Source organism: Nicotiana tabacum, chromosome 3 (genome assembly GCF_000715075.1).
Source record: "Nicotiana tabacum cultivar K326 chromosome 3, ASM71507v2, whole genome shotgun sequence".
Lineage (NCBI taxonomy): Eukaryota > Viridiplantae > Streptophyta > Magnoliopsida > Solanales > Solanaceae > Nicotiana > Nicotiana tabacum.
Window position 1 is genome coordinate 86446217 of NC_134082.1, and position 72089 is coordinate 86518305.

The following is a 72089-nucleotide window of genomic DNA, read 5'->3' on the forward strand; positions in this document are numbered from 1 at the left end:
GGTTATTGGCATTTGACCCAGTTGTGCTGAACTTCCCTTCTCGGCAGGCATATCTTCAATCTGGACTTCATGATAGGCCTAGTTGCATTCTCATGCTTGTTCAGGCTATTTGCAATTGGTTGTTAGGCCTATAGCCAGGTTAGACGCCTTCAATAATCAAACGTGGGTTCTATTACTACTAGTTCCGTGGCTATTAAAATTAGCTTGGTTTAAAAGTGAATCAGAAGTTCCACTAGTCTTTTAATAAACTTACTAGATTCTTAAAGTAGATTTGAGGCGTGCCATATTAAGTAAGATATAGTTATGGCCCTCAAAAGCTTTAGTTTGAATTCCCTTTAAAAATTGGAATCGCGGGGTGCCGTGACAAATAAAATCTCAAAACGCATGGCCCTCGTTTAATTAATGTTAATCCTTAGAAATCGAGGCGTGCCATTTAGTTGAATTTTCCATGGCCCTTGCAAATTTGAAAATGCGTAGTTGCTTTAGGCGCGTAACTTAAATTACTTTCCTAAATTCGGGTATGCATTTCATGTTACCCAAATTTCAAATCTCAACAACGTTAAATAAAATGTGTCATGGACCTTGGGTGGATTTCATGTGGCATGGTTCAAAGACGTATTTTAGATAATGTTGAATTTTCCTAAAATTAATTAAAAGCGGTTAATAAGTTAAAATTATATCATAGGCTAAAACATGTATTTAAAATCAGATAATAGGCCAATTATAATAGTTTAAGCGACCGTTATAGAACCACGGAATCCGGGAATGCCTAACACCTTTTCCCGGGTTAATTAAATTCCTTATTCAGAATTTCTGGTTCGCAAATTTCAAAAGGAAAGTCGAATTTTCCTCGATTTGGGATTCAAAATAAACTGGTGATTTGGGACACCCAAATAAACTATTCCAAGTGGTGACTCTGAAAAAATAAACAAAATAATCCCATTTCGAATAATGTCACTTTAATTGGAAAAACTCCCTTATATCCCCCTCGGGGTGGTAAAAAAGAGGTGTGACAGCTCTGACGACTCTGCTGGGGATCCAAACCCAGAGCTTCGGTTCAGGGTTCAAGAATTCGAGCTTAGAATAACTGTTATAGTTGGCTTGTTTTATCTGATTTTTACATGTTAAGCCTAATGTGCTAATTGCCGCTTTTACCGCTTTGATATTGTGTGAACTGTATATAAACTGCTACGAAACCCTTCTTCTCTCTGAGTCTTCTAAATCATCCGGGGAGTGTGCACTTCGTGTGACTTCTCTTCTGTTAGAGTCTTATCCAATTTTAGAACGAGGTTCGGACAAGTTGCAAAGCCGATGAAGCTTCTGTATTCCCGGTACGTTGCCCCCCTCGGCTCGAGCTGTCCGCTCGGGTAAGCCAGGTCTAGAACAATACACCTAGGCTTTAAGCCTAGTATAACAAAATCTCATGCAGGATCCCTAGTAGGAACGTCTGTTTGCATCACGTGCATTTGACTTTGGAGACTCAACACAGGGGTTGGGTCTGTCTAGGACAGGTGCACCCGAAATAAAAAGACCATCCTGATGCATCCTACTTGCTACTTGTGCATTTATTTGCTTCGGACTTGCATGCTGACCGGCTTATGAATATTGAGAAAGGTTGAGGAAAGAGAAATGGCAGTATGAGGGTATGTCTAGGACAAGTGTACCCGAAATGAAAAGACTACCCTGATGTATCTTACTTGCTACTTGTGCATTTATTTGCTTCGGATTTGCATGTTGACCGGCTTATGGATAATAAGAGAAAAGTTGGGAAAAAGAAGAGTCAATGCGAGGGCTAAGAGAGATAATTGCCTATTTTGAAAAAACCAATATACTGAAACTCTGCCGAAATTTTGAAAAAAAAAAGAGAATATTTTTTTAAAAAAATAGTTGGTTTTGCTAAATCTGCCCGAACTACGCCAGTTTGATTCTCACCGGATGTGAGATATGTAGGCAACCCCCATAGGGTCCAACTTTTCTTTTTGCAAAAATAGCCCAAAAATAACAAAAAAATTTATTTTCTTATTATAAATAAGTAAGATGATATCATTCTTGTCTAAAATAGCCAAATATCCCCAAAAGGGTGCCAGAAGGCCATTTTTGCAAGAACAGCCGCCTTTGGTCGCTTTTCAAGGTTTTGGTCGGTTAGCGAACACAACCTTAAAATCTTCTTCCCCGAAGTGCTGAAAGGCCGTATTTGCAAAATCGGATTTTTATGAAAATTTTGAAAAAAAAAGTGATAACTTTTTCTTAAGTCAAAATGAGTCATAATCTTTTTTATATTATTAAATCACCCGAACAAATGTGCAGGATGAGCACAGATGAAAATGAACCATTCGCAGTTCTTATGGAGATCCCCTTACAGCTCCACATGTGGTGGAACGACTTGGGAAAAGTCAGCCGAGGAACCGTGGTAAAAGTTTTGGTTGGTCTTGTCGGACTTTTGAATATCAAGCCAAGATTGACGTGATTGAAGCCTTGATACCTTTTTGGGATCCGACTCGCAATGTGTTCCGCTTTTCTGATTTTGAGATCACACCCACGCTAGAAGAAATTGTGGGTTATGTAGGCCTTAACGAAAACCTTAGAAGTCGGTACCTAGTGTCACCAAGACCAGTATCTCCTCACAAGTTTGTGGATATGTTGAGTATTAGCCGGGATATCAGGATGGGAATTTATCTGAAGGGTTTTGCACTTTCCAGTTCTTGTACCAACGCTATGGCAATCCCCATGGTTTTGAAGCACCGAATACTGGTCTAACCCATGTCGGAAATAAAGATAAATGGGAGGCAAGGCTAGGGTGTGTTTTTATAGTAGCATTCTTGGGTGTTATAATCTGTCCGCAAAAAGACGACAACATAGAATTGGGCCTCATAGGAATGGTTGATGTCGCGATCAAGAAAGCTAATGGCACCCTGGTTCCCCTGATCTTATCTGAGATTTATCGAGCTTTGACCATCTGCCGAGAAGGGGGAAAATTCTTCCAAGGCTGCAACTTACTACTACAATTTTGGATACAGGAACATCTCTGCCACCATGTCGGGTATATGAACTACGGCATGACCGGTTTGGATTGCATCGAAGAATTTGAAAGCCGAGTGGAGGGTGTTGAATTTCCAGAGGGTACCAAGGCTTGGTTTGCACACTTGAGTTCTTTAACTTTGGATAAAATTGAGTGGACTTTCGTATGGCTCCCTGTCACCGAAGTCATATACATGTCAGCCGAAGTGTGCTACCTTCTCCTAATGGGTATCTGGAGCATTCAGCCATATGCTCCTCATAGGGTTTTGCGCCAACTGGGCAGGTTTCAAACCGTCCCCCATGGCGAAGATCTGAGAGGACAAATCATCGAATTAGGCTCAAAGGTTGTATTCCCAGAAGGAAGAGTTCGCCAAGTTTGGAATGAGTGCAGACTTCTCGAACCTAAGACTATGGTGCGGGATCTAGCTAAGGGTGAGGTAGACCCAATTACATGATTTGGTTTGGTAAAAGGTTTCAGATCCCCTGAGAGCCTGAGAGACCTGCTAAGTGACCCCATTTCCAACAATTCACTAATGACTCGCGGGAGTAGTGGGACTGGTTGGCAAAAGAAGAAAGCTATAGGTCCAAGGTAAGTAAATTAGAGGGACAAATCAGGGACCTCAAATTTGGAAATAGTATCCAAGATGCCGCAGATGAAGGGGAAAAGAAGAAACTAAATCAGGAAAAAGAAGCTCTCAAAGCTCAGATCCAGAAAATGAGAATAGCTGCTAGAAACCCGGAAAGAAGCCGAGCAGATGAAAGGCTTATAAGTAGTCTGAGAAAGAAAGTACTCGAGTGTCAAGATGACCTAGAAAAATCCGAGTCCAGTCTAGCAAAAGTCCGAGCACAATTGGCAAAGAATGCAGAAGGGCGGGCAGAGTTTGTGCGACAAATGAAAAGAAAATATGAGGGGACAATCACCAATCCGAAGAGAAAGCTGACTACTCTTGAAAATGAGGCGGCCAAATAGGCTAGGAACTTTAAAGCTGACAGGGAACAATGTTATGCTTTGATGGCTCAGATGGAGGAAGATATGCAACAGTTGCAAAATCAAAGCGATCATGACACTCATGTGCTAAAAGCCCGGAATCAGCAAATTGGGCGCTTGCTTCAGGAAAAGGGTATTGTCCGAGAGAGGGTTAGAGCCATTGCCGACTACATCGTCATGAAATGCCACGCATGTGAGGATATGACTCAAACCACTTTTTTCACTACAGTAATGACATTTGTCTGCCAAATAATGAGTGATTTGGAGAGGCTTCAAAGGGATCTCGCGCATAGGCCCGTGGCAAGAGCGAATGATATCCCACGGGCCCCAAGAGTCAAAGCACTTATGTACTCATGATTTTTCATTTATCGAGTCTGTATTTCAGTTTTTAGTTTAGAATTTATTTTTGAGTCTGTTTGTAGTTTTGAAATTCCAAGAAATTGAGTAGTTTGAAGTCTTTTGTAATAGAAAGGTTTAGGAGTTTTTATTAATGAAAATTGAAAATTCCCAAAAAATTATTTCTTTATTTTTTGCATTTATTTTCTTGAACTACGTAACGATCTGATTCACGCGGTGTTGTGATACGTAGGCAGTCCTTATCGGATCCGGTCATGATGTTTGTAAATAACTCAAATAAGAGAGGGATGTGAAAGGAAAGAACCGAAAGAAAACCCAAAAAGAAAAAAAAAAGCCAAAGAAAAACCAAAAGAAAAACGAACGAAAACGCAAGGAAAGAGAGGGAAGAAAAGAGCGGAAAATGGGAATAGAAGCACAAAAAGCCAAAGTGGAAGAAAAGGAAATTGGGGGAAAAGTAAGCAAAACCGGGATAAAACATGCAACTGTGGCGAAACATGTAGAAACACATTTAATTGTATAGGTGCATCACACCTCCAACGTGTGATTACCTATGTGATTAACTGCTCCAAACTGACCGGTTTGTTGTCTACTGTTAAGTCCCGGGTTCTATAGTAAGGTGGTTGGTTTTGTGGTAGTCTAGCTTCATATCCATACTTCACGAGGTCAAAAGGAAGTGTTGAAATGTCTTCAGAAATTCCTCTACCAACAGTTCTTATTCTGGAGGATAGTCCGATATCGGCCATCCCAACTTCTGAGTCAGCAGTTGCTGAGGAAAATAGGATTCTGCATCTCCGTATGATGGAAATGTGGGACATCTGGGCAAACGGAAAAGAACTACTAAGTGTAGTACCCGAATTCCCGGAGCTGTTTCCCAGGGCAAGTGGAACCTCCAACATCCCCATAAGTTATCCAAATACCCCACTGGGATTTCCTACCATTTCAGCCCACTTTGCTGGAACACCTTCTGAGGCCCGCCCCCAGGTGTTAGCTTCAGGTGCGGCTTCAAATATATTCACTGCGCTACCTTGTTCAGCCACGACACAACCTGCTTTACCCAGGCCTAGCTTCGATCCATCTTCCTTCACATTTCAAGCACCATCTTTCCCAATGGAACTAACCCAGTTTACTACCAATGCTTACCCTCAGCCGCCTCAGTACGATTTTACCGCAGGGTAGGAGAAAACCGCAAAAAACCCTGAATAAGAGGAGATTACCAGAAAGATGAGAAGCATGGAGCAAAGTCTTAAAAATATACAGGGTCTGAGTGGGCAAAAGAGCGTGTCTTACGCTTACCTGTGCATGTTCCCACACGTACATTTACCCTTGGGTTTCAAAACCCCAAAGTTCAAAAAATATGACGGGCATGGGGATCCCATAGCCCACCTCATAAGGTACTGCAACCAACTGCGGGGAGCGGGCGGAAAAGAAGAGCTACTCATGGCTTACTTTGGAGGGAGTTTGGTTGGCATTGCTTTTCAGAATGGTATATGGATCAGGATATATCTCATTGGCATATCTGGGATGACCTGGCTCGGGACTTTGTCAGGAAGTTTCAATATAACATCGACATTGCCCCTGATAGGAATTCATTGTCAAATCTAAATAAGAAGTCCTCGGAATGCTTCCGAGAGTATGCTGTCAAATGGCGCGAACAAGCGGCCATAGTCAAACCTCCAATGGATGAAACAGAGATGGTCAGTGTCTTCCTTCAAGCCCAAGAGGCTGATTATTATCAAAACATGATGACTGGGATGGGTAAGCCATTTGTCGAAGCCATCAAAATCGGTGAAATAGTTGAAATGGGTTGAAAACAGGGTGAATCTTGAGTCAGTCTGCTATAAGGGATACCTCCCAAGCAATCCAAGGCGAGTCTAGAGGAGTAGCAAACCGGAAGAAAAAGGAAAAAACAACAATGGAAACATCAAGTGCAAGAAAACCCCGTCCACCCAGACCTCTTTTCTCTGAAAGAACCCCGCAACATTACTATCCCCACCAAGATGTGGCTTATGCTATGGTTCCTTAGCCATACGCAGTGATGAACGCCCAAACCTACGTTACGCCAAAACAATAATTTAATCAAAACCAAGCTCCATTTCCCAGAAATCAACCTCCTCATCAAGCTCACTATAATCCTCGACCTCCACAGAACAACTTTCGTGCCCAGGAACCACCCAAGATACCAAACTTCACACCCATCAGTGAGTCTTATTCCAGCTTGTTCCCCAAACTTGTTCATATGGGTTTGTTGCAGCCTGTACCCCAAACCGGGCAGAACCCAACATCGCCCTCTTACAGAGCTGGTGCTCGATGTGCCTACCATTCGGGGCAGAAGGGCATGATACAGATGACTGTTGGACCCTAAAGAGGGCTGTGGAAAATCTGATAGAACAAAAGAGAATAGTGCTAAAGGACGAAGACGTTCCTAATATAACCAACAATCCATTACCGGCTCATAACAACGGGCCGGTTATTGGAATGATCTGTGAAGATAGAGAATTTGATCCAGCTCTAAAAGCCATCATTGCCATAGCCGATATGGAAAAGAAGCCAAAAGCTATCATAAGACAAGACAAGGGGGATAAAAAGAGCAAACCTACCCCCCAGAATACAGAAAAGAAAGTGGAAGCTGAAGCTAGGATAGTGCCCTCCAAAGATGTCGTTCTCTATGTTCCTCAAGGCCATAAGAAAGAACAGATGTCATTGAGTCCTCCTAGAAGGTTTGAGCTAAACAACTGAGCTAAATGTATGTGCCCAAAGGGACCTACGTGGTGCAGGGGCCGATAATTCCACCAAGGCTGAATGAGCCCGTGGTTATTGACCACGCTTTGCAAAGGCCCATGACGGATCCCCTACCGTTCCATGGAACTATAACAAAGCGGTAGTAACTTACAAAGGCAAAGAGATCTCGGGAGAAGTTAAGGAAAATAACCCAGCTGAGAAGTACCTCAATCTGGAGGAAGTGAATAATGCCACAAATAAGCATTTCCCACCTAAGAAGCCAGTGAGTGCTAAAAAAGCAGAAACGTTCTTCAAGAAAATGAAAATGGCAGACTATGAGATAATTGACCAGCTCCGAAAGTCTCCTGCCCAAGTCTCCTTGTTGTCTTTGCTAATGAATTCAACTGAACATCAAAAAGTGTTAACCAAAACTCTTAATGAAGCATACGTGCCCATTGAAACAACTGTAGAACGGTTGGAGAGGATGGCAGAAAAGTTTTTTGCAGTCAATCAAATCTCTTTCAGCAAGAATGATTTGCCCCCGAAAAGGGCTGCATACAACAAAGCTCTTCACCTGACAGTTAAATGCGAAGGGTATTATGTGAAAAGGGTCATGCTAGATGGTAGTTCTGGGGTAGATATTTGCCCTCTCTCAACTCTGCAATGCATGGAAATTGGTACTGAGAGAATCAGACCCAACAACGTCTGTGTGCGTGCTTTTGATGGCATAAAAAGAGATACAATAGGCGAGATTGATTTGATTCTGACTATTGGCTTGGTCGACTTCGAGGTGACCTTTTAGGTCTGGGACATGGATACTTTCTATAATTTCCTCTTGGGAAGGTCGTGGATTCACGTAGCAGGGGCTGTACTTCCTACTCTCCACCAGATGGTGAAATTCAAACATGAAGATCAGGAGATTGTAGTTCACGGGGAAGATAAGCAATCGATTTATCGGGACCCGTCAGTCCCTTGTCTTGAAGCTAGAGAAGGAAGTGAACATATAGTCTATCAGGATTTTGAGATTGTGGTCGTGGACCAATGTGAAGAAGGAGACCCTTGACCTCAACCCTTTCTTTCAAATGCATCAATTATGGTGGCCAAAGAAATGATCAGACATGGTTACAAACTCGGGAAGGTGCTCGGGAAGTCATTGCAAGGAATTGTCGAACCTATCACTCTGGCTGCTAGTGAGAAGTTCTTTAGGGTGGGTTTCCATCCCACATCAGCTGATGGAAAATGGGCGGATGAAAGAAAGAACAATGGTCGGGTTTTGCCTCAACCGATTCCGTATCTTTATAGGACATTTGTCAAGCCTAAGTACAATGAGGAAGAGGAGGATGAGGCCTTTACGACCGAGGAAATTGAAGAAATATGTGGGGCTATGAGGCAGATGCTGTATGAAACCCACATGGTCCAACCAGCGGAAGGCTCAAGCACCGCTAAGGTGCTATACATGGGACCCAATGCCAAACTGCAAAATTGGAAGGCTACTCCATTCCCAATCAGGCGGGAATCCTGGTAGTCCAGTCCTGCCACTTTTTCTGCATCACAAGTTATTTCAAGGTGTAACTCGGATGTTTTCTTTAGTTTCCTGTCTTTAATTCCCGATATAAACCCTGTTATCTTCAAATTCCAAGAAATGATATCAATATTTCATCGTTCATCTTTCTTTATTCTTTCTGATTTTTGTTATTTTTCTCTTTTATTTTTTCTTTCAGTTCTAATAATGTGGCTTTAAATAACATGACATGCTTTCGGACTTCATGCCCAGATTCAAACACGATGTCTAACTGTGAAATAATGAACCAAGAACCGAAATATGATGAAGAAGAGGCTTTTAGGGAAATAAATCGAGAATTGGAAAAATTTGAGAATAGACCTAAGCTGAACTTAAATGATACTGAGCCGGCTAATTTGGGTAGTGCTGAAGAAATCAGGGAAACCAAGATAAGCATTCACACAGATGAAAAAACTCGGGACGCATTGATCCAACTTTTGTTTGAGTTCAAAGATGTGTTTGCTTGGTCATACGATGACATGCCAGGACTAAATGTTGATTTGGTGGTTCATAAGTTGCCAACTTACCCCGATTGTCCCCCTGTCCAGCAAAAGCAAAGAAAGTTTAAAATCGATATCAGTGACAAGATTAAAGAAGAGGTCATAAAATAGTTGAAAGCGGGGGTGATCCGAGTGGTTCGATACACCACATGGTTAGCCAATGTAGTTCCAGTGCCAAAGAAAGACGGGAAAACCCGAGTGTGTGTGGATTACATAGATCTGAACAAAGCAAGTCCTAAGAATAATTTCCCTTTGCCGAACATCCGCATCCTTGTTGATAACTGTGCCAAGCATGAGATACAGTCCTTCGTGGATTGTTACACAGGATATCACCAGGTGTTGATGGATGAAGTTGATGGAGAAAAGACAGCTTTTACCACACCCTGGGGCATGTACTGTTATAGGGTCATGCCTTTTGGTTTGAAGAATGCCGGGGCAACCTACATGAGGTCCATGACAGCCATTTTTCATGATATGATACACCAAGAGATAGAGGTGTATGTGGATGACGTGATCATCAAGTCCAGGACCCAGTATGACCATGTTTGGGATTTGGGAAAATTCTTTGAGCGGGTGCGTAAATATGATCTGAAGCTAAACCCAGCCAAATGTGCATTTGGGGTTCCATCTGGCAAACTTTTGGGATTCATAGTCAGTCGGAGAGGCATCGAGTTAGACCCAACAAAGATAAAGTCCATTCGAGATTTGCCTCCTCCAAGAACCAAGAAAGATGTTATGAGCTTGCTGGGAAGATTGAACTACATCAGCCGATTCATTTCCCAGTTGACGTCTACATGTGAACCCATCTTTAAGCTGCTAAAGAAAGATGCAGCAGTTAAATGGACAGACGAGTGCCAGCAAGCTTTTGAGAAAATCAAAGAATACCTGTCGAACCCTCCAGTCTTGGTTCCACCTGAACCGGGAAGGCCCCTGTTATTGTATTTGACAGTCTTGGAGAATTTTTTTGGATGTGTCCTCGGGCAACATGACGTGACCGGGAGGAAAGAACAAGCAATCTACTATTTGAGCAAAAAATTCACAAGTTACGAAGCTAAATATACCTTGTTGGAAATGACTTGCTGCGGTCTGACTTGGGTTTCTTAGAAGCTGAGGCATTACTTGTTGGCCTACACCACCTATCTCATCACCAGGTTGGATCCTTTAAAGTACATATTTCAGAAATCAATGCCCACGGGAAGGTTAGCAAAGTGGCAGATCCTGCTCACTGAATTTGACATAGTCTATGTCACCCGCACGACAATGAAAGCCTAGGCTTTAGCGGATCATTTGGCTAAAAACCCGGTTGATGATGAATACCAGCCTTTGAGCACCTACTTCCTGGATGAAGAGGTAAACTCAGTTGAGGCAATATCCGAAGATACCAATGCATGGAAAATATTTTTTGATGGAGCGGTAAACACGAAAGGGGTTGGAATCGGGGCAATCTTGATCTCACCCACTAGTCAGCATTATCCAGCAACGGCCCGACTTTGGTTTTTCTGCACAAACAACCCCACCGAGTATGAAGCCTGTATTATGGGTATGAACATGGCAATCGACCAAGATGTCGAAGAATTGTTAATCATGGGAGATTTAGATCTGATTATCTGACAAGCCCAAGGAGAATGTGAGACTCGAGATGTCAAACTTATTCCCTACAGGCAACATGTGGAAGATCTTGGCAAGCGATTCAAGTCAATAGAGTTCACGTACATCCCTTGTTGTCACAATGAACTAGCTGATGCACTTGCTACTTTGGCTTCGATGCTGCCATACCCAGGCAACGCCCACATTGATCCCTTGGAAATCCAAATCCGGGTAAGGCACGGTTACTGTAATACGGTTGAGGTAGAACCAAATATTCAGCCATGGTATCATGACATCAAAAAAATTCTGAAAACTAAAGAATACCCCGAGCAAGCCAGTGGAGACCAAAAGAGAAACATTAGACGACACACAAGTGGTTTCTTCTTGAGCGGTGATGTCTTGTACAAAAGGACTCCGAATCTCAACTTGTTAAGATATGTTGACAACGAAGAGGCCGGAAGGATCATGTATGAAGTGCACGCAGGAGTGTGTGGACCCCACATGAATGGGTATGTTTTGGCAAAGAAAATCCTTCGAGCGGGTTATTACTGGATGACTATGGAAAAAGACTACTTCAGCTTCGTTCGGAAATGTCATCAATGTCAGGTGCACGGTTATTTGATTCATGCACCGCCTATAAAATTGCATCCCATGTCATTACCTTGGCCATTTGTTGCTTGGGACATGAACTTCATTGGGCCGATTGATCCGAAAGATTCGAATGGACATAGATTCATATTAATCGCTATCGACTACTTCACAAAGTGGGTCGAAACAATTACTCTCAAATCTAACACCAAGAAAGTTGTAGTAGACTTCGTACATTCCAACCTCATCTGTCGTTTTGGTATTCCTGCAACTATCATTACAGATAATGCTACAAATTTGAATAGTCATTTGATGAGGGAGATATATGAACAATTCAAGATAACGCATCAGAACTCTACTCCTTATCGAACCAAAGCCAATGGTGTCGTCGAAGCAGTAAACAAGAACATCAAAAGTATTTTGAGAAAGATGATTCAAAGTTCCAGGAAATGGCATGAAAAGTTGCCTTTTGCATTGTTGGGGTACCATACTACTATGCGTACATCGGTCGGAGCGACCCCGTACCTTTTGGTTTATGGCACTGAAGCCGTAATACCCGTAGAGGTTGAAATCTCTTCTCTCCAAATTATTGTTGAAGCTGAAATTAAAGACAGTGAACGGGTCAAAATCCATCTGGAACAGTTAACCCAGATCAATGAAAGTGAATGGCTGCAGTCTGCCACAGACAGTTGTATCAACAAAGAATGGCCCGTCCCTACAACAAGAAAGTGCGTCCTAGAAACTTTGAAGTGGGGCAACTCGTTTTAAGGCGTATTCTTCCCTATCATCAGGAAGCAAAAGGAAAGTTTGCTCCCAACTGGAAAGGTCCATACATTATCAGAAAATTGTTGCCAAAATGGGCATTGTATCTGGGAGACATTGAAGGGAATGACCCTGAAACAGTTGTGAATGTAGATGCAATCAAAAGGTATTATGTCTAATCCTTCTGCAGCAATAGCATTATCCGATTAAGATGACGAAGGCTTTCATTCTCGCTACCCCAAACACTCCAATATTTTGCTAACCATTTGAGCCAGTTACCTTTCTTTCATTACCCTCTTTGGAACCCGAAGACGCTTGTAACAAAAAAAATGAATGAAAAAAATGAAATGATGAAAACAGAAAAACAAAAGAAAATCAAAAACAAAGTTTCCTGAACTACGTTCGACTTGATTCCGAAAAGATACGTAGGCAGCCTCTCTCCGGGGTTCAGTCACACCAAAACAAAAATCCAAAGTCCCCCCAAAAAAAAGTGAAACTGGGGCAGAAGTTATATTGGTTCGGCGATAATCCCGCCTGAATGGTTCCAAAGTTGTAATTCGATCCGAATTCTTTTTACCCAAATCGTGTTCAAGTCCTTCCGATCAATCGGCAAAAGGTGTTCAAAATCGGACAACACAGCTGTTTAGATATGATGCGATCAAAATGAGAGAGTCTTATTGGTGAAAACCCACGGGCACCATAAGTCGATGGTGAGTAGAAAAACTGAAAACGAGAGTCTTGTTAGTGAAAACTCGTAAAGAGCACTATAAGGCGACGGTGAGAAGAGAAATGAGAGAGGTCGATTGGCAAAAACCCTCAAAGGGCGTCGTTGATCGAAAAGAAGAAACCCCTCACCACCATTGGTATTGAAAGAGTCCTGGCAAGGTTTCTCGGTTTTAAAGCACGGGTCGCAATGGGTTTATGAGAAGTTGAATGGTTGTGCAGATCGGGTATCCAGTCCAAGAACCATGTCATGTCTATTGAAGTGTACATGCACCCTAGATCCTTCTTTCCTCCCTGAAAGGGACCCTTCTCCTTAAATTCATTTTCTTGTCCTTTGTTTACTTTTCCTTGAATCCCTTTCGGTCTAATTCTGTTCCGAAACTAATACAAAGAAAAGGTGGAAAGATTAGTTTTACAGGGTTTTGCTTAATAAAAGCCAAGTCCAAAGAAAATTACTCAGCCTCAGCAGATGCATCAAGTCGATCCCAACTGGCCATGATGGCTGATGCTCTGAAATCAGAGTTATTGAAAATGAAAAGAAATACAAAGTCAAAATCCCCTAGAGGCAAAATAAGGTGGGAGGGCTAAAAGCCTCACAAAGTTGAACCATCATCTGGAAAGTTTGGGAAGTTGAGTTCCTCGGTTTTAGGAGAGAGATCAATCTTCAAAAAAGTCAGCAAGCAGCAGAGGTTCTCACCAAAAGAGTTGGGCCGAGATCAAGTGATCAAAACAATCAAGGCCACAAAACCAACCACCGTTTCAAACTAACAATTGTTCTTTGTTTGAAAAATTGAAACAAGTGCAATCCAAAGCAACCGTGCAAGAAGAAGGTGCAACCAAAAGGAAAAAGAAATGCGCAAGTGTTAGAAACAGTTTTGCAGCAACAATCCATAAAAAGGTAAGTCCCCTCCAAATATTTTCCCATATTTACTCATTCCATAAAAAAAAAAGGAAAACAAAATGAAAAAAAGAAAATAAGAAGAAAATTCAAAAAAATAGTAGCTTAGGATCCCTAATCCCAATCGTATACGCTTTTCCAACATAGTGTCTCCAACCCCTAGTTGAGATTTTTTTAGACATAGGGTCTCCATTCCTTAGTCGCCTTTTTTCCATCATTAGGGCTCCAATCCCTAAGTTGAGATTTTAGACATAGGGCCCCCATACGCTAGTCGCCTTTTGCCAACATTACGGCTCCAATTTCTAAGTTGAGATTTTTAGACATAAGGCCTCCATTCCCTAGTCGCCTTTTTACCAACATTAGGGCTCCAATCCCTAAGTTGAGATTTTAGACATAGGGCCCCCATTCCCTAGTCGCCTTTTGCCAACATTAGGGCTCTAATCCCTAAGTTGAGATTTTAGACATAGGCCCTCCATTACCTAGTCACCTTTTTGCCAACATTAGGGCTTCAATCCCTAAGTTGAGATTTTTTGGCATAGGGCCTCCATTTCCTACTGACGTTTTGCCAACATTAGGGCTCCAATCCCTAAGTTGAGATTTTAGACATAGGGCCTCCATTCCCTAGTCGCCTTTTTGCCAACATTAGGGCTCCAATCCCTGAGTTGAGATTTTTAGACATAGGGCCTCCATTCCCTAGTCGCCTTTTGCCAACATTAGGGCTCCAATCCCTAAGTTGAGATTTTTAGACATAGGGCCTCCATTCCCTAGTCGCCTTTTGCCAACATTAGGGCTCCAATCCCTAAGTTGAGATTTTTAGACATAGGGCATTCATTCCCTAGTCGCCCTTTTGCCAACATTAGGGCTCCAATCTCTGAGTTGAGATTTTTAGACATAGGGCCTCCATTCCCTAGTCGCCTTTTGCCAACATTAGGGCTTCAATCCCTAGGTTGAGATTTTTAGACATAGGGCCTACATTCCTTAGTCGCCTTTTTGCTAAGAGCTCCAATCCCTAAGTTGAAATTTTAGACATAGGGCCCCCATTCCCTAGTCTCCTTTTGCCAACATTAGGGCTTCAATCCCTGAGTTGAGATTTTTAGACATAGGGCCTCTATTCCCTAGTCGCCTTTTGCCAACATTAGGGCTCTAATCCCTGAGTTGAGATTTTAGACATAGGGCCTCCATTCACTAATATCCTTTTTTGCCAACATTAGGGCTCCAATCCCTGAGTTGAGATTTTTAGACATAGGGCCTCCATTCCCTAGTCGCCTTTTTGCCAACATAGGGCCTCCATTCCCTAGTTGAGATTTTAGACATAGGGCTTCCATTCCCTAGTCGCCTTTTGCCAAAATAGGGCTCCATTTCCTAGTTGAGATTTTAGATATAGGGCTCCATTCCCTAATCTCTTCTTCCTAAAGACACACAATCCTTATTTTATCGCTTTAAAAAAAGGTTTAGATTTTAGTTACAAATAACTCATGAAATTTTCCTAGTGAAAACTGGGGCAGAAAATTTCGTTCGTTTGTTTTGGTGTCTGAGCAGGTCTGACATCGAGGCACAGGATTCAAGATGACCAAAAGAATGAGTCTCAATACAGAATAAAGAAAAGAAGAAAAAGAACAAAAGAAGTGAATTCAAAATGCTGAAGCGAAGAAAGATGCAGACTGCTCAAGATATGATTGAAGTCATAAGCTTCGCATGCCTCACCTTGATCAAAAGCTGAAGAAAGAACCAACACCTACAGCTAACGAGCATCAAGATTCACATCAGAGTCTGCAGCAAGAACCAGTCAAGACTCAAGATCAAGCCTCAAGAGATTTATAGATAGGAATCTTGTAACTTGTAGTTGATAGGCTTAGCTAGTTAGTTTTTGTTTTTCATTTTGGTGTAATAAGGAGTTCAGCAAGCATTAACAGCAGCGATAACAGTGAAATCACAGCTTCCCGGTAGTCCCAGCTACCAAAACTTCCAAAACTACACTGACATGATTCTTTTATAGCCAAGGATATGTAGGCAACCTTGGAAACAAGGTTCGGTCAGACACTTTTCAAAAAAATGCTTCCCATGGAGTTTCAGATAGGCAAAAATCTCTCGTAACTGCTCATTTTATCTTTGCCCGAAAACCCTTCGTGTCTCCGAGCAAAGAGAGGCAGCTGTGAGCACATGATTTTTGCCTCAGATGAATAACTCCTACAGAATTCCAAAAATTATATTTTTTCTTTTAATTATTTGTTAATTTAGGAATTATTGTAGAATTTTCCTGATTGTTTGCATTTCCGTGTGCATGTTTAATCTTGTTTAAATCATAAAAATACAAAAATACATTTCATTTGCATTTAGGATTTAATTTTATATTTTTAGATTAATTAGTAATTTAGTGTTTTACAAAAATAAAAAATCACAGAAAAACGACTTATTTTTGCATTTTTAATTTTTAGTTTCGAATTTTGGTAGTTTTCTTTCAATTTGGTATTTAATTAGTTGTGTTAATTATTAGTTAGAGTTAATTAATATTTTTGATGGTTTAATTTAGTTTTAATAAATTATTTTTATTTTTATTTTTAATTTGAAAAAAAAAAGAAAAGGAAAAGAATTTTGAATTTGAAAAAGAAAGGGAAAAAGGACAAAAATAATGAGAGAATCTGATTTTTGGGTCATTTTAATTGAAATTCCTCAGGCCCAAATGATTATGCCCCATTACCCATTCCAAAATAAGCCCAAGCTCGTGTCCAACCCGGTCAGCTCCTTTTTGACACCCAAACGACGTAGTTTAGAGTTCTTTAGTTTTAATCCAATCTCAACCATTCATTCATCAGATCCAACGGCTTAAACTATTCCTCCCATTTTAATTAATATGTCCGAAATCCATCAGTTAAACCTAGTCCAAACAACTCCCCATCTACTTCTCTCATCTCCCTCATCAGAGAGTTCCTTAACCTAACGTCGCCCTTGAGCGATCCGCCATTTTTACCGGCGAGACAGCTTCCAGTCACTACCAAACTTCAACCCCATAATCCCCATAGTCCCTTAAACACTAAACCACAACCAATTTCCCCTAAATCCTTTCCACTTCTCCTTAATTTCAGATCTTAAAACGGAACCCTAGACTTGTGCCTGCCTTCGATTCTTCATTTAAAAGGTCCGGCTCTGTTATTCTCTAAACTTTCGAAGATGATTTTGGGCCATAATGAGTGCTAGACGTTTGTTCTCACAAGAACAAACTGACTAACACTCCTTGTTCGCCTCAAATCGGAGAGCATTGGAAGTCCGTTCAAGCCCTTTTACTGTTTGACTATTTTTGGTATTTCTCTGCCTCTCATTATTTTTGTGTTGTCTTTCTCATGTTCATCTTCTTCTGTCTTCTTCCCCTTTTTATCTCCTATCTTTTCTGTCCATTTTTGTATGCATTTCAAGTTGCATATTGTCTGTTTCTTCTTATTTCTTTATTCTTCTTTTGTTAGTTCTAATCGATCCATGTTGCATGTTTAAGATTTAAGTCATATTAGTAATTATCAACATAATAGTGTAATTAACATTTTATTCTTTAGTAATTTTTTTTTTCGATTTCAGTTTATGCTTGTTGTTATTTGAATTTCTTCTTTTGTTCTGCTCTGTTCGTTCTTCTTTTGATGCCGACAATGGTAGAGCCTCTAGGCTTGCCTATTTGGCCTATGATTTTTTGGGTTACAATTTGGGCTTCAAGGGTTCAGGAGCCCAAAGGCCATAGAACCAGCTAGTACAGTAGCTCAAGACCTTTGGGTCATTTGTCTGTTTGGTAGGTTGAAGTAATTTTCACAGGTTTAAGAGTTAGTTTAGGAATTGTAGGTGGTAGAATTTCTTGTAACTGAATAGGGGAAGCTTCCTAGAAGCTGGGATTGGGACTTATATGAAAAACTAATTTTTAAGCTAGGGATTAAACAACAAAAAGGAAAATTAAAAAAGGATAAAAGTGCAAAACTAATTCCTTTCTATGCTACCCTAAAAGCTTGCCTATAAAGGCACTCTTTCTTCATTAACAAGTAAGAGGAGGAGAGAGTAAAAAAGACTAAAAAGGAAACGGCTGGATTTGGAAAACGCTGAAGAACAACGCTGAATTTTCTGCATTTCTTTGTTCAATTTGGTTTTGGTTTGGGTTTCAAACTCCTGAATTTAGAACCCTTTAGAAGATCTCTAAGTCATTTGGAAATCGAAGAATGGTTTGAAAGCTGGTTTTTGCTGTTTGGTTTGGGCTGAAATCATTGCTGTTTGGTTCCATTTTTACTAGGTTACTGTTGCTGCTCCTTCTTAACTTCAGACTTTTCTTTGTTCATTTGCTGTAATTAGGTACACATTTTGGACCTTTTGTCAATATGGGAAATCTGAACTTGAAGCTCTTTTGAAGATGTAGATCTTGATTTAACTGAATACATATGCATCAGTTTGTGCTTCATTATGTCTTTTCTCTGTATTCAGCGATATTATGACTATTTAAATATGTATTGAGTATGTCTTTATATCTTAAATTTTGTCAGTTAGTTTCATTTGGTTTGATTATTCGTTGTCTTGCGTTGAGGGTAAAACTGTTATAAGATAGTTCTTGTGGAGATGAAAAGCTCGTTGTATTAGAATGTTGCTCTTACTTGCTCGAGCTGTCAAGTGAGTTGAGACTACAGTTAATTGATCTATGGTTTTTCATCTCAATTAGAGATTGGTTTGGGCATCTGAACAGATTCAATATGTAATGTTGCAATTTTGATGTTTGATTTGAATAGCTTAAGGTTCTAAAGTAAACTCACTAAATGTGTTTGTATCCAGGAAGTTTAGGCAATAATTCTGATTTTTCAAAAATGCAAAAAGGGGTTATGTGTTCTTGAGCAGGAAATGTCTTGGGTTATAATGTAGATTTGGCTTATTTGAAATCTCTTATTAAAATCAGTGCATATTCGTTTCCCTCTCAAGGATTGGAATTGGACAGGCTTAAGTCAGTATTAACTTCTAAAATTGTTCTGAAATGGTTTGTCCTTTAATGAAATATGAGTTCATGATGAAAGCATTTTTGTATGAGTTGTTGTCACATTAGGAAGGCTAATTTCATTATGGAATGTATGTTGGCATCAAGGTGTGTTTCGCATTTGTCAAAGAGCATCATTATCTGTTTTTGATCTTTTGTTTTAAAGCTATTGGGTTATTGTCATTTGACCCAGTTGTGCTGAACTTCCCTTCTCGGCAGGCATGTCTTTAATCTAGGCTTCATGATAGGCCCAGTTGCATTCTCATGCCTGTTCAGGCTATTAACAATTGGTCGTTAGGCCAATAGTCAGCTTAGACTCCTTCAATAATCAAACGTGGGTTCTGTTACTACTAGTTCCATGGCTATTAAAATAAGCTTGGTTTGAAAGTGAATCAGAAGTTCCACTAGTCTTTTAATAAATTGACTAGATTCTTAAAGTAGATTTGAGGTGTGCCATATTAAATAAGATATAGTTATGGCCATCAAAAGATTTAGTTTGAATTTCCTTTAAAAAAGGAATCGAGGGGTGTCGGGCCAAATAAAATCTCAAAACACATGGCCCTCACTTAATTAATGTTAATCCTTAGAAATAGAGGTGTGCCATTTAGTTGAAATTTCCATGGCCCTGGCAAATTTGAAAGTGCGTAGTTGCTTTAGGCGCATAACTTAAATTACTTTCCTAAATTCGGGTGTGCATTTCATGTGACCCAAATCCAAATCTCAACAATGTTAAATAAAATGTGTCATGGACCGCGGGTGCATTTCATGTGGCGTGGTTCAAAAATGTGTTTTAGATAACGTTGAATTTTCCTAAAATTCATTAAAAGCGGTTAATAAGTTAAAATTATATCACAGGCTAAAATATGTATTTAAAATCAGATAATAGACCAATTATAATAGTTTAAGTGACAGTGCTAGAACAACGGAATCCAGGAATGCCTAACACCTTCTCCCGGGTTAACAGAATTCCTTATTCAGAATTTCTGGTTCGCAGACTTCAAAAGGAAAGTCGAATTTTCCTCGATTTAGGATTCAAAATAAATCGGTGACTTGGGACACTCAAATAAACTATTCCAAGTGGCGACTCTGAAAAATAAACAAAATAATCCCATTTTTAATAATGTCACTTTAATTGGAAAAACTCCTTTATATCCCCCTCGGGGTGGTGAAAAGGAGGTGCGACAGGAAATAAGATCGAAGATTTGATGATGCTAAAACAAAGGAAGTCCAGAATTAATGATGTTAAATCAAAGGAAGTCAAGCCATTAAAAAGGAAACCAAATCAGTCCCCCCATCTCAGTCTCAATCAAAGGACATCGAGGCTGTCTAACAAAGGAAATATATCAAGTGCAGCTCGAGAATATCAACCCTCTCTTAAGGACTATATTAGAAGATTGACCAACCAAATCGAAGCCTCAAATCATTCCATGACGTAAGGACATGAAACAGGAAGGGCATAAACAAATCCAACTCATCTAAAGTGCAGGATTCGGAGGCACCCCTTGGGTAAAATCTCTTAGAGGATTCAGTGCCTCAATCAAGATCAATCTGCAACGACTCTCAAACTCTCCTTTAAGAAGACTTCCAATCTCAATAAGAATACTTAAGCAACTACAAACACTATCTTCTAAGTCTCTCTATTTCTTAGCACAATCACTGTATTCTTGAGTTTACAAGTGTCACAAGAAAAAGGAAGAGTTAGAACAAAAGAGAGTTGTGTCAACATCCAGAACTTACTAGTAATCATCGTTGGTGGTGAACGAACTAAAACCATCACTGATGTAATTATTTATCAAGATCTAAGGGAACCCTTGTGGCCCAGGGAACTGGACGTAAGTACCACACCGGTACCGAACCAATATAAAAACTGATGTGTCTTGTTTAGCTTTCAATTTGTTTGGTTCATATCTACTTTATTTATTTGCTGCGTGAAACCTAGTCGACTAAACTTTTCATTAGTCAACCAATTTTTAATAGACCACAATTCAACCCCCCCTCTCCCGTACTTTCAAAAGTTGTCAGTACATGTTCTATCTTTCATTTGCCAAGTACACCCTTATATGTTTTTAATTTTTAATTGCAATTACTTGTTGAATACATGCTTTGTCTGTCAAATGTCATCATTGTTAATTGATTCTCGAAAATAGAACAACTAGGGGACCTTTGTAGTAGTGTAAGCCCATTAGGGGACATTAAGAATATTCCGCTGATTATTACTTTTATTTTGTTTCTTACAATTCGGAAGGGTTCCTCTCTAATATATAAGGGGGACAAAAAACCTTGGAAGGGTCAGTGGATACTCTAGGAAACTTACTAATCTTGAATGAAAAGAAACTTTGCAACTCTCTTCTCTTTACCTATTATTATCTAGAGATTATTATCTTCAGCTATGATTTACCCCTTCATCTTTGATTGATTTGTTCAAAAAGGTTTTAACATCTTTTGAGTCAAACAATTTGGCGCCGTTTGTGGGGATTTCTATAGCTGAAATCATAGTTCTCATCTAGATTTCTGAAAGCGATAATTACTTTTCTTCAAACCTCATAAAGAACAACAAGGGCGGGAAAGCAAGCGAGGCTAAGGGCGGTAGCAGATGTCTCGAATAATATCCTGAACTCCCTCAATGAAGCCGGCAGAGAAGACAATGAGAATACAATACCAAGCTCTACACCGGTGGGAGAGATCTAACCTCTTCCGCACGGGGATCTAACGATCTTGACGAAAGGGGAGTCTTGGCATCCACAGTAGGGGAAGCACCACTAGTAGTCAAAAGGCTACTAGAAAAATGGTTAACGAGTGCTTTGAGCAACATGCTCAAGAAACCCACTCAAGGAGATGTCGAAGACATGCCACCTACAGAAACCGCAGTTACCGCCCGATGAGTCGAGCCTACACGAGCAGATAACACCTGCAGTGTTACTAATGCAGGTGATGATACACTTATGGCCATCCTAAAGAAAATGGAAGAGATGGAAAATAAGAACAAAACTCCGCGACCAGATGAAGGAACATCAGGAGAGGGTCAACAAAATACCAGGCGCTCCGAAGCTATTACCAAAACACGATGTGGGCCGATTTGTCGAACAACCATACAACGAAGGGGCTGCTCCCCATCCTATTCCAAAGACCTTTAAAATACCGCCATACTTGAGAATATATGACGAAACCACGGACCCAAAGGATCACATAATCCATTATGTCACTGTAGTAAAGGGCAATGATCTATCAAAAGAACAGGTACCGTCTGTGCTGCTAAAAAAGTTCGTTGAGACTTTGACAAGGGGAGCATTGACATGGTACTCCCAACTACCAGCACAATCGATATCGACGTTCAAAGAGATGGTATATAAGTTTGCCACCGCTCACGCAGGAGCGAAGAAGGCCGAGTCTAGGGTCAATGATATCTTCGTCATCAGGCAAACGACGGGCGAGGGACTTTGAGATTTCCTGGCCCAATTCAACAGAGTAAGGATGAGTCTACCAAACGTGTCAGAAGGGATGGCAGTAGCAACTTTTCAAAATGGGTTAAACAGGAACGGATCAAAGGCAACCAAAAAACTACTCAGTAGACTTATGAAGTACCCCCCTACCACATGGGAAAAGATCCACAACGCCTATTGCGCCGAGGTAAGGGCAGACGAGGATGACCTGAATGGCCCGCTTCAGCGATTAACTTCAGTCCAGATCGAGACAAGGAGAGATCGATGTAACGACGGGCAAAGGGATCAACCACCATGTTTCTATCGAGAAAGGCATCAACCCTATATCCGCACATCCAACCCACCCCCTCCGCGACATGCGGATGTCATGCCACGACACATTGTACCCCTCAGAAACAAAAGAGGTATGCCTCCACTACTATTTGCTCAGAATTTTTGTGTTTCCCTTTCAGAGATAGTGTATGCACTGGAGAAACTGCACACGAAGGTGCAGTGGCCGCAAAAGATGAAATCGGATCCAAGAACCAGGAGGTCGAACGTCCTATGTGAATTCCACCAAAAAGAGGACACAATACCGAAGACTGCATAGGTCTGCGGCAAGAGGTAGTTAGGATGTTAAACCAGGGGTACTTGAAGGAACTTCTAAGCGATAAAGGAAGGGCAACTTCACTCGAGGGCGCGACCCACCTCAAGGACCTCCAAAGCCACCATCACCGGCTCGCACCATTCAAATGATCATTGGCAATAGCGACAACACAGTAATCAACCATGTGAAGTTCACCACCACGCACAAACTCAAGCGGACGGTCGCCCACGAACAGTATGACGACCTCGAAGATAGTATTATCTTCGATAAGTCAGATACTGACGGTTTGTCTTTCCCTCACTATGACGCTTTGGATATAACTTTATGCATTGCTGATACCGATGTAAAAAGAATCATAGTGGATGACGGAAGCGGTGCGTGTATTGTTCACCCGCGAGTCATCATGCAAATGAGGCTCGAGGATAAAATAATACCGTATTGTATAACACTAATGGGTTTTAATAATGTAGTAGAGCGTACATCTGGAGAAATAGTGCTACCTGTCCTAGCAGGAGGGGTTACCCTGGAAACGACATTCCACATCATGAACCAGGAAACCGCCTACAACGCCATCATAGGACAACCATGGATACACGACATGCGAGCCGTCTCCTCAAGCTTCTATCAAGTGATCAAATTTCCCACCCCATGGGGGATATTCAGCATCCGAGGCGAGCCACGTACCGCCCAAGAATGCTACCGGATCGCCCAAGATTGCACACACACCAAACAGCTAAAAGGAGAAAGTGCAAAAGCATAGCAATCAGCCATATCGGGCACCAAACCCGACATACAAGTAGATACCATCAAAGATCCAAACATTATAGAAGCTTGCAAGGCAACCATAGAAGATCTCGATCCCGTCTAGTTAGATAACACCGACTGCACCAAAAAGGCTTATGTTGGACAAAACCTCTTGGAGTTGAGTGAGTATCGTGAGTTTTTAACTAACAACGCCAATTTGTCTGCTTTTTCCCACTTAGATATGCCAAGAATCCCAAGGGAGATCGCCACACACAAGCTGAATGTTGATACTTTATCCACCGGTACGACAAATGAGGAGAAAGTTCAACATCGTGATCAATGAGGCGGTCAACGAGGAGGTTGATAAATTACTTGCCAATGGTTCCATCAGAGAATCGAAATACCCCCAATGGGTCGCCAATGTGGTCATGGTCAAAAAGAAGAACGAGAAATGGCAAATGTATGTTGACTTCACCGATTTAAGCAAAGCATGTCCGAAGGACTCTTTCCCGTTACCTCACATCGACCAACTTATCGATGCAACAGCAGGGCACGAACTGCTGAGCTTCTTGGACGCGTACTCCGGTTATAAAAAAATTCTAATGGCGGAAGAAGATCAAGAAAAGACCACTTTTATCACCCACTGAGGTATGTATTGCTATAAGGTGATGCCATTTGGGCTTAAGAATGAAGGGGCCATGTATCAAAGATTAGTCACCAAAATGTTCAAAAGACAACTTGGAAAGACAATGGAGGTTTACATCGACGACATGCTAGTGAAGTCGGCAAAGAAAGAAGATCACATTGGTCATCTGAGTGAAGCCTTCGAAAAACTATGGCAATATGGGATGAAGCTGAATCCCGAAAAGTGCACCTTCAGTGTGACTTCTGGAAAGTTCCTTGGCATCCTAGTGTCACAAAGGGTAATTGAGGTCAACCCGGATCAAATTAGGTCCATCGATGCAATACCAGAGATACTGACCAGCAAAAAGCAGGTGCAGAAATTGACAGGACGAATAGCCACCTTATCAAGGTTCATTTCACGAGCCTCGGACAGATGCCATAAATTCTTCAATGTACTGAGGAAAGACCATGGGTTATAATGGAAAGATGAACGCGTCGACGCCCTAAGAAAACTGAAAATGTATCTATCCTCACCACCACTACTCGTCAAAGTGGATCCAGGTAAATGCCTACTTGTGTATCTAGCAATTTCCGAAGTTACGGTAAGCGCGGTTTTAGTCAGGGAAAATAAAGGTACGCAATATCCGATTTACTATATCAGCAAAACTTTAATCGATACCGAGATGAGGTACCCCCACCTTGAAAAACTAGCTCTGGCATTGGTCGTAGCTTCACAGAGCTTAGACCGTACTTTCAATGTCACCCCATAAGAGTGGTGACAACCTTCCCCCTAAGGGGTATCCTATACAAACATGAACTATCGGGTAGATTAGCCAAATGGGCCATAGAACTAAGTGAGCATGATATAACATACCAACCACGAACTGCCATTAAGTCGCAGGTGCTCGCCGACTTCGTCGCTGATTTCAGCATGGAAATATTGCCTGAGGTAGAACAGGAAGCACTCCGCACTTCTACACACACCGACCTCTGGGTCCTCTACACCGACGGTGCCTCTAATGCCTTGGGATCGGGACTGGGACTCGTCCTCGAGGTCCCTACAGGTGAAGTAATTCGCCAGTCCATACGATGCCCCGAGATGACTAACAACGAGGCCGAGTATGAAGCTGTGATTGCAGGTTTGAACTTAGCCCTCAAATATGGCGCTCGACGACTCATCCTCCACTGTGACTCTCAACTCGTGGTGAATCAAGTCACCGAGACTTTCCAAATCAAAGACCAGAGACTACAAAGGTACCAGTTAGAAATCCACAAACTGCTACCAGAATTCGACGAATACCGCCTTGACCAAATACCCAGGGCACAGAATATTGAAGCAGATGGCCTCGCTAAACTAGATGGGGCCACCAAGAATATCAACAAGGAAAACGTGGTCACCCTCCTTCATTATGCAATAGACCACGTCGAGGTACATTCCATAAACTTAACTTGGGACTGTCATAGTCGCTTCACGGCCTATTTGCAGGATGGCATGCTCCCGCAAGATAAAAAAGAAGCCAAGAAACTCCGGGTACAGGCAGCCCGATACAGCCTAGTAAATGACGATCTTTATAAAAGAACATTCGGCGATCCCCTAGCCAAATGTCTTGGGCCACATCAAACAAGACGAGTACTGGAAGAAGTACACGAAGGGCACTGCGGCGCCCATATGGGAAACTGCCCCCTCGTTCGATGCCTCATCCGTGCCGGCTACTACTGGCATACCATGAAAAAAGAAGCCACAGACTATGTCCGAAAATGTGAGCAATGTCAAAAGTACGCCCCTATGATACATCAAGAAGGGGAACTCCTTCACTCCGTTACTTCGCCATGGCCATTCATAAAGTGGGGAATGGATATAGTTGGCTCTCTCCCAGCAAGATGAGGAAAGGTACGCTTCCTTTTGGTATTAACTGACTATTTTTATAAATGGGTGGAAGCAGGTGCATATACTCAGATACGTGAGCAGGAGGTCATTGCGTTCATATGGGAAAACATTATATGCCATTTTGGCATCCCCAAAGAAATTAGTTGCGACAACGGACCTCAGTTCGTCGGAAAAAGAACGACTGAGTTTTTCGAAAAATGGCACATCAAACGAATACTCTCCATGCCCTATCACCCTGCCGCCAATGGTCAAGTCGAATCCTCCAACAAAGTAATACTGAATATATTGAAAAAGAAGCTTGGGTTATGGCTTGAACTACTACCAAAAGTGTTATGGGCATATCGTACTATGCAAAAAACTAGCACAGGAGAAACACCATATTCACTGGTCTACGGGACCGACGCAGTTATACCCATCGAGGTCGGGGAACCCAGTTTGAGATACTTCAACGAGAGTGGACCAGGTAATGATGAAATTAGGCTACAAGATCTGGATGAAGTCGAAGAATGAAGAGAAATGGCCCACATAAGAATGGTAGCCCAGAAGCAGCAAGTAGAAAGAAATTACAATACGAAAGCCAAGGTGCGACCACTCAAAGTCAGAGACTATGTCCTTATGGCTAAAACACAAGCATCAAAATACCATAACGAGGGAAAATTGGGACAGACCATACAAAATCATAGCTGCAGCAAACAAAGGAGCGTTCCAATTAGAAACAATGGAGGGAAATATACTTCAAACAGTTGGAACATCGCCCATCTCAAGTACTTTCACTTCTGAAAGAAGGCGTCACCTAAGTCGTACTCTTTTTCCCTCACTCGGGTTTTGTCACAGTCAGGTTTTTCCGGGGAGGTTTTTAACGAGGCGGCAAGGGGGATGCCTCAAGGATCGAGGTGTTGTTCATTACCTCGACCCGTTGACATGGACTCCGGAATGAAGTAATGAAGGGACTGGATATAGATAGTCGAATCTCCATTGAATGTGCAGAATCAACATGTGGTTCTCACAAGAATTTAATTGAATCTCCATTGTATGTACAGAGCCAACATGTGACACAAGAATTTAATCAAATCTCTAGTATATGTGCATAGTCGACACGTCATATTTACAAGTATATAATTAAACCACCATTGCATAAACAAATTCATGTCTTTCTACGGGAATACGATCAAATCTCCAACAAAAAATGGCCAAGGCTATCGACGAAAATATAAGTTGGACCTCGTTCGAACCACGACGGGATTCTACTTCGACGACAGCTCGAAGCAACATCCAATGGCCAAGGCCATCGATAAAAATATAAGTTGGACGTCGTTCGAACCACGACGGGATTCTACTTCGACGACAGTTCGAAGCAACATCCTAATGGCCAAGGCCATCGATAAAAATATAAGTTCGACCTCATTTGAACCACGACGGGATTCTACTTCGACGGAGCTCGAAGCAACATCCCAATGGCCAAGGCCATCGACGAAAATATAAGTTCGACCTTGTTCAAACCACGACGAGATTCTACTTCGATAATAGCTCGAAGCAACATCCCAATGGCCAAGGCCATTGAAAAAAATATAAGTTCGACGTCGTTTGAACCACGACGGGATTCTACTTCGACGACAGCTCGAAGCAACATCCCAATGGCCAAGGCCATCGACGAAAATATAAGTTCGACCTCGTTCGAACTACGACGGGATTCTACTTCGACGACAGCTCGAAGCAACATCCGAATGGCTAAGGCCATCTGTAAGCACGTGATTTTTGCCCTATATGAGAATCACTCTCAAAAAATTCAAATAAAATGATTTTTCTTAGTGTGCAATTTTGTGAGATTTTGTGATATTTTTTGGATAATTATTTGTATTTGTCTGTGCTTGTTTATTTATTAAATTAATAAAAAATACAAAATATGTCGCATTTTGCATGTAGGATTTAATTCTACAATTGTTAGTAATTAAATTTGTTTACAAAAATTAAAAATTAAAAAAATAGACATCTTTTGCATTTTTAGCATTTAATGTCCAAATGAACAATTTTATGCTTAATTATTACTTAATTGTGCGTTAATTGTTATTGGAAGTTAATTTGCGCTTTTATAACTTAATTTAGTTCTTAATAATAATTTAATTACTTTTATAATTTAGTTTTAGAAAAATAAAAGAAGAAAAAAGAACAAAAATACAAAGAAAAATCGGATTGGGCCACTTCTTCAATTTCAAACCACAGGCCCAAATAATTGCCCAACTTTCCCCATGACCCGATCCACTTCAAAACGGGTCGACCCGGTCCGCTCCATTAACCCAACACCCCTTCTTCATTTTTGTACAACACAAAACAAAACCAAAAAAATAAAAAAATAAAAGGTGAATTATCACTATTAATAGTTTTATTTTTTGTTTTTTTTATATATAAAAAATCCGAAAATATTTTATTTTATTTTTATTTTTTTAAAAAAACATATATATATATATATATATATATATATATATATATATATATATATATATATATATATATATATATATATATATATATATATATAATAATTTCGGGAATGATAAAAAAAAATAAGAAAAAGGGAAGTATTGAATAAAAAAATATAAAAGAAAAATAGGTGGAATTCTCTTCTTTTTTTTAAAAAAGTAAAAGAATGTAAAAAAAATTAAAAAAATAAAAAGCTTTGTGGAAATTTTAAAAAAATTAAAAAGTAAAAGAAGGTTAGAATTTAAAAATAAATATAAAGGTATCTGAAAATTTAAAAAAATTTAAAGTAATTGAAAGTAGCATTTTTAAAAGAAAAAGAAAAGATAGTGGTTTGTTTTTTAAAGAAAAGTTAAATAAAGTGAGATTCTCTTTTAAAAAAATAAAAAGTGGGATTTTAAATAAGATAAAGTAATTAAAGTTGTAATTTTAAAAATAAAAGTAAATAAAGGTGGGATTTCTTTTTCTAAAAAAATAAAAGCAATTTGTAAATGGGATTTCTTTTAATTTAAAAAATAATAAAATAATAAAAAACAAATCTGGAAATTTCGAAAATTTTGCTATAAATAGAAGAGAAAATTTAGGAAGAAGAGTGGAAAAAAGAGGAAAAACTAGATAGAGAGAAGAAGAAAAGAGGGGGGGAGAGAGCAGTATACACTCGATATACACTCTAGATACATAGAATATACAAGTACATAATTCATTTTTGAGAGAGTAAAAAAGATAGAAACAAATTTTCTGAAATATTGAGAGCGGAAGAATGCCATAGAGAGTTCAAATCTAGAAAGAAAAAAATAAAGAGAGATTTCCGCACTATTTGTCTTCTCCATTTTTACTAGTTTTCTCCATGTTGCTTGGCTGTGTGGGTTAACTGGACCAAAAATCCTAAACATGACCCAAAAGATGGCTTTTTATGCAAAGTCAGCCTTCCGACGTCCCTTTCGGGAACATTCGGCTATTTATGACAAAACAGCATCACCTGACTTATTTATGACTCTTTTTATCGTTTTTCAAATTAGAAAACTCAATATTGCAAACACGGCCTTTCAACGTCTCGGGGACGAAGATTTTTAAGGCTGTGTGGGTCAACTGGACCAAATCTTAAAAATGACCCAAAGGTGGCTGTTTATGCAAAGTCAGCCCTCCGGCGTCCCTTTCGGGAACATTCGGCTATGTCTTGATAAAACAGCGTCTCTTTTTCTAAAAAAATAAAAGCAATTTGTAAATGGGATTTCTTTTAATTAAAAAAATAATAAAATAATAAAAAACAAATCTGAAAATTTCGAAAATTATGCTATAAATAGAAGAGAAAATTTAGGAAGAAGAATGGAAAAAAGAGGAAAAACTAGATAGAAAGAAGAAGAAAAGAGGGGGCGGAGAGAGCAGTATACACTCGATATACACTCTGGATACACAGAATATAAAAGGACAGAATTCATTTTTGAGAGAGTAAAAAAGATAGAAACAAATTTTCTGAAATATTGAGAGCGGAAGAACGCCATAGAGAGTACAAATCTAGAAAGAAAAAAATAAAGAGAGATTTCCACACTATTTGTCTTCTCCGTTTTTACTAGTTTTCTCCATGTTGCTGGGATTTCTGGACTGAGGTGTTGAAGCTACTGTGTTGGGCTTTCTGCTGCTGTATGTTGCTGTGTTACATACTACTTTGCTGATCTTCTTCTTCTTGTACTGGGCGGATGAACCCGACATATCCTCTTTGAGGGCGGATGAACCCGGCATATCCTATTTGAGGGCGGATGAACCCGACATATCCTATTTGAGGGCGGATGAACCCGACATATCTTGTTCGAGGGTGGATGAACCCGACATATCCTGTTCGAGGGAGGATTAACCCGACATATCCTGTTCGAGGGCAGATGAACCCGACATATCCTATTCGAGGGCGGATGAACCCGAAATATCCTATTTGAGGACGAATGAACCCGACATATCCTATTCGAGGGCGGATGAACCCAAAGAAAAAAACTTGAAAAATGTCTTACCTCGAAAACTTGTTGGGGATAACACTGCTGAGGAATTATTTACTTACCTGTTGGGGGATAAAATATTATCAGCTGGGGATAGCGCTGTTGAGGATAACACTGCTGGGGGATTCTGATTCCTTCAGAACTAGTGTTTCACTCTTCGGAAGGTTGTTGGGAATGATGCTGGCCTCTTGCTTTTTCTAAGCTCAAGTTTCATAATTTTCTGGGGAACGACTTCCTCCATTGAAACTTATTATGTTGGGGGCAACATTGGTTTAAAGACCACTTCCCTTGAGACTGACGTTATCTTTATTCTTCCCCGAATGGGTACCTGACTTCCAGAAAATCTTCTAAATGGAAGGAAAATTTTCTGCCCCAGTTTGATAATATCCCTTGTGGCATGCATTTCTGGCCTCAATGCCATTTCCTTTACCTGCTTCAAATCAAACAGAATTTGTTAGTTTAAAACATGGTGGTTGATTGTGATACTCCTGCTGGGATGGTTTTCCCTTTTTCCTTCCTTGCTCTGCGTTGCACAACTTGTTGGGGATGATATTATTTGCTAGGATAATCCCTTTCTGCCGGGGATATCCCTCTTCTTTTGTGGCATAGCTCGGAAACTGGCATTTCCCCGACCTTTTAGTCTAGTATGGATTTCGCCAAATCATGCTCACTGCTCTCCTTGCTCTGTTCATGGGCCTTGGCCTTGAGGTTTATAACCTTGGTTTTGGCAAGGATATCCCTCTTGACACTCGTCACTCCTTTGTCAATTCCCTTTTGCTGGGGATATCTTTCTTGACATTGGCCTCGCGCTTGTTCCTTCCTGACTATACTATTTGGATGTACTAGTCAGATCTCATCTGGCATAATTGGAAAGCTGATGGCATATTTTGAATTCAGTTCTCACTTGTTCTGACCAAACAGACTCTACTAGGGAATTTTTCTATGAAAGGAGAAAGATAAAAGAAACAAAATAAAAGACAAAGGAAATGATGACTCTTTAACAAAAGAAACTATAAATAAAAATCTATCAAACGCAGATACCGACTCTATTGGTCATGACATGCACATGTGGCCTATCTTCTGCCGTCAATCGTCTTTCAAGACCGTCCCTTGACGATTACCTATCTGATTCCCAATCTTTTTTGACTTGTAGTGCCCGAAGGGTTTTCACTATCAAGCCTCTCTCATTTTGGTTGGCCGATTCTAGTGACATGACATGCACACACAGTTTGGGCCTAATCTTAAAAGTTAATCATAAAGCCCTAGGAAGGTGATCAGAACATTTAAAGGAAATAAGGACGGTTTGAGATTATTTGGAGCCCGAGTCATATGGAACTGGGGCAAGTTAAACACAAAGAAAACCGTTAAAAAGCAAAGATTCGCCAAATTGGCATCAGGGTCGCTCATAATAATGAGAATGAGAGTGTCGCCCAACGGTGCTTTAGAAGTGACAAATGAACAAACAGATGTTGAATATAATTGTCAAGTCCAGCACTATCAGAAGAGACTACAAATTTAAATTGTGTTGTTTGCACTTGGCATGTTTTGAAGACTGGAATGACGAAGGCATTTTGTTCTGCTACCTAAACACTTTATCCTTCGTTACCCCTTTTGAGCCTTATTTATTTTCTTTCATACCCCTCGTTCGGAATCAGTAGCAACGAAGGAAAAAAGAGAGAAAGAAAGAAAACAACAAAACGAGAAAAGGCGAAAAAAAAGAAAAGAAAAGAAAAGAGAAATGATAAAAAAAGACAAACAAAGGAAAGTCAAATGAAAACAGAGGAATTGGGAACTACGTTTGACCTGATTCCTCAAAGAGGATACGTAGGCGCTTCACGGCTCGGTCATAATTTTGAAAAATGAAAAAAAGATCAATCAATTAAAAAATCCCCAAGCAAGAAACTGGGGCAGATGTTGCGTTTGTTGTAAATAAATCTAGTTCCGAAGGTTGTAATTAATAACCCGAAATCGATGCATTTTTTAGCATGGCTGACTTTGCATAAACAGCCATCTTTGGGTCATTCTTTAAGATTTGGTCCAGTTGACCCACACATCCTTAAAAATCTTCGTCCCCGAGACGTTAAAAGGCCGTGTTTGCAATATTGAGTTTTCTAATTTAAAAAACGATAAAAAGAGTCATAAATAAGTCAGGTGATGCTGTTTTGTCATAAATAGCCGAATGTTCCCGAAAGGGACGCCGGAAGGCTGACTTTGCATAAAAAGCCATCTTTTGGGTCATGTTTAGGATTTTTGGTCCAGTTGACCCACACAGCCTTAAAAATCTTCGTCCCCGAGGTGCTGAAGGGCCGTGTTTGCAATACCACGTTTTCATTGTAATTTGAAAAAAAAAAGTTAGGGGTAAGGTGAATACCATTTGAATTTTTAGTCAAAAATAAGTCGAGCCAGCTTCGGCCGCGTCTTAAATCATTCTTGCCGAAGTAGCCTTAGAGTATCTTTCAGTTGTCGAAAGGTTATTTTCGTAAAAGAACGGACAAGTTTGTAAAATAATCCTCCCCGACCTCAAAATTCATAGGAAATTTGGAAGGGGCCACGTTTGCAAAAATAACCGTTCGGTTGTATTTGTCAAACAGAGAAAGGGAGTTGGCCTTTTGTTTTGAGGTTATAAATCTTTTGACTAGAATATGTGGTTCGTTTGATTTTTGAGTGTTGGTCATCTTTCAACCTTTGAAACCCAACTGCTATTATGAAGAAAAAAATTGTGTTTCATTGCGTTTATCTTTTATTGGTCCGAACTACGCAAGGTCTGATTCATGCAGGGTCATGATACGTAGGCAATCTCCATAAGATTCGACCACCACCACCAAAAAAAATGAATAAAGGAAAGTGTGGGAGATTTTCAGAGGGGCATAATTGTCTAACTGCTTAGGTGCATTGTATCTCTGATACATGATTATCTGTCAAATGCCCTAACACTAACGTGATGGCTTCCCTTTGCTATGTTCATATATAGAAAAGTGGTTGGTTGTGGTAACTCCTCCCTGCAAAGCAATGTCAGAGGACAATGGCTCAGAACCGCAGAACCGAGTGGGTCGGCACTGATGACCGACAACAATTGGTCGAACGGAACAACGGGTTGGTAAAAGAAGTAAAAATGCTGAGACAGCATGTGGCAGACATGTATCAGGCATGGATAACGGGAAAAGCACCACCCCCTCCACCGCCAAGCCTCTTGAACTCAGTCATTTCCCAAGCACCCAACACCATAATGGAAGATCCCCCATACTCTCCATCCCAACCCATTTATGGCAGCTTTCCCAGCTATCCGAGTAGCTCCATCACTCCTCAATGCTTCTCCGCTCCCCAACACCACTTCTTTCCCCGTGACCTCAAAAGCCATACCTCACTTCCCAGGTACTCGGCTCCACGAAATGCTTACCCACCCATACAAGCCTTTCAAAAGCCATCTGGATCAGGTTTCCGGCCCTGTCAGCATGCAAGAATGAAGAGGTTCCTGAAACGAGGAAAGGCTCTCACCCCTATCGGGGTATCTTATGCCAGTCTGTTTGAAAGGCTAAGGCATGCTGGCTCGATTGATCCACTCCCCGCATGTACTCCAAATCCACTTGCAAGGAACTTTTATCCGGCAGCGCGATGCACATACCACTATGTATTTCCTTTACCTGCTTCAAATCAAACAGAATTTGTTAGTTTAAAACATGGTGGTTGGTTGTGATACTCCTGCTGGGATGGTTTTCCCTTTTTCCTTCCTTGCTCTGCGTTGCACAACTTGTTGGGGATGACATTAGGCCCAAACTGTGTGTGCATGTCATGTCACTAGAATCGGCCTTGAACAAAAATGATAAAAGGACTAAACAAAAGATGACTGGAAATAGTAAAAGACCGGATTTTGCATTAGACTACCGGTGGAATGGTTTGAATAACAAAACAAACGAAACAAACCAGAATAAAATCCTAAAATAGCTTGGACAAAACTTAAACAAACTGCTATGACAAAATGGAAAGATAAGAAGGTTTGACACAGGACAAAATCCGAATTAAAATCCTAATAATCCGAACAACAGAAATGACAACAAAATAAGCCACCACAAGCTTCTCTCTTGCTAACCAAGGGACGGAGCGCCCTCCCACTTTATCAAAAACTGGCATCTTAGCCACTGAGCTTTGCATCAATACTGCCAAGACCATTACCAGCTTCAACATCATCAACCTCCGTCGGCAAGTTCTCGAGGGGGTTCGAGTGCTCCATGTCATTGTTATTAATCTCAATCCGCCCAGCGGTAAGGTGAATACCATTTGAATTTTTAGTCAAAAATAAGTCGAGACAGCTTCGGCCGCGTCTTAAATCGTTCTTGCCGAAGTAGCCTTAGAGTATCTTTCAGTTGTCGAAAGGTTATTTTCGTAAAGAACGGACAAGTTTGTAAAATAATCCTCCCCGGCCTCAAAATTCATGTGAAATTTGGAAGGGGACATGTTTGCAAAAAATAATCGTTCGGTTGTATTTGTCAAACAGAGAAAAGGAGTTGGCCTTTTGTTTTGAGGTTATAAATCTTTTGACTAGAATATGTGGTTCGTTTGATTTTTGAGTGTTGGTCATCTTTCAACCTTTGAAACCCAACTGCTATTATGAAGAAAAAAAATGTGTTTCATTGCGTTTATCTTTTATTGGTCCGAACTACGCAAGGTCTGATTCATGCGGGGTCATGATACGTAGGCAATCTCTATAAGATTCGACCACCACCACCAAAAAAAATGAATAAAGGAAAGTGTGGGAGATTTTTAGAGGGGCACAATTGTCTAACTGCTTAGGTGCATTGTATCTCTAATACATGATTATCTGTCAAATGCCCTAACACTAACGTGATGGCTTCCCTTTGATGTGTTCATATATAGAAAAGTGGTTGGTTGTGGTAACTCCTCCCTGCAAAGCAAAGTCAGAGGACAATGGCTCAGAACCGCAGAACCGAGTGGGTCGGCACTGACGACCGACAACAATTGGTCGAACGGAACAACGGGTTGGTAAAAGAAGTAAAAATGCTGAGACAGCATGTGGGGCAAACATGTATCAGGCATGGATAATGGGAAAAGCACCACCCCCTTCACCGCTAAGCCTCTTGAACTCGGTCTTATCTACTTTGGGTAGGGCCGTGGAATTTTGCTAAACGGTCCATCCCGAAGTCTAAGCAATATAAAACAAATATTTACTAAGGGCCCCGCAATTTTGTATTTTTATTTGGCGAGGCTCATCTCATTCCTATTTTTAAAGATAAACCTATAGTGACTACATTTCTTCTATTAAGTTTGTCTCTAAAAATAAAAGAAAATTTCTTAATTAATTACATGCTGAAAAAAAACTTATTAGTTTTTAGTCAAAAATAAGTCGAGCCAGCTTCAGCCGCGTCTTAAATCGTTCTTACCGAAGTAGCCTTAGAGTATTTTTCAGTTGTCGAAAGGTTATTTTCGTAAAAGAACGGACAAGTTTGTAAAATAATCCTCCCCGACCTCAAAATTCATGTGAAATTTGGAAGGGGCCACGTTTGCAAAAAATAACCGTTCGGTTGTATTTGTCAAACAGAGAAAGGGAGTTGGCCTTTTGTTTTGAGGTTATAAATCTTTTGACTAGAATATGTGGTTCGTTTGATTTTTGAGTGTTGGTCATCTTTCAACCTTTGAAACCCAACTGCTATTATGAAGAAAAAAAATGTGTTTCATTGCGTTTATCTTTTATTGGTCCGAACTACACAAGGTCTGATTCATGCGGGGTCATGATACGTAGGCAATCTCCATAAGATTCGACCACCACCACCAAAAAAAATGAATAAAGGAAAGTGTGGGAGATTTTCAGAGGGGCACAATTGTCTAACTGCTTAGGTGCATTATATCTCTGATACATGATTATCTGTCAAATGCCCTAACACTAACATGATGGCTTCCCTTTGCTGTGTTCATATATAGAAAAGTGGTTGGTTGTGGTAACTCCTCCCTGCAAAGCAAAGTCAGAGGACAATGGCTCAGAACCGCAGAACCAAGTGGGTCGGCACTGATGACCGACAACAATTGGTCGAACGGAACAACGGGTTGGTAAAAGAAGTAAAAATGTTGAGACAGCATGTGGCAGACATGTATCAGGCATGGATAACGGGAAAAGCACCACCCCCTCCACCGCCAAGCCTCTTGAACTCGGTCATTTCCCAAGCACCCAACACCATAATGGAAGATCCCCCATACTCTCCATCCCAACCGGCGGGCTCCCAACTTCAACGCTTGAAATGTAAAGACTGAATGTATTCCTCTCGTTATACAGGTGGGCGCCTGGCATGAAATGTGAAGACTGAAAAGTATTTCTCTCGTTATACAAGTGGGCGCCTGGCTTCATCACCTTGAATTTAACAACCTCTATTTTCCAGGCGGGATTCTACCACCAAAACAAACGAAAATTTCCTAACCTTAGTTTGCACTGGGAAGATTTGTGATTCGTTAGCAAAATTGTAACCTATTTATACTACTGATGTAATGATGAGAGTAAACTAAAGACTAGACTAGGATGTGCATCTCCTACGAGTAAAACTAAAAACTCTTGCTAGCAAATGTGTCTGCTAAAATAAAAACCTCGATGACTCAAACTAGAAAGTGCTTCTTCTATGGTGAATCGGAATGAACTAAACTAGGAAGTGCGTCTCCTTGGGGTGAAAACTTCAGTGACTAGAACTAGGAAGTGTGTCTCCTATGAATAAAATCTCGATTTTAGGAAGTGCGTCTCCTAAAAAAACTTGAAAGACCTTGATTAGGAAGTGCGTTTCCTACAGGTAAAAGTTCAATAAACTAGACTAGGAAGTGCGTCTCTTATGGTCGAACTTAAAATGAATCAAACTAGGAGGTGTATCTCCTAAGGGTGAAATCTCAATTCCGGAAGTGCGTCTCCTGAAATAAATATAATCTGAAAAAGCCAAACTAGGAAGTGCGTCTCCTATAAATGGACTATCAATATTAGGAAGTGTGCCTCTTATGGGTAAAATCTCAATGACTCAAACTAGGAAATGCGTCTCCTACGAATGAAATCTTAAATGAACCAAACTAGAAAGTGCGTCTCCTAAAGCAAAAGTATAACCTGAGCGAACCAGACTAGGAAGTGCGTCTCCTAATAATGAAAACTTAATTCAGGAAGTGCGTTTCCTATGCATGAAATTAAACTTAGGAAGTGCGTCTCCTAGGGGTAAAATAGTCTTAGGAAGTGCGTCTTCTATGGGTGAAACCTTAATGATTTTGAACTAGGAAGTGCGTCTCCTATGAATGAAAATAATTTAGGAAGTGCGTCTCCTATGCGTGAAATCTTAATTTAGGAAGTGCGTCTCCTATGGGGTAAAAGTAAACTTAGGAAGTGCGTCTCCTATGGGGTAAAAGTAAACTTAGGAAGTGCGTCTCCTATGGGGAAAACTAAACTTAAGGAAGTGAGTCTCCTATTGGGTACAATAACTTTAGGAAGTGCGTCTCCTATTGGGAAAAACTAAACTTAGGAAGTGCGTCTCCTATTGGTAAAACTATTCTTAGGAAGTGCGTCTCCTATTGGTAAAACTTACTTAGGACGTGCGTCTCCTCTTGGTGAAACTAACTTAGGAAGTGCGTCTCCTCTTAGTGAAACTTACTTAGGATGTGCGTCTCCTCTTGGTGAAGCTAACTTAGGAAGTGCGTCTCCTGTTGGTGAAACTTACTTAGGATGTGCGTCTCCTGTTGGTGAAACTAACTTAGGATGTGCGTCTCCTGTTGGTGAAACTTAACTTAGGATGTGCGTCTCCTGTTGGTGAAACTTACTTAGGATGTGCGTCTCCTGTTGGTGAAACTAACTTAGGATGTGCGTCTCCTCTTGGTGAAACTTACTTAGGATGTGCGTCTCCTGTTGGTGAAGCTAACTTAGGAAGTGCGTCTCCTGTTTGTGAAACTAACTTAGGATGTGTGTCTCATGTTGGTGAAACTTACTTAGGATGTGCGTCTCCTGTTGGTGAAACTAACTTAGGATGTGCGTCTCCTCTTGGTGAAACTTACTTAGGATGTGCGTCTCCTGTTGGTGAAGCTAACTTAGGAAGTGCGTCTCCTGTTGGTGAAACTAACTTAGGATGTGCGTCTCCTGTTGGTGAAACTTAACTTAGGAGGTGTGTCTCCTATCGGTGAAACTTAACTTAGGAAGTGCGTCTCCTATTGGTGAAACTTAACTTAGGAAGTGCGTCTCCTTTTGGTTGAAACTAAACTTAGGAGGAAATGTCTCTCCTATGGGTGAAACTAAACTTAGGAAGCGCGTCTCCTATTGGTAAAAATAAACTTTAGGAGGAAATACATCTCCTATGGGTACGTAGGCGCTTCACGGCTCGGTCATAATTTTGAAAAATGAAAAAAAGATCAATCAATTAAAAAATCCCCAAGTAAGAAACTGGGGCAGATGTTGCATTAGACTACCAACCACCATGTTTTAAACTAACAAATTATGTTTGATTTGAAGCAGGTAAAGGAAATGGCATTGAGGCCAGAAATGCATGCCACAAGGGATATCAAACTGGGGCAGAAAATTTTCCTTCCATTTAGAAGATTTTCTGGAAGTCAGGTACCCATTCGGGGAAGAATAAAGATAACACCAGTCTCAAGGGAAGTGGTCTTTAAACCAATGTTGCCCCCAACATAATAAGTTTCAATGGAGGAAGTCGTTCCCCAGAAAATTATGAAACTTGAGCTTAGAAAAAGCAAGAGGCCAGCATCATTCCCAACAGCCTTCCGAAGAGTGAAGCACTAGTTCTGAAGGAATCAGAATCCCTCAGCAGTGTTATCCTCAACAGCGCTATCCCCAGCTGATAACATTTTATCCCCCAACAGGTAAGTAAATAATTCCTCAGCAGTGTTATCCCCAACAAGTTTTCGAGGTAAGACATTTTTCAAGTTTTTTATTTGGGTTCATCCGCCCTCGAATAGGATATGTCGGGTTCATCCACCCTCGAATAGGATATTTCGGATTCATCCGCCCTCGAATAGGATATGTCGAGTTCATCCGCCCTTCCTCAGCAGTGTTATCCCCAACAAGTTTTCGAGGTAAGACATTTTTCAAGTTTTTTTCTTAGGGTTCATGCGCCCTCGAATAGGATATGTCGGGCTCATCCGCCCTCGAATAGGATATTTCGGGTTCATCCGCCCTCGAATAGGATATGTCGGGTTCATCCGCCCTCGAACAGGATATGTCGGGTTCATCCGCCCTCGAACAGGATATGTCGGGTTCATCCGCCCTCGAACAGGATATGTCGGGTTCATCCGCCCTCAAATAGGATATGTCGGGTTCATCCGCCCTCAAATAGGATATGCCGGGTTCATCCGCCCTCAAATAGGATATGTCGGGTTCATCCGCCCTCAAATAGGATAGTTTGGGTTCATCCGCCCTCAAATAGGATAGTTTGGGTTCATCCGCCCTCAAATAGGATGTTATTTTCAAAGTTATTGATGAAGACAGGCGCCCACCTGAATAACGAGAGGAATACATTTCTGTATTTTCATTTCTGTTCTAGGTCACCCACCAGTATAATGCGGGCATATCATTTTTCATGTCTTTACTATTAGGCGCCCACCTGCATAACAAGGGAATACATTTCATGTCTTTACCAACAGGCGCCCACCTGAATAACGAGAGGAATACTTTTTGTCTGTGCATTTCATATTTTAGGCGCCCACCTGTATAACAAGGGAATACATTCCACGTCTTTACCCATAGGAGATGCATTTCCTCCTAAGTTTGTTTTAGTTTCACCCATAGGAGATGCATTTCCTCCTAAGTTTGTTTTAGTTTCACCCATAGGAGATGCATTTCCTCCTAAGTTTGTTTTTTACCCATAGGAGATGTATTTCCTCCTAAGTTATTTTTACCCATAGGAGAGGCATTTCCTCCTAAGTTTAGTTTTACCCATAGGAGATGCATTTCCTCCTAAGTTTGTTTTTTACCCATAGGAGATGTATTTCCTCCTAAAGTTTATTTTTACCCATAGGAGATGCATTTCCTCCTAAGTTTGTTTAGTTTCACCCATAGGAGAGGCATTTCCTCCTAAGTTTGTCTTTACCCACAGGAGATGTATTTCCTCCTAAAGTTTATTTTTACCAATAAGAGACGCACTTCCTAAGTTTAGTTTCACCCATAGGAGAGACATTTCCTCCTAAGTTTAGTTTCAACCAATAGGAGACACACTTTCTAAGTTAAGTTTCACCAATAGGAGACGCACTTCCTAAGTTAAGTTTCACCGATAGGACACGCACTTCCTAAGTTAAGTTTCACCAACAGGAGACGCACATCCTAAGTTAGTTTCACCAACAGGAGACGCACTTCCTAAGTTAGCTTCACCAACAGGAGACTCACATCCTAAGTAAGTTTCACCAAGAGGAGACGCACATCCTAAGTTAGTTTCACCAACAGGAGACGCACATCCTAAGTAAGTTTCACCAACAGGAGACGCACATCCTAAGTTAGTTTCACCAACAGGAGACGCACTTCCTAAGTTAGCTTCACCAACAGGAGACGCACATCCTAAGTAAGTTTCACCAAGAGGAGACGCAAATCCTAAGTTAGTTTCACCAACAGGAGACGCACATCCTAAGTAAGTTTCACCAACAGGAGACGCACATCCTAAGTTAAGTTTCACCAACAGGAGACGCACATCCTAAGTTAGTTTCACCAACAGGAGACACACATCCTAAGTAAGTTTCACCAACATGAGACGCACTTCCTAAGTTAGTTTCACCAAGAGGAGACGCACATCCTAAGTAAGTTTCACTAAGAGGAGACGCACTTCCTAAGTTAGTTTCACCAAGAGGAGACGCACGTCCTAAGTAAGTTTTACCAATAGGAGACGCACTTCCTAAGAATAGTTTTACCAATAGGAGACGCACTTCCTAAGTTTAGTTTTTCCCAATAGGAGACGCACTTCCTAAAGTTATTGTACCCAATAGGAGACGCACTTCCTTAAGTTTAGTTTTGCCCATAGGAGACGCTCTTCCTAAGTTTACTTTTACCCCATAGGAGACGCACTTCCTAAGTTTACTTTTACCCCATAGGAGACGCACTTCCTAAATTAAGATTTCACGCATAGGAGACGCACTTCCTAAATTATTTTCATTCATAGGAGACGCACTTCCTAGTTCAAAATCATTAAGGTTTCACCCATAGGAGACGCACTTCCTAAGTTTAATTTCATGCATAGGAAACGCACTTCCTGAATTAAGTTTTCATTATTAGGAGACGCACTTCCTAGTCTGGTTCGCTCAGGTTATACTTTTGCTTTAGGAGACGCACTTTCTAGTCTGGTTCATTTAAGATTTCATTCGTAGGAGACGCATTTCCTAGTTTGAGTCATTGAGATTTTACCCATAAGAGGCACACTTCCTAATATTGATAGTCCATTTATAGGAGACGCACTTCCTAGTTTGGCTTTTTCAGATTATATTTATTTCAGGAGACGCACTTCCGGAATTGAGATTTCACCCTTAGGAGATACACCTCCTAGTTTGATTCATTTTAAGTTCGACCATAAGAGACGCACTTCCTAGTCTAGTTTATTGAACTTTTACCTGTAGGAAACGCACTTCCTAATCAAGGTCTTTCAAGTTTTTTTAGGAGACGCACTTCCTAAAATCGAGATTTTATTCATAGGAGACGCACTTCCTAGTTCTAGTCACTGAAGTGTTTACCCCAAGGAGACGCACTTCCTAGTTTAGTTCATTCCGATTCAACCATAGAAGAAGCACTTTCTAGTTTGAGTCATCGAGGTTTTTATTTTAGCAGACACATTTGCTAGCAAGAGTTTTTGGTTTTACTCGTAGGAGATGCACATCCTAGTCTAGTCTTTAGTTTACTCTCATCATTGCATCAGTAGTATAAATAGGTTACAATTTTGCTAACGACTCACAAATCTTCCCAGTGCAAACTGAGGTTAGGAAATTTTCGTTTGTTTTGGTGGTAGAATCCCGCCTGGAAAATAGAGGTTATTAAATTCAAGGTGATGAAGCCAGGCGCCCACCTGTATAACGAGAGGAATACTTTTCAGTCTTCACATTTCATGCTAGGCGCCCACCTGTATAACGAGAGGAATACATTCAGTCTTTACATTTCAAGCGTTGAAGTTGGGGGCGGAGAGAGCAGTATACACTCAATATACATTATGGATACACAGAATATACAAGGACAGAATTCATTTTTGAGAGAGTAAAAAAGATAGAAACAAATTTTCTGAAATATTGAGAGCGGAAGAACACCATAGAGAATCCAAATCTAGAAAGAAAAAAATAAAGAGAGATTTCCGCACTATTTGTCTTCTCCATTTTTACTAGTTTTCTCCGTGTTGTTGGGATTTCTGGACTGAGGTGTTGAAGCTACTGTGTTGGGCTTTCTGCTGCTGTATGTTGCTGTGTTACATACTACTTTGCTGATCTTCTTCTTCTTGTACTGTCATTTCCAGGTACACATTTGTACACTCTCGGCTTGAAGCGAAATGAAATATTAATCAGGCTTTGTTCCTGTTGAATCCCTCCTGTTTAGATTTGTGTTTGAATATAATTTTCCTTTCTTTGTATAAAAATGTAGTCGATTAATTAATGAGTAATGGGCTTGCATATGTATAACTTCTTCATCTAATAATTTTAGTTTAAATTAATCAAATACTAGTTAATTTGTTTTTGATATTATGGTGTGTCAATCTCATGTTCCAGTATTATTGAATAATAGAATATAGAATGAAAGCAATTTTTCTTTGTACAAACTCGATCGCAATTTTCCATTGACATTAGCCGTAACTAATAACTAATAAGTTGTTTTTTTTCAGCATGTAATTAATTGAGAAATTTTCTTTTATTTTTAGAGACAAACTTAATAGAAGAAATGTAGTCACTATAGGTTTATCTTTAAAAATAAGAATGAGATAAGTCTCGCCAAATAAAAATACAAAATTGTGGGGCCCTTAGTAAATATTTTCTTTATATTGCTTAGACTTCGGGATGGACCGTTTAGCAAAATTCCACGGCCCTACCCAAAGTAGATGATACGCTAGTCGCTTTAGGCGCGCCTTTAATAATTTAACCTTCTTAAACACGGGTGCACATTGATGTGACCCAAATCGAAATCTCAATAGAGTCAAAATGTGTCGACGACCACGGGTACATTGATTGTAACGCGGTTCGAGATATATTTTCACAACGTTGCAATTCCTTGTAAAAAATAATAATAACAATTATGAAAGCGGTAAAAAGTTAAAATTTGCACATAAGTTCATATTTGTATAAAATCAGATAATCAAGCCGAATATAACAGTTGAGCGACCATGCTAGAACCACGGAATTCGGGAATGCCTAACACCTTCTCCTGGGTTAACAGAATTCCTTATCCGGATTTCTGGTACATAGACTGTAATATGGAGTCATTCTTTTCCTCGATTCGGGATTAAAATTGGTGACTTGGGACACCCTAAATCTCCCAAGTGGCGACTCTGAAATAAATAAATAAATCCCGTTTCGATTGTCCTTTAATTGGAAAAAACTCCCTTGTACCCAATGTCACCTTTTATTTTTTTATTTTTTTGGTTTTGTTTTGTGTTGGACAAAAATGAAGAAGGGGTGTTAGGTTAATGGAGCGGACCGGGTCGACCCATTTTGAAGTGGACCGGGTCATGGGGAAAGTTGGGCAATTATTTGGGCCTGTGGTTTGAAATTGAAGAAGTGGCCCAATCCGATTTTTCTTTGTATTTTTGTTTTTTTTCTTCTTTTATTTTTCTAAAACTAAATTATAAAAGTACTTAAATTATTATTAAGAACTAAATTAAGTTATAAAAGTGCAAATTAACTTCCAATAACAATTAACGCACAATTAAGTAATAATTAAGCATAAAATTATTCATTTGGACATTAAATGCTAAAAATGCAAAAGATGCCTATTTTTTTAATTTTTAATTTTTGTAAACAAATTTAATTACTAACAATTGTAGAATTAAATCCTACATGCAAAATGCGACATATTTTGTAATTTTTATTAATTTAACAAATAAACAAGCACAGACAAATACAAATAATTATCCAAAAATATCACAAAATCTCACAAAATTGCACACCAAGAAAAATCATTTTATTTGAATTTTTTGGGAGTGATTCTCATATAGGGCAAAAATCACGTGCTTACAGCTGCCCCTCTTTGCTCGAAGTCACGAAGGGTTTTCGCGCAAAGATGAAGCGAGCGATTTTTGCCCATCCGAGTACTCCGTGTGAAGCATTTTTTTTTTTTGAAAAAGATTTGACCGAACCTTTGCTTCAATGGTTTCCTACATATCCTGGGCTAAACAGGAATTAGGTCAATGTAGTTCGGGAAGTTTTGGTAGCTGGGACTACCGTGAGACTGCAATGTTACTGCTGTTGCATGCTGTTATCATTGCTTACCAATCTCCTTGTTACACCGTGTTTAAAAGAAAACAAGAAGCTAGGCTAGACTAAAATTTGTTCTTGTTGCCTTGCTTTCTTGTCGGCTTGTGTTTCCTCCGGTGCTTTTCTTCAGATGCTTTTCTTCCTTTTGACACATGCACTTGAGTTTGTGCTGGGACCTCTTATTGCATCCTTTTGCTTCCCGGTGCTGGGGATTTTTATTGTTTCCTGCTGGGGATTCCTGTTGTAACCCTCTGTTTTATTGTCCTCTGACTTGATCTTGAAATGTGTGCCTCTGTTGTATGGGCGGGCTCCCAACTTCAATACTTGAAAATTAATGCTGAAATGTATGCCTCTGTTATCTGGGCGGGCTCCCAACTTCAACGCTTGAAATGTAAAGATTGAATGTATTCCTCTCGTTATACAGGTGGGCGCCTGGCATGAAATGTGAAGACTGAAAAGTATTCCTCTCGTTATACAGATGGGCGCCTGGCTTCATCATCTTGAATTTAACAACCTCTATTTTCCAGGCGGGATCCTACCACCAAAACAAACAAAACAAACGAAAATTTCCTAACCTCAGTTTGCACTGGGAAGATTTGTGAGTCGTTAGCAAAATTGTAACCTATTTATACTACTGATGCAATGATGAGAGTAAACTAAAGACTAGATTAGGATGTGCACCTCCTACGAGTAAAACCAAAAACTCTTGCTAGCAAATGTGTCTGCTAAAGTAAAAACCTCGATGACTCAAACTAGAAAGTGCTTCTTCTATGGTTGAATCGGAATGAACTAAACTAGGAAGTGCGTCTCCTTGGGGTGAAAACTTCAGTGACTAGAACTAGGAAGTGCGTCTCCTATGAATAAAATCTCGATTTTAGGAAGTGCGTCTCCTAAAAAACTTGAAAGACCTTGATTAGGAAGTGCGTCTCCTACAGGTAAAAGTTCAATAAACTAGACTAGGAAGTGCGTCTCCTATGGTCGAACTTAAAATGAATCAAACTAGGAGGTGTATCTCCTAAGGGTGAAATCTCAATTCCGGAAGTGCGTCTCCTAAAATAAAATATAATCTGAAAAAGCCAAACTAGGAAGTGCGTCTCCTATAAATGGACTATCAATATTAGGAAGTGTGCCTCTTATGGGTAAAATCTCAATGACTCAAACTAGGAAATGCGTCTCCTACGAATGAAATCTTAAATGAACCAGACTAGGAAGTGCGTCTCCTAAAGCAAAAGTATAACCTGAGCGAACCAGACTAGGAAGTGCGTCTCCTAATAATGAAAACTTAATTCAGGAAGTGCGTTTCCTATGCATGAAATTAAACTTAGGAAGTGCGTCTCCTAGGGGTAAAATAGTCTTAGGAAGTGCGTCTCCTATGGGTGAAACCTTAATGATTTTGAACTAGGAAGTGCGTCTCCTATGAATGAAAATAATTTAGGAAGTGCGTCTCCTATGCGTGAAATCTTAATTTAGGAAGTGCGTCTCCTATGGGGTAAAAGTAAACTTAGGAAGTGCGTCTCCTATGGGGTAAAAGTAAACTTAGGAAGTGCGTCTCCTATGGGGAAAACTAAACTTAAGGAAGTGCGTCTCCTATTGGGTACAATAACTTTAAGAAGTGCATCTCCTATTGGGAAAAACTAAACTTAGGAAGTGCGTCTCCTATTGGTAAAATTATTCTTAGGAAGTGCGTCTCCTATTGGTAAAACTTACTTAGGACGTGCGTCTCCTCTTGGTGAAACTAACTTAGGAAGTGCGTCTCCTCTTAGTGAAACTTACTTAGGATGTGCGTCTCCTCTTGGTGAAGCTAACTTAGGAAGTGCGTCTCCTGTTGGTGAAACTTACTTAGGATGTGCGTCTCCTGTTGGTGAAACTAACTTAGGATGTGCGTCTCCTGTTGGTGAAACTTAACTTAGGATGTGCGTCTCCTGTTGGTGAAACTTACTTAGGATGTGCGTCTCCTGTTGGTGAAACTAACTTAGGATGTGCGTCTCCTCTTGGTGAAACTTAACTTAGGATGTGCGTCTCCTGTTGGTGAAACTAACTTAGGAAGTGCGTCTCCTGTTGGTGACGAGTGTCAAGAGGGATATCCTTGCCAAAACCAAGGTTATAAACCTCAAGGCCAAGGCCCATGAACAGAGCAAGGAGAGCAGTGAGCATGATTTGGCGAAATCCATACTAGACTAAAAGGTCGGGGAAATGCCAGTTTCCGAGCTATGCCACAAAAGAAGAGGGATATCCCCAGCAGAAAGGGATTATCCCCAGCAAATAATATCATCCCCAACAAGTTGTGCAACGCAGAGCAAGGAAGGAAAAAGGGAAAACCATCCCAGCAGGAGTATCACAACCAACCACCATGTTTTAAACTAACAAATTCTGTTTGATTTGAAGCAGGTAAAGGAAATGGCATTGAGGCCAGAAATGCATGCCACAAGGGATATTATCAAACTGGGGCAGAAAATTTTCCTTCCATTTAGAAGATTTTCTGGAAGTCAGGTACCCATTCGGGGAAGAATAAAGATAACGCCAGTCTCAAGGGAAGTGGTCTTTAAACCAATGTTGCCCCCAACATAATAAGTTTCAATGGAAGAAGTCGTTCCCCAGAAAATATGAAACTTGAGCTTAGAAAAAGCAAGAGGCCAGCATCATTCCCAACAGCCTTCCGAAGAGTGAAGCACTAGTTCTGAAGGAATCAGAATTCCCCAGCAGTGTTATCCTCAACAGCGCTATCCCCAGCTGATAACATTTTATCCCCCAACAGGTAAGTAAATAATTTCTCAGCAGTGTTATCCCCAACAAGTTTTCGAGGTAAGACATTTTTCAAGTTTTTTTTCTTTGGGTTCATCCGCCCTCGAATAGGATATGTCGGGTTCATCCGCCCTCGAAAAGGATATTTCGGGTTCATCCGCCCTTGAATAGGATATGTCGGGTTCATCCGCCCTCGAACAGGATATGTCGGGTTCATCCGCCCTCGAACAGGATATGTCGGGTTCATCCGCCCCAGTTTCTTGCTTGGGGATTTTTTAATTGATTGATCTTTTTTTCATTTTTCAAAATTATGACCGAGCCGTGAAGCGCCTACGTATCCTCTTTGAGGAATCAGTAAAGTAGTATGTAACCTATTTGAGGGCGGATGAACCCAAACTATCTTATTTAGAGACAAACTTAATAGAACAAATGTAGTCACTATAGGTTTATCTTTAAAAATAAGAATGAGATGAGCCTCGCCAAATAAAAATACAAAATTGCGGGGCCCTCAGTAAATGTTTGCTTTATATTGCTTAGACTTCGGGATGGACCGTTTAGCAAAATTCCACGGCCCTACCCAAAGTAGATGATACGCTAGTCGCTTTAGGCGCGCCTTTAATAATTTAATTTTCTTAAACTCGGGTGCACATTGATGTGACCTAAATCCAAATCTCAACGGAGTCAAAGTGTGTCGACGACCACGGGTACATTGATTGTAACGCGATTCGAGATACATTTTCACAACGTTGCAATTCCTTGTAAAAAATAATAATAATAATTATGAAAGCGGTAAAAAGTTAAAATTTGCACATAAGTTCATATTTGTATTAAATCAGATAATCAAGCCAAATAAGACAGTTGAGCGACCGTGCTAGAACCACGGAACTCGGGAATGCCTAACACCTTCTCCCGGGTTAACAGAATTCCTTATCCGGATTTCTGGTGCGCAGACTGTAATATGGAGTATTCTTTTCCTCGATTCGGGATTAAAATTGGTGACTTGGGACACCCTAAATCTCCCAAGTGGCGACTCTGAAATAAATAAACAAATCCCGTTTCGATTGTCCTTTAATTGGAAAAAACTCCCTTGTACCCTCTCGGGTACGGAAAAAGGAGGTGTGACACCATCGACGAAAATATAAGTTCAACTTCGTTCGAATCACGATGGGATTCTACTTCGACGACAACTCGAAGCAACATCCCAATGACCAAGGCCATCGACAAAAATATAAGGATTCAAACTACGACGTGATTCTACTTCGACGACAGCTTGAAGTAACATTCCAATGGCCAAGGCCATCGACGAAAATATAAGTTCGACCTCGTTCGAACCACGATGGGATTCTACTTCGACGACAGCTCGAAGCAACATCCCAATGGCCAAGGCCATCGACGAAAATATAAGTTCGACCTCGTTCGAACTACGATGGGATTCTACTTCGACGACAGCTCGAAGCAACATCCCAATGGCCAAGTCCATCGACGAAAATATAAGTTCGATCTCGTTCGAACTACGACGGGATTCTACTTCAACGACAGTTCGAAGCAACATCCCAATGGCCAAGTCCATCGACGAAAATATAAGTTCGATCTCATTCGAACTACGACGGGATTCTACTTCGATGACAGTTCGAAGCAACATCCTGATAGCCAAGGGCGTCAATGATACCATGGGTTTGATAAATGCAAGAAAGAACAAGGCGACAAAGTAAATTTTACATTATAGCAAAATGTTATTTACACTTACAAACGGGTTCAAGTATGCCCCGTGCAAAAACCCCTAAACAAAAACAAGTACCAAAAAAAGGGGGGAGACTACACATCGTCCCCAGCGGGGTAAGCATCTTCCTACCACGAATCTGAAGAAAGGCGGTTTGCATCATCAGAGTTGATATCATCCCCGTCAGGTGTGAGGGGGTCGTACCTGCATGCCTCACGACTGCACGAGCTTCGGCGTGCACAGCATGAACCTCTGCCTAAGTAGCCCTTCCCTCGGCGTAGAAAGCCTTATACACATCAAGCCTAATCTTCGCATAGACCCACAACTCGTATAAATAATGGGGCACAACCAGATCGGCTGAGGCACGAGACGTAGAAGGCTTAGAATGTCGGATCGCATCCTCTGCCCTTAGCGAGGCCATTTGTTCGTTTAGTGCAGCCAGCTCTTCCTCCAACTCTTTGACACGCCCTTCGAGCCCTGCAACCCGACGACCAGAGGCTTCCTTCTCCTCAGTCAACTTCGTCCTGGAAATGCGGAGGCATCTTCCAAAGATACCGACTCAAAAATAGTCGCCGTCAGCTTATCAGAGCTAACACGCAGCTCGCCCTTAAGGACCTCAATCTCCACTGCCTTAGTACTCAACTCAGCGGTCAAGTCAGCCACCATCGCCTGTAGGTCGGCATTCTCGGCCGTCACCCCCTGATCAACTCGAGCTCATCCTCCTTCGCCTTAAGGAAGGCCTCATGCTCACTATTACGGGTGACAACCTTCACGAGCTCCTCGTCCCTCTCCCTCAACTCCGCTACCTTGCGCTCCAACTGGTCCTCCCGCTACTTGAGCCCGTCACGAAATACCTGAAACTCAAGGTCCTGATGATAAATGTCAGCCATCGCCCAATGCTTAGCATGATACTGCTGATACTTGGACGACATATTCTCATAAAGGCCCATCCTTTTTCTTTCTCGACGCTCTCTCTCAACCTCCAGGACGAGGGTCTGACAAAAAGAGAAGGGCAGAAGTTAGAAACAAAATACAAAACGACGATTACCGCACCAACCAACGACGAAAAAAGAAGGAAAGACACCTACCTGCAGGGCCATACTAGCGACCTTCTGAGATAACTCCACGTCGCTCATCGCCCTAAGCATCTCGCTTTCAAGAGCGGCACATAGAAGAGCTAGAGCCGACGCCACCTGCTCGTTGTTCAATAGCACGTTGTAGTTCCCCGAAACGACCACATGATGGTCGGATCCGTCCATCCTGACCTCCACATGAGTATGGCGACCCACAAATTCATTAACATCCTCTGGGTCGATATCCGAACCTGAGTCGCCACCCTCAACACGATGCCCTCCAACGTTGGACGAATGCACCACCCTCAACAGAGCGCACTAAACCAGCTCCTGGGCCAACTCCTTCCACTTGGGTAGACCTCTCTGACAAAATGGCATCAGCCATGAGTACGGGCACATAGGCTGTCCGGGATGACCTGCTTCCATCAGCGTCCGTAGCCATGCCCTTCCCCAGCTCTAGCATCCTCCTTTTCCTCGACAATGGCTCATCCCCGTTAGAGGATTCATCCAAAGGATATGAGGCCGGTACCGAAGAAGCCTCTTCCCTCGCAGCCACGACTCAAGACGGATCTCCTAATTGAATAGGTTGAGGACGACCCTCTTGGACAGACTCACTCAAGACAAACTACGTATCTGTAGTAGCAACGGCTTGTCGAAAGGCGGGGACTGGTGACCTCCGCCTGGAAGCTCCTCGACCTATCATCACAAAGGGTCATACCATTAAGTAAGGTCGCATGGCCAACGAAGTAGTAAGTAAGACATTTACCTGAGGAAACTTTAGGGCTATAACGCTGCACAAAGGCGGGCCAAGTTTGAGTTTCTACTGCATGAGGCAATAGGCGGGCTACCCAATCTCTGATACCCGCAATGGGGCGAGGTGGATGGCCCATAGCTGCAAAACGGCAAGCGAATAAACTTTACAGTGAATACAGAAAAAAAGGGGAACATAACGAATGATGGCACTCACGAGCCCTGTTCCACTGCTCCGGAATCTGGCGGAGTCAGAAACAATGTGCTCAGTCTTGACAAATAAGTACTTGTGCCAAAACTTGCGGCTCGCCCGGTCAACCGTCCCTACCACCAGCCCTTTCGTGCCACGAAGCCTCAAATGCACCATAGTACCCCTGAGGAAGCCAGGCGTGAACAAGTGCAAAAGGTGGTGGACAAAAACGCTACACTCCGCCAACTCTGCATACTTGGTCAACATCAGAAGCACCTTGAGCGTGTATGGCGAAAGTTGTGCTGGGCAAACTTGGTAAAACCTGCAGAATTCTTCCGCTAAGGGGAAGAGAGGAAGGGTATAGCCGATCATAAAAAGATACTCATAGAAAGCGCAATACCCAGGTTTGTGGACGTCCACATAATCTCTCCCTGCTGGAACCATTTCTATATGAGCAGGAATGCAATACTTTACACGAAGGGCATCGATATGGACCTGCTCCGTCTCAGAAAATACGGGGTTCGGGGTAGGAGGTGGATCTTTGAGGAAGTCACTCTAGGATAAGGGGTGCCTCGGTAGTAGCTCCTCCACCATAGGAGGGTTGTCACTCTCTTTTACCACCACATCTCCGCTATCAGAAGGAGGCACCGTGGATGACGGGGTGGCTTCAGGAACCTCTTCACGAGAGCGATGAGACCTTGGCAAAATATCGCTTAAAAGAATATCAACACGAAAGGAGGAAGGAAGAAAAAGCCTCGGGTGAAGAACGAAAGAAGAACAGAAGAATATGAGAACAAGTGAGGAAGAATGAAAGGGGTCTTCAAGAGAGGAATGGCTAAAGTTTTTCAAAAATCAAACCCTTCACCTATTCATAGGACTGGGTGGCGCCAGAATCGAGGCGACAGGTCTTAAAGCAGCGCAAGAATCGAAGCACCAAGCCGTCGGTCCCTGCCTCGAAAACCTGCATAATGATGACACACGTAAATCTGACATCACTTCCCGGAAAAGTGTACCACACGATGTTTCGCCGAGCATGATGACCATCTCCCATTGGCCACGTCGTAACGTTCCCACATGTCAAATTTCTCCAAAAGAACGCATGAAGTCTGCTCATCGAGGACGCGACCGGTCGCGACCCCGACAAGCGGAGGGACTGACTGTATTGGTCCAAATTTGACCAACCACGACCTATGACGAGTACGACAAATGACCGGATACCTTCAAATCGGCGTCCCGAGGAAGGCGACCCTAGGGAGAAAGAAGAGACTGTACGACCCTTGTTGTAGTGTACGCCCATTAGGGGACATTAAAAATATTCCGCCGAATATTCCTTGTATTTTGTTTCTTACAATTCGGAAGGGTTTCTCTCTAATATATAAGGGAGACAAAAAACCTTGGAAGGGTCAGTGATACTCTGGGAAACTTACTAATCTTGAATAAAAAGAAACTTTGCAACTCTCTTCTCTTTACCTATTATTATTGTAGAGATTATTATCTTCAGCTACGATTTACCCCTTCATCTTTGATTGATTTGTTTCAAAAAGGTTTTAATATCTTTTGAGTAAACAAGGGAAAAAACATACTTCAAGGATGACAATATTTTTGCCAAGAAAAGATAAAACAATTTTTGCATAATGATTTTCTAAAACAATGCTTTAGTACCTTACTTTAATTGGCACACTGATGAATCTTAAGTAGGACGCCACATGATTTGGTATAGTATTTAATTTGTTTCTTTGTTCATTGTCGCGTGGCCTTTGTGCTCACACCGACACTCGCAAATACGCCATTTTCTTTAGTCCACAAACTTATTGAAACAAAAAAAAAAAAAAAAGTAAAAAGAAACCAAACGGAACGACAAGAAGGGTGTGACCTAGTGCAATGAAATGTATTGAGAATTATAATATTTCAGGTTTAATTTTAGCGGAGGCAAAAAAATTATCAGGTGATTTTTTTTTATTCGTTCAAATTTTAAAGAACAAAGCTACCCAATAATATTATACAGATGAAAAATAATAAATACCCGTAAAATTAATAGTGGGACCCATAAACAAATCAGATACACTTTGGTTATAAAAAAATAGAACGCCTAGACACTAAAGTCGTCAGCTCCATCTTGGTTAGTTGGGTTGTCTTTCTCTTTCCTTCTACCCCACTTCCACCGTCGGCAGCTGTTAAGAGACAATTCTTCTACGGCTACAGCTCTTTTTCTGTCTTTTTTAATTACTACTCCGACGACTACTATTATCTAAAGAATTTAATTTATATGTTTTCATTTGTAAAATATTTTTATATCATTAATTTAGTTGAAACTTTTAGAATATCTATTTCCAGAAATTAATTTACTATTATTATAATTTAACTGGTTATATATATATATATATATAAAACATATATAAAAAACATGTTCTCAATCTATTGTTAGGATACAATATAAGACCTCCATCAAAAGAATATGTAATAGAAGACTAGATGTAAATTAAACTCATTATGTATTCTTCACTTTATCGTTAGGCTATTAGAAACCGTTATCTATAGTCTATTTAAAAATTAAACTCTTTATGTAAACGTTTATTTCAAATATTTCGTACTCCATCAGGCTAAAGAAGTTTTAGATATTTAACTGTTATTTCCATATGTATTAAGTAGAAGATTCTTTTCTTTACGGGTTAAAAAGTCCTTGTATTGCCACAGACGCTTCACACTCCTCCTATTTGCTTGCAAATTACCAGCCATAGCAACGAATTGAAAAGACGGGCGACTCTTTAATTTTTGAACACAATTGCATTCTTTATATGAATACATTGGCAATTAAGACAGATAGAGATTTCGTTGATAGCTGCAAAATTTAACCATTGAAGATGACACTTTGTTTACTTTCCGATTTTTATGTTCTTTATTGAATTCTACAGGACTGTTATTTTTAGGTATAAACATTCATACACTTCAATTTGATAGAAAGTTCTTTTTTTTTTCTTTCCTAAACAGTGGCGGCTCGGCCCCCATAAAATTAATGCCCCAAATTTACTCAAATTATATATAATGTAAATAATTATGTATTTATTATTAGTGATAAATAAATTAGTTTTAATCATTTGTTGTCAATTTTTAAAGTTTATACTAAAAAGTGTAGATTATTAATTTGCATTTTTTTCGTATTTTTTATTATTCTTTTTTGTTACCTCACGCATGGTGGATGTGCTCAACTTCTTAATTTGTCTAACGCACTTCAACTTGAATCAATTTTATTTATAACTATGATTTTGTAGAATCTTCTTCTATTCTTTAAGTGCTTTTTAGACAATTTTTCAATCTTAAGCTAATAAAATTATCAAAGAATTAGATATGAAAAAGCATTTCTTAACCTCGAATATTTTTTGAGGCCTCCTTTTAAATTTTCTCTTTACGTCACATGTAGTATTGTGCCGCCTCTGTTCCTAAACTAACATAATTACAAAAAATGAGAACACTCAAAACTATAGTACTACTATCATTTATAGTTATAATTTGCAAGTACACTTTTGGTTCCAATATCCGATTGGGGCTTTGTTTTACTCTATTCAGTTTTAAATAAAGTAGCTTATTGAAGTATTTTTTTCACCTTTTATTTAAGGAATTATACCCTCAGGGTCCATTTAGTTTTTTCTTTTGTAAGAAAAAAGAATATCGAATAACACACGCAGACATTATGTCTCTAATTATCATTTTAAGAAGACCCTCAAAGTTTTAATAAGCCTGTCTTATCTTAAAGGGGCATCGCTTCATTGAGTAAAAGTAAATTCTTTTAATAAAAATAATACTATTACATAATATAATGTACATAGTAAGAATTCTTATTTAATTTTAAATTTTAAGTTTTTATTTAAAACCTAATATTTTTATATATACTTACTAATATGTAAAGTCAATTTTAACTTTATTACTACTACTATTTACTTTATAATCATTTTCGATAATTCAGTAATGGAAACTTACATTTAATAAGAGCAAATAAGTAATTTTGGATGAAAACAACATACACAATAAAAAGCTTTATTACAGCGGCCAGTGGGTGGTTATTGTCTAAAAAGACATTATTAAAGTCCACTCTCAATAGACTAACTTGCCATGTGAGCTCAGTTCCAGCTGCCACTCACCGCCAAGATTTTTCTCCTCTCTTTTAGCCCATTTTCAGTAGCATTTTAGCAGATCTTAAGCAGAGAGTGTCCCAAAAGAAAAAGCACAAGAAAATCTATAGCAGCTACAAGGGGCTTATGGAGTTCTTCAGATCTTTTCCTAGATTTACTACTACTGCAGTATTATTAATCTTCTTGCTGTCTTGCTTCAGCTTTTCATCGACAGGTTTGCTCATGACTTTATACCCTTTTTTTTTTGCAATCCATTTAATTTTTTGTGAAATGGGTTTTAATTAGTTCTTGATTTGCTTGTTTGGATTTGAAGTATTCGGTAATACTGAGAGTTCTTGATGGCATTTCTTGGAGGATTAGAATTTTTTTTGTGATTTTTAACATCAAGATTTGATTTTTATGTCAAATCACATATCATGTTTGATTTTAATGTCACATTACATCTAATTTCTATTGTTGGGATTAATGAACTGAAATCATACTGGACCAAAGATTGATCTGCTTCTTGCCAAACTAAATCCAGAGGAGTAAACTATATCGGGTCTTGATTTGGGCAAATTGAACCTAAATGTTAGATCTTTAATGTTTTCTACTGATTAATTCCTCCCCATCCCCCAAGAGAGGGAGCGAGCATCTAAAGATACACCGGTAGGTAGTGATAAATCTCACTGAAAAGGATTTCAGATCAATCTCATTTTTCCTTTCACTTGGGTTTTACTCTAATTTATGCTTCACAATTATATAGGAAGCTAAAAGTATTCTTATCTTTAGTCAATGTGCTATCCTAATTGAATTCTCTGCATTCTCCTAAAGACAAGATCAAAGAAGATCGTAACAGTTTGGCTCCGTGCCTGTACTAGATATATGTCAACTATGATCGCTGGTCAAATACGAGCCCTGGAAAACATTTGGAAATGATGGATCCAGTCCAAACTATATTCTTCTATCGGAGAATCCATTTTGTTGCAATTGATGTTCTGATGTTAGAATTTAGGGGTTACATTCTCACAACTTGCATTTTACCACGTTGGTTAGGATTTTAAAGTTTGAACTGAATATACAACCATATTCAACTTGTTACATAGTCTACAGAAAGTTGAACTCCTTAAAAATTTCTCATTTTCTATGTTGTTGAATCAGATATGGGATTCATTTCACCCTTTTCTACTACATCAGGGTAAAGATCTGTTGTTTTTCACATTTTTCACATTATAATTTTGTTTCTGGTTTTCTTCTAGATGCCTTCGATGCACTTGATCCCAATGGCAACATCACAATAAAATGGGATGTCATCAGCTGGACGCCGGATGGATATGTTGTAAGTAGCACTCTCTTTCTCTCTCTCTCTTCCCCTCCCTTTGTTTTTTGAAAACCATTTTGGACTAAAACCAGTCTGCATCTGTTGCACTGCAGTTTCTGAGTTTGTTTAAGAATTGCCTTTCCACACATTAGTTGTTTCCAGTGTTATTGCGTGTAGTGCATAGAAAAAAGTTTTTTAAGTTCTTTAGCAAACTGTTTTATTCTTTAGTCTTTAGGTTTCAGTGTCATGTTCTATATATGCTTTAGTCTGCATTTACCTCTACTTCTTCTTGTTGGAGTAGTATTGAACAAATTGGAAGTTTCTGATCATTATCATTGGCAACGGACAGGCTGTTGTGACTATGTTCAACTTCCAGCAATATAGACATATTCAAGCACCAGGCTGGACTCTGGGATGGACATGGGCGAAGAAGGAAGTAATATGGAACATGATGGGAGCTCAAACAACAGAGCAAGGAGATTGTTCGAAATTTAAAGGAAACATTCCCCATTGTTGCAAGAAGGATCCAACCGTTGTTGACTTACTGCCCGGAACTCCTTACAACCAGCAGATTGCAAATTGCTGCAAGGGAGGAGTGATCAACTCATGGGGCCAAGATACTGCAACTGCTGTTAGCTCATTCCAAGTCAGTGTTGGTGCTGCCGGAACAACCAATAAAACAGTTAGAGTTCCTAAGAACTTCACCTTAAAGGCACCTGGGCCTGGTTATACTTGTGGACCCGCTAAAATTGTTAAACCCACTAAGTTCGTTACTCAAGATGGGAGACGAGTAACACAAGCCATGAGTAAGTTAATTGTTGAGATATCTCCTTTGTCCATGAAAAAAATGAGAATTCTGGAATTCCTCTTTTAAGTCTGTTATTTCTCCTTATAATTGCCATTGAAGATTAATTTCTAACTATTTATATTGTTAATGACAGTGACTTGGAATGTCACGTGCACATACTCACAGTTCCTAGCTCAAAAAACTCCCACATGCTGCGTCTCTATCTCATCCTTCTACAATGACACAATTGTACCGTGTCCAACATGCACTTGTGGCTGCCAGAAGAATGGCACTCAGCATGGAAATTGTGTAGAGTAAGTCCTGCAAAAACATGCTTTATTTTTTCCTCCATTTTTTTTATCACTTCTAAAAGCTTTGGTTATTTACTTCCTGCTCCTTTTTCATTTGCTCCACGCAGTCAAGACGAACCGCACTTAGCTTCAGTTGTTTCAGACCATGGAAAGAAGAATACTTATGCTCCTTTGGTTCAGTGCACAAATCATATGTGCCCTATTAGAATTCATTGGCATGTGAAACTCAACTACAAGGAGTATTGGCGAGTGAAGGTCACTATAACTAACTTCAATTACAATATGAATTATACACAATGGAACTTAGTTGTCCAGCATCCCAACTTTGACAACCTGACTCAGTTATTCAGCTTCAATTACAAGTCACTAACACCTTATGGAGCAATAAGTAAGTTCTCTTTCTATTGTTATACAACTATACAAGCTCTCATAACCAGTTGCTACTGTTTCATTCGTGATCCAAAGAGCTAGCTGCTAATACTTTAGTGTTAAAGACATTAGATGGATTTCCAAAAGTATCTTTTCCCTACTTTTAAAGAAGAATTTCATTTCAGAATCTTGTGTCATGTTTTTGGTTGGCAATACTATGCTATTGAAGATATTTACCTAGATTGCCCTATCAATTGAGAGATTGGAGGATATGGCTAATCTCCTGGGCCTTTTTTTTTACAGATGACACTGCCATGTTATGGGGTATGAAATTCTACAACGATCTGCTCATGCAAGCGGGTCCTTTAGGAAATGTCCAGTCAGAGCTTCTATTCCGCAAGGATTTATCGACTTTTACTTTTGACAAGGGGTGGGCTTTTCCCCGCAGAGTTTATTTCAATGGTGATAACTGTGTCATGCCGCCTCCTGATTCATATCCATATATGCCAAATGCTGGTACCCTATGGAAGGTTTCTTCACTAAAGTTAGTGGTGACGCTGATGCTCTCTACAGCCTTCTTCTTTGCATTTATTTAGAAGCCTCTCGTTTGGATAAATGCCAAGTGTCTGTCTCAGTAAGTTATCTTTGGATTGATTCACTCCCACTGCTGATAGAACTGATTGGAGTATTGCCTGAGCAGTGACGCCGACCATTCTTATGGATTCGGGTAATACTTGTTCGAGGCAAATATTAGTTTCATCTGCATACTCGTAAGGGCTGGTGGAATGGCTGCCATAATTTTCCTTCAGGAGTTGTATCCAATGTGTTTCTACTGTGGTGTATTCATTTTTGTTATGTAGATTTCTCAAATTCATAGTGATCTCAGATTTGTATGAGAATAAAGACCATTTACAAACAGATAGAGTTAAATTATTTGATATTCTTTAGTGCTCTATTTTTCTGTACCATCACCATGTAACCACTTTCTACATTGTAAAAAAGATTATGTGTTTTTCTAGCGTTTATAGTACATTCGATAATTCCTGTCCTTACCTTGCACCTTGTTCTATTCTATGAAATGTTTGCTTCTTTAGAGCAATTTCTAGCATTTTGCTAGCTCAACAGTGACATGAATGAGGTTTACTACTTGCTCATGTCCATATTGTCAATGTTGGAAAAAGTAAACCAGATTCATCCGATTTACCTAGTTCATGTATTAGGACATTAGCTAAGATGCACCTTTTGAAGACATGTTTCCCAGTATGTATCAGATTGCTCTAAGCATAGACTCCACTGTCTCTCAAAATAGAGAAAATGGCACTTGGTGCCCACATTTCAGAAGAAATTTGCAGGATTGAGAGGTCAACAGACTACTCACAATGTTAAGCTCCCTAGAAGGTCATAACACCGATGATCAACAGCCTGACAATTTTTTTTGGGGAAACTCTAAGAGGCAAGTACACAGTCAAAGAAGGCTACATTCACTTCTGTGATCAGAATGCAATATAGATAACTGGCCATGGAAACACATCTGGAGAACTAAAGTGCCTACCAACGTGACTTGCTTCACATGGTTGTCTCTAAATGGGGCCTATCTCACTCAAGATAACTTAATCAAGAGTAACATTACACTAGTTAACAGATGCTACATGTACCAACAACGGTCAGAAAATGTAAACCACCCATTCCTCCACTGCTCAGTTGCAAAAGAAATCTGGAACTTCTTCTACACTACTTTTGGTCTCAGATGGATTATGCCACAATCAATAAAGCAAGCTTTTGAAAGTTGGTATTTTTGGAGAGTTGACAAATCCATCAAATAAATCAGGAAAATGGTGCCAGCAGTAATTTTTTGGTGTATTTGGAAAGAAAGGAACCGAAGGTGTTTTGATGGCATTTCAACTCCACTCTACTCTCTCAAGGCTGCATGTTTAGTTAATCTGTTTAGTTGGAACTATCTCACCTTTGTTAACAGTGCTGATAGTTTTGTGGATTTTATTAGCTCCACGATAGTAGCATAGGCTTTTGTAATGGAGCTACGTATCCTATCTCTTTTGTACTCTTTGCATCTTCTTGATGCTCTTTAATGAATCTAATTTACTTTATCAAAAAAAAAAAAAAAAAAAAAACTGAGATGCATGTATGATTTTATCTTTGTGTTCGTGTGTGGTAAGAGGATAGAAATACGATCTATCTTTGTGCTCTTTCAATGCCATGACAAATAGAGACTACCTTTGATGCATTTGTTTTTCTTCTCACAAACTGCAAGCACAGGATGGACAAGGGGTGATGTTTCATTATAGAATACTTGAGAGAGACAGGCGCATAGTTCGGAGTTTTTGGGCTAGAGGCTGGGAATATGGTGCATGTTACATTTCATGTCACTGCAAAAGGATCAAAGTATTAGTTGCTCACAAACAAATGTCTTTCAACACAAAAATCTTATGACTTTGACATGATTTTTTCCTGGAGTTACTGGTTTTGGAAAAGTTTCAATTTCTGGTGAAGCGTAAAGAGAATGATTTACAAAACAGAACATTAAAACCAGGACCAAAGATGAGAAAGGACGTAAGATATGCTTCAGGGAGTTGAAAATAAGCATAGATTCAAAGATTCTGCAAATATCAAGTTTAATTAGGATACATTATGGGAAAATCAAATTTCATAGAAGAGAAGCAAATGAAAGGCTTTTATAAACGTTCTCGTAGAACCGAGAATGAAGTTTTCATTTTATACATGCCAGATCATGAATTAGTAACTGCTTCAATTTTTTTGGTATCAATAGTGAGCAAGAGTTATCAATAAGAAGAACCCGAGTCAAGTAATCAACTGCATGTTATATAAAATTCCTATGTCATCTTCCATAGAGAAAACAATACTTAATTAGTTTGCTCTAGGACCATATAATGTCCGAGACACTACATTCAATTGGAAAATTAACCAAAAAGGAGTTGGTAATTGAAACTTACAACAAGCCATATAGTGTACAAGACATTCCACATCTCATTTACTGGTGATATATCCATTGGGAACCAAGGCAGCTGCATAACACAAATATTTGTTTGAGAAAAACAAAACAAGCAAAAAGAATGAATAAAAATTCAGTGTATGAAACTGAAAAACTTCACCGGCATAAGACAAGAGCTCAGTGGCGTGCTCAATTTTCTTATACATTTGGTTTAGATGATCATCACATACATGTATAGTCATAAAACTGGTTCACAACTTTAAAGATAGGTAGAATTAATAAGATGATATACTGCCCAAAGCTAACAGAGTTTTCTTCAAAAAGAATGAAATATGTCAGGTGGTAGCAATTTGGAATTATGAGTGAGAAATATGGGGTTGCTTCTTACCAATTGGTTGTTGGTAGCAAAAAGAGGAAGAGAAGGGGTTCATACTTCATTGTCATTTTATTTCTCTCTTTCTTATATTGGCTCTCTTTTATATTACTCTTGGCCTTTCTGAATCTTGAAGCAAGTATTCCTTGAGAATTGAGTGTCACATTTCAACAGCCATCCTCATGTTGAAACAATATTAACATTAGACAGAATATGGGGGCCCTTTCAAATTAACTAAATGTCTTAGGGAGTGTGACAGGTTTAAAATTTAGATGTTGTGCGAATTGAGAGAGCATGTTCTGAAAATGAAATATATATCTAATTGTATTATAATTACTAGTTTTTGGGCACGCACATTGCGCGTGATTCCATATAAATAATTTTTTTTTTTGCATATTACAAAAAAATTACTTTAAAATGTTTTTAGTTGCAAAATAAAAATTAAAAGGAAAAATATATTTTTCATTTATTGAAAATGATGAACAATTCCTATTTCAGACCTTTTATGACCGTTATACTTTGAGAAAAAAATAAACTTGAATATTACAAGCCTATATAATTTTAGAAATATAGAAATAATAATATCTATAGGAACTTTTTAATATCATTTTTATAAGTGTCGTTTACATATGGGTAAGGAAACCTTTTAAAAGCTATCAAAGTAATTGGTTGATGCTGGTATTCGAAAAAGAATAGAAAAAAAAAACATAGAAATTACATACTGTAACAGCCTTGTGCTTGACTCTATTAAACCCAAAACGGATACCAATAAGTTTAGCATGTTTTATCCTTATTTATTACTCCATCCGTTCATTTAGTTGTCAAGTATTCTAAAAATAAATTTTTATTTTTGCTTGTCATATTAAGAGAAAAATAATTTATTTTTCTTGTTTTGTCCTTTAGCATTAATTATTCATTCCAAATTATTTTTTTAAATCCAATAAGACTATACACCAATTAATATGGGTATAATGGTAAATTATGCACTTTATTTGTAGTATTTCTTAAGGGGTGTGCAAAGTCAATAGTGGACAACTAAAAGTGAAATAAGGGAGTATTATTATTATTCTTCTTTCAACTAATCTATCCTACCAACGCAACTCATTTTGATCTCTTCTTCCAACACTCATCTATTTTATCAACAAACTCCATGTAAAATTAGGACTATTCGTTTCTAATTCCTTTTGTGCTCTTTTATGTAAAGCGTTAATTATCTGCAATAAAGCTTTTTTAAAGTTTCGAGTACTTCATAGTAGGGGTGTCAATGGTTCGGTTCGACCGGTTATTTTATAAAATTTGTACAATACATTTTTTTTGGTTATTCTATTATATATAACCAAAATTAGACTTTTCGAAACCATCTCAATCATGTCGGTTTCTCTTTGGTATCGGTAAGGTTCGGTTAATTTTCGGTATTTTTTTATATCATGTAAAATTCATCAGTAGAAGTAGAATGCAATAACATAAGTTCTTTTATAGGACTTAGCAAAACTCTCTAGACATTTTTACTATTTAAAGGGTGATGAATTAAAAAAAAAGGAAGAGATGGCTAGAGAGAAGATCCATCAACTCTTCTACAACAGCGTAAAAGAAATCAAACAAAGGCAAAGAAAATATAAATCAGACGAGTTGAAAGATATACCAAGCTGAGACTCAAGAATAAAGTATATAGAAGATTAAATATTCAAAAAGATAAATCCAAATTATATGAAAGGAAACATATTTAGTACATTGTAGTTTGCTACTCATAATCGCTAGAATACTTTGTGTCTTGCTAATAAAGATACTTGAAATAACTTAGTTTAAGTAGAAGTAGCATAATAGGTTTTAGGAATTAGTATTTTGAGTTTAATTACTTGTTGGCTTGTAATAGTTTTCATAATTCCAAGGCTCAAAGAAAATTTAATGCATTATTATTTTTAAACTTACTAAATAAATATATTTTCTACATGTAAAATTTATTCGGTACGGTTCGGTATTTTTTCGGTTTATTTTTATAAAATAAAAAACCTACCCTAATTATCGGTGTGGTTATAGATTTATATAAAAACCTACGGTTTCTTAAAAAGAAACCTAAAAATCGGTTCGGTTCGGTCGGTTTAGTCGGTTTTCAAATATCCATTGACACCCCTACTTCATAGAGAGCACTCTGGATATAACCATTAACCGCGGGGATATTAATCCACTTCTAATTTTAGTTAATGCACTGAATTCACCTCATACAACTCATATTAAATTCTTTCTCCTACAATTAGACTTTTTGAAGAGGTTTTACCTTCGAAACAAGACAAATGAAATTGGGAAAGACAAAATTTAAGGGAAAAAAATTAATTAATTATCTTTATTTAACCAAGTATATCAATTTACACACTAACTCTTGGACTCAAGAGTCAGTAATTCCCAGCAGAAAACAAAATTGAACTATACTAAATAAAATTATATTATTGCATAAGCAAAAAATGCATTGATTTTCTAATTAATAACATTTTGAAGTTAGGATATTTGCTATTCAAATGACCTATGCTTGACTTTGAAAGGTTTCTATATGTTGTAATACATAAAGAACACATATATATCTAGCTTTCATGCATCATTAAGCATAGTAGTAAAGTAAATCAATTTGACATAATCCTAAACTAAAACACAAAATAACTTATGATATATATAAATATTATTCAGTGAAGGGTCAAAATTTAAAGAACATTAATCGGGACTTGAGGAAAAGTTAAACAAATAACAAATAATAAGTACTTGTTGACACCTTCAGGTATGAACACATACAAGTTAACTAATATCTAGAAAAGAAGTAAAAGCAGGAAGATAGTAGCTCTTGCTATAGAGACTAATAAAACTCACAAAAAAAGGACATTTCAAGCTTATAAGACCTAACATTCGCGATGATGGAAGATCTAATTTTAAGCATTCGAGGAGTAGTTTGCGAGGTCTTTTATATCTTGAATTCATTTTGAGGTTAGGAAGATGAAAAGAATGACCATTGAGCTTATTAATATCAATAAATGGCATGATCATCTCTACTCCTATTCTTAATGAGTACAAACGATTGATATTTGTTAGTATTTATTAGAACGTAAGTTTACATTTTTCTACGGAATTTTTACGTGGGAGTAGTGTTTGATTGAAGAATATCCTTGCATTTCAACCTTCGAAGCATTAAGTTCAGCATATGTCCCTAGCCAAAATTGCCTTAATGTTATCCAAAATTATGCCATTTAGCAAAGATGTAGACTTGCTCACATTGACATAGATTTACTTAATACGTTTAATACAACTAAAGCCTAGTCCAAATTGTAAAGATTTATTGGTCGACTTCTCTGAGCTTTTGTGAATTTGTACAGCCATACCTAATCATAGGCTGATCTTCTAGAAAATTTGACGTAAAATTCAATCTTTTTCCCGGCCTGTGCTCTCTCCTTTCCGAATTATTATTTTTTCTTTGTTCTGGGAGGTAAGAAATAATTGGAGAAGGATAGAAATCAAAGAGAAAAATCCTAAAGAACTCCAACTACTTCTATCCAAAAATGAAACCATAACTAAACTAACACAAGCAACCTGATATTCGCTCTTTTACTAAAATAGCGAAGCATTAAACAATCTCTAACTTGCTTATAATTAACCAGTAGTGAAATTTGGCAAGTAAAAGTTACTTGCACAAGAAAGTAAGAATCATAAAAGAAAAGAAAAAAGTACGTACATAAATTCAAATCTACCCTTCTTATTATGCTTTTGTATGTTTATTGAAGACTTGAAGTAATAGTGCGCGATTAGAAGGTGGTAATTTCCATCTAACATTACAACTTTACAAGTATTCGTCTACATATAAATAATTGTTGATTTGTTTTAAAAAATCTTCATTTTCATGTTGCATCTAATGGTTATTTTAATTTCAAGAGGAATATACACACACACACACTAACTAATGATAAAATAAATAAAAATCATGCGAAAGAAAAAAATGTTAAATTAGAGAGAAATAAAATATTATGGTGATGAAAATAACAAAAACATAATAAACCCTTTAATTTAATTCGGATACATGTACACGAGACCCTAAACAACTGCATTTATAGTAGCTTAAATTCAGTCTTTCACTCCATCAGAGGCTTTGGTTTTTATTACAAATAATATCAATCAACTCCTTGAAAGATAGTGTAGTAAAAGCTACTAAACTTTGAGGAAAGATCAGAGAAGGAAAAGAGGATAAGAAAAATTAACCTTTGACTTTTTTCTGGCATATACAACACATGCATCTAGTTTACTTCGTCTGACGGCAACATCACTTGCTTCTTCCCTATTTTTCAATAAATATTTTGAACTAAAGAAAAAGCAGAAGAAATATCAAAAGACAAATCCGATTGGGAATTGCGATTTTTTGCATTATACACTTACAGTTATAGAACAGTTAATATAAGCGAATCATCATAGATTTACTTCACACAACTCTAAAAAAGTAAAAACTCTAACTTCTATGATAACAACAATATATTTTCAAAGTCTCTATCTATCTACAAATATCCTAAAATGTTCTTGTTCTTTAATCATCTCTGGTGACATTTAAATATCTCAAAGTGTTCTCAGAATTCTAAGAGTCAACAAAACATAATGGTACCCAATACATCTGTCTTCAATGGTCTAATTAACTAATTAAGTATTTAGTTGTTTTGTCTAATCTTTTGTTAATTGAGTTATTAAATGAATTATTGCTAGTTGTAGGAATTAAATCGAAGAAACTCTAGTTATATCATACTTTAATTGGTTATTAATGAATTTCTTCTGCCGATGAGATAATTCATTAGTAATTTAATTGTGAAACTGATGGCTTTCTTTAACGGGTCAGAAAACCATAAAGATGACTTGCTATTGTTTTCAACAATAATTACTCCTATCCATTACAATATGCAAGGCATCATTAGTAATTATTCATTACCATAGGAAAATTAATTCTCTTAGATACATCTTTGCCAGAACACCAAAAGTCTGGGTAAAAACTAACCATTCACGGGTTGCCTTTCTCTATGATTCTTAAAAGTACACTATTCATTATGAAATTTTTTTGTATTTTGTTTTAATAAAGTAAAAATGGGCAAAAATCACAAATAATTAACAAAGTGCCATGTAAAAATCCGAAAATTGTGCAGCAAGACCAACTATTATTATTTTTATTTCTTTTGGAGCGATTGTCGCGCGAAACAAAAATCAAGTGCTCACATGTACAATAAGGGGCAGATGCACCTTTGTGCCAGCGGTGTCATCCGACACCGCTTCGCCAGAAAATCTAATTAAATATATATTTTATTAAATTTATAATATTATAAATATCCCTTATAAAAAACAAAACGAACGTTATTGCAAAGAAGTGCGTCTTGGTCCAACGGCTAAGAAGCTAAGTTTGAACGGTAGGTAAGTGGTTCGAAGCTCAGCAGCTTGTATATGTTTTGCTACTTTTTTTTCTTTACTTTTCTTTTTCTCGAAGATAACATCTTTTAAGCTTTCAAAATTAAGCAAGTTTATCATCTGAAATTCATTTAACTTGGAAGAAAGAATCAATGAGGTGAATCACATCTACGCAGTGAAAGAAATTTTAAGTTTCTTGAAAATTATTTAAATATGAGTGATTGTGTGATGCCTTATATATAAAAAAATAAAAATAGTACTATGACGCTTTATGAATAATTTTCAAAAAGTAAAAACTCATCGAGAAAAAATATAATATTGTAATATATTGCATTTTATTGATATAAATTGAATCTTTTTTTTAATATAGCATCACTGTTATATTTGTTTATTTATTCACTTTTTAAAATTATCGATACCGCTTGCGAAAAATTCTGCGTACGCCCCTGTGTGCAATCACACACATGTAAAAAATAGGTCCAAAAGCACTGGATTCGGCAACTTTTATCCACCAATGTAAGGAAATGATTTGATTATCATTCTAAGCTTCAGTCGAAGTCAGTTTTTAAATCTTAAAGATATACATATATCACCACTGCCAAACGCAGAAAGAGGAAAAAGAATGTTATATATTATCCCAATACTTCATGTAAATTGGTGTCAATTTAAAAAAAAAAACTGTTGTCGATTTTCTTTCAGTTGGAGTGATTCTATATAAGACTACCTATCTGGGGTAAATTAAAAAATAGTCAGATTTATAAGTGGTAATTGAAAAACAGTCACAATTTCAAAAGTAATCAAAATTTAGCAACTTCTTATGTAAAGATAAATTTGAACGAAAACACTGTTCAAAATTCGAAAAATATTCCAGCATAATATACTGGAGTTCCAGCATAATATACTTGAGTTATAGTATAATATACTGGACTTCCAGCATAATGCTAGAGTTCCAGCATAATAACTAGAGTTCCAGCATAATATACTGGTCTAACATAATATATTGTGAGTGTAAGATAATTAATTCACAGTCATAGCAGAGATTAAGAAACAATCATACAGATATTAAATTATAATCTTGCGTTAGAGTCTAAGGAAGCGTATCGTTAAACTCCATCGATTCAGTAGCGATAACAAACAACGATTAAGCCTGAGAATAACTTCCACGATCCACTAGCTATGTGCTCTCACAGCCCGGAGAACTTGACTGATGGGACGTCTACTGTTACCACGTATTCAAGAGGCAGAATACACTAGAGTTTTCTAATAGCTAGGGAAAGGGGGGTTGGCCTTTATTTATAAATAGTGCCTACCCATCACAGGCCAATAGTTATATATTGGGCCTCACTTACTCCATACGCACAATACTTAATATTAGGCCTTTTATTTATCCACCATTTGGGTCACATCACTATTCTTTCAGGCTATAACCAATTAACGTAAGTCCAAATTCCAGCATTCTCCCACTTGGACGCCAACGCTAATTGAGGACATGAAAACAATTTTAAATATTTGGGTTTTTTAAGAAAATCATTTTTGAAAAAGGATTTTAGACTCTACGGTGGCCACACTACTCACATAGCCAAGGATAGATTGACCCATATAACAATCCATTCAGTCTCAATAGAAAAGACTAACAATGAATCGTAGCAGACATCACACCATTTTAAGGTATGAATTCTATCTACGACCACATATGCTAGAATTTCCATCAACATGGACAAACATGTGTGCTAAGCATTTTATCTTTCTAATCAAGGTGAATAGATTTACACCTCTTAGAAAGAAATAATCCTCCAAGTGATATTATAACCATATCACCTCAGGAGCTTCCAAGTGACACAAAATCATATCACCTCAGGAGGATTCCCTTGTGCCTTACCCGGGATAATCAAGGCAACAAGCCGCAAGACTCAAAGATATCATGATTTTATGCAATGTCCAATTGGAAATAAAAATAAATAAATTATCATGTTAGTCATAAGCATAACAGGTATCAAATAACACAAGCTTGCATAAAAATAGAATTTATCAAAAGCAATATCTCAGTCAGCAATTACAAGGTAACTCCCACTGACTAAAGCACATCAAAAGACTCTAAAATACCCATATTTTTAGCATGTTCATTAAACACTACAGGCCTAAGACCTTTAGTCAAAGGATCAGCCAACATAGATTCTGTGTTAATATGCTCAATACATATATCACATTCTTTTACCATGTCTCTAACCTTAAGAAACTTAAGGCTAACATGCTTAGAGCCTGTTGTTCTCTTGTTATTCTTGGAGAAGAACACAACTGCACTGTTGTCATAGAAAATAGTCACCGGCTTAGATATAAAATCCACAATTTGTAATTTAGTAAGAAAATTCTTCATCTAGACAGCATGTGAAACAGTCTCAAAATAATCAGTAAACTTAGCTTCCATTGTAGATGTAGCAGTGATGCTTTGCTTCTCACTTTTCTAAGAAATAGCACCTTCACCCAACATAAATATATACCCAGAAGTTGATTTCATAGTGTCTTGACAACCTGTAAAATCAGAATCTGAATATACTAGAAGATCCAGGTCATCAACCTTTTTGTACACAAGCATGAAGTTTTTAGTGCGTTGTAGATATCTCATCACTTTCTTTGCAGCCACCCAATGTGTCCACCCAGGATTAGAAGAAAATCTTTCTAACATGTTAACAGCAAATGTAATATCAGGCCTTGTACAAACCTGTATGTACATCAAACAACCAACAACACTTGCATATGGCACATCTTTCATAGTTCTCATTTCAACTTCATTTTTCGGACATTGATCCTTGCTAAGTTTGTCTTCTTTTACAACAGGTGCAATACCAGGTCTACAGTCTTGCATATTGAAAGTTTTAAGAACACTCTCAATGTAGGAACGCTGTGATAAACCCAATAAACCACGTGACCTATCTCTTTTAATTTCTATCCCAAGAACAAAAGAGGCTTCACCAAGATCTTTCATATCAAAAGACCTAGACAAAAACTATTTGGTCTCATTCAACAAGCCCAAATCATTTGTGGCAAGCAGAATGTTATCAACATAGAGAACCATGATAGTGAAATTACCATTAGCTATTTTAATATAAACACATTCATCAAGCTTATTCTCCACAAATCCAAGTTTTGTAATAATTTCATCAAATTTCAAGTACCACTGCCTGGAGGTTTGTTTAAGCCCATATATGGATTTGTTAAAGCTTGCACACTAGATGTTCTTTACCAACTTCTTTAACCCTTCAGGTTGAACCATGTAAACTTCTTCAAGTAGACTCCCATTCAGGAAAGCAGTTTTAACATCCATCTGGTGCAATTCTAAATCAAAATGAGCCACAACAGCCATCACAATTCTAAATGCATCCTTGGATGAAACAGGGGAAAATGCTTCTTTATAATCAATACCTTCTTTGTGAGTGTAACCCTTAGCAACCAATCTTGCTTTATGACAGTCTATGTTTCCCTTAGAGTTTCTTTTAGTTTTAAACACCCATTTGCAACCAATAGGTCTAAAACCTTTAGGCAATTCAACTAACTCTCACACTCCATTGTGTTCCATGAAGTGCATTTCATCTTTCATTGCCTCACGCCATTTATCAACAAATGGAGAGGAAATAGCTTGAGCATATGATAAAGGATCAGTCAGCTCTCCAGTATAACTAAGATTTTCAGTCACATACACGATAAAATCATCAGAGATGGCAGACCTTCTTTCTCTTTATGACCTGCAGAGTGGTTCATTGTGTACATTTTGTTCAGGAACTATGGGACCTACGTCGTTGTTCCCTTGATTCTACCCCTCTTGAATAGGTTGGTTTACCACCTTTTCATGTATAACATGTATAGAGACAATGACTTCCTTCTCTTTCAATACAATTTCCTTGCCACATGAACAATCACAATCATAAACATCATGCTCAAGAAATTTTGCATTAATAGACTCAACAATTCTAGTGCCACGCCCAGGACAAAAAAATCTAAAACCTTTAGAGTGATCAGGATAGCCTATAAAGAAACAACTAGTAGTTTTAGGATCAGTTTTCTTTTCTGTGGGTGAATAAATACGAACTTTAGCTGGACATCCCCAAATGTGAAAATGATTCAAGCTAGGTTTTCGGGTTGTCCATAGTTCAAAGGGAGTTTTCAAGATAGATTTTGTAGGAACTCTATTCAGGATATAGCTAGCTGTTTTTAAGGTTTCACCCCAAAGAGACTCAGGGAGGCTAGTCCTTGACATCATACTTCTCACAATTTCCATAAGAGTACGATTTCATCTTTCAGCCACACCATTCTGCTCAGGAGTACCTGGCATGGTATATTGTGCTACTATCCTACATTCTTGCAAAAATAAAACAAAAGGCCCCATACATTGACCAGACTCATCATATTTTCCATAGTACTCACCACCACGGTCAGACCTTACTATCATAATGGACTTTCCAAGCTGTTTTTCAACTTCAGTCTTGTAAATTTTAAACTTATCAAGTGCTTCAAATTTTTCTTTTAAAAGATATAGATAAGAGTACCTTGAAAAGTCATCAATAAAAGTAATAAAATACTTATGATTGGTCAACGTAGGTACATAAGGTCTACTAATATCAGTATGAATTATTTCTAAGAGTTCAGAGCTCCTAGTGAAACCCTTTCTCTTAACCTTGGTCATTTTACCCTGAACACAATCCACACAAATTTCAAAATCTTTTGGATCAAGAATAAGTAAAATATTTTCCTTTATCAATAGTTCAATTCTTTCTTTAGAAATATGACCAAGACGCCTATGTCATAATAGGTAAGACATTTTACTCATAGTAGACCTTTTGTGGGCAATATTTTCAACATGCATTGTAGAAAAAGTTTCATTCAATACATTCAAGCGATATAGACCATCACTTAAAAAAGCATCAGCAACAACATGTGAATCATAGGAAATTTTAATAATACCATTATTTTGTTGAAATGAATAACCAGTTTTGTCCAAAAGGAAAACCGAAACTAATTTTCGTCTCATAGACGGTACAAAAACAATATTTTCTAAACGAATACTAGAATTATTCTTAAAAGGTAAAATAGATATCCCTATAAACTCTATTTTTGCTTTGAGTCCATTGCCCACAACAACA

At 38.9% G+C, this 72089-nt stretch overlaps 3 protein-coding genes and 1 long non-coding RNA gene across 4 annotated transcripts; 3 read left to right on the plus strand and 1 right to left on the minus strand.

Annotated features, from left to right (window-relative positions):
• The first annotated feature begins 5044 nt into the window (after nucleotides 1-5044).
• Nucleotides 5045-8144, plus strand: LOC142176552 (uncharacterized). The gene is made up of 5 exons (XM_075244523.1): nucleotides 5045-5239; nucleotides 5860-6118; nucleotides 6615-7030; nucleotides 7197-7790; nucleotides 7884-8144. Exons 1-5 carry the CDS (start codon nucleotides 5045-5047, stop codon nucleotides 8142-8144), a joined length of 1725 nt encoding a protein of 574 aa, XP_075100624.1.
• Nucleotides 8145-25848: 17704 nt separating this feature from the next.
• On the plus strand, nucleotides 25849-26479 carry LOC142176555 (uncharacterized). Its single transcript, XM_075244527.1, has 2 exons — nucleotides 25849-25972; nucleotides 26025-26479. Exons 1-2 carry the CDS (start codon nucleotides 25849-25851, stop codon nucleotides 26477-26479), a joined length of 579 nt encoding a protein of 192 aa, XP_075100628.1.
• Nucleotides 26480-55355: 28876 nt separating this feature from the next.
• Nucleotides 55356-59251, plus strand: LOC107820798 (protein COBRA-like). The gene is made up of 6 exons (XM_075249605.1): nucleotides 55356-55648; nucleotides 56673-56752; nucleotides 57084-57540; nucleotides 57676-57835; nucleotides 57940-58220; nucleotides 58505-59251. The coding sequence occupies exons 1-6, from the start codon at nucleotides 55561-55563 to the stop codon at nucleotides 58795-58797; spliced, it is 1359 nt and encodes a 452-aa protein (XP_075105706.1). The 5' UTR covers nucleotides 55356-55560; the 3' UTR covers nucleotides 58798-59251.
• A 1195-nt stretch (nucleotides 59252-60446) lies between these two features.
• Nucleotides 60447-61470, minus strand: LOC142179459 (uncharacterized). The gene is made up of 3 exons (XR_012707631.1): nucleotides 61330-61470; nucleotides 61171-61242; nucleotides 60447-60585 (listed from the first exon to the last, which is right to left on the minus strand). It is a non-coding gene; the product is annotated as an uncharacterized LOC142179459 (long non-coding RNA).
• Nucleotides 61471-72089: the final 10619 nt, after the last annotated feature.

Bases quoted from the DNA above. Each gene is read 5' to 3' on its own strand.
- LOC142176552 (XM_075244523.1), top strand. From the start codon at position 5,045: ATGTCTTCAGAAATTCCTCTACCAACAGTTCTTATTCTGGAGGATAGT. The intron at 6,119-6,614 runs GTAAGCCATTTG...GGTTTGTTGCAG, and splicing joins AAACATGATGACTGGGATGG to CCTGTACCCCAAACCGGGCA. The intron at 7,791-7,883 runs GTGCGTGCTTTT...GTGACCTTTTAG, and splicing joins TCAGACCCAACAACGTCTGT to GTCTGGGACATGGATACTTT.
- LOC142176555 (XM_075244527.1), top strand. From the start codon at position 25,849: ATGTCAAAAGTACGCCCCTATGATACATCAAGAAGGGGAACTCCTTCA. The intron at 25,973-26,024 runs GTACGCTTCCTT...GGGTGGAAGCAG, and splicing joins TCCCAGCAAGATGAGGAAAG to GTGCATATACTCAGATACGT.
- LOC107820798 (XM_075249605.1), top strand. From the start codon at position 55,561: ATGGAGTTCTTCAGATCTTTTCCTAGATTTACTACTACTGCAGTATTA. The intron at 55,649-56,672 runs GTTTGCTCATGA...GTTTTCTTCTAG, and splicing joins CTTCAGCTTTTCATCGACAG to ATGCCTTCGATGCACTTGAT. The intron at 57,541-57,675 runs GTAAGTTAATTG...TGTTAATGACAG, and splicing joins ACGAGTAACACAAGCCATGA to TGACTTGGAATGTCACGTGC.